This window comes from Lontra canadensis, unplaced genomic scaffold (assembly GCF_010015895.1).
Source record: "Lontra canadensis isolate GAN:19392208 unplaced genomic scaffold, GSC_riverotter_1.0 scaffold17, whole genome shotgun sequence".
Taxonomy (NCBI): Eukaryota; Metazoa; Chordata; class Mammalia; order Carnivora; family Mustelidae; genus Lontra; species Lontra canadensis.
Genome location: NW_022631011.1, coordinates 22,629,639 through 22,700,764, shown reverse-complemented (window position 1 = coordinate 22,700,764; position 71,126 = coordinate 22,629,639). Strand labels below are relative to the sequence as shown.

Genomic DNA, 71,126 nt, shown 5'->3' with positions numbered 1-71,126 from the left:
TGAGTTGTGGCTTACCTTGTATGGACTGCTGCCATACTTACTTTATCTAGAGTTATCTGGAACATTTGGGCCTCCTTGATTTATGTGAGTGAATGAAAGAAAACCATTAATGTATCTAAACAATAAAGATAGCAGGTGTGATAGCTGAAGCCAGCAGTGAGGAGACCAGGTTCCTGCAGCTCCCTGCCTGCTGTGGCCACACTGGATGTGCCCTGTGCCCGGGGGTGACAGACATTGCCCCTGGGTTACCAGGTCAGAGCACTCTTGGCATCCAGTCCAAAGTGTGGGAAACTGCTTCCACCAAAGAAGCACCGAGAAGGCATGTGGCTTTGTGTGATGCATTGGCTCGTTTCCTTAAGAGATAAGTGGTACCTGGCTTCCTTGAGGTCTAGAGATCTCAGACTTGGCTGGAATTTTGTCATTAAGCTTGGAATGGGAGGGTGGGTTTGGGGACAGAGGGATATATATATATATATATATATATATATATATATATATGTCACTTGGAGTGGAAAAATAGAGTGAAATCCTGAGGTTTCTCCTTCTGCATTTGAAGCCCTACCCATGAGGCATCCCAGAAAGGTAGTTAAATGGATTCCAGTAAATAGTTACCTTATAAAAGACCTACAACTTATATACACAATCGGCCCCCTGGTCAAGGCAATCAGGGGCAGGAGGCAAATGCCCCCATGCCCATCCACACCTCTCTGGCTTTCTGAGACAGTTTTCCCTCCTTTTAGGCTGTAGCTCACTGGCAGTGGAGTTTATCTATAGGCACATAGTCATGGGCAGCAGGGAGCTGGGTGCCCAGGATCCCACCAGAGACAGCAGCATCTCTAACACTGGATCCAGGGTCTGGAGTGAGTTCCAGACAGTGCGGATCTGAATACTCTCAAACCACGTGGACTGGCTTAACCCACTTTTATTTATTTTTTAATTTTTATTTTAAAAACAATTATTTTATTTTATTTATTTGACAGACAGAGAGTACAAGTAGGCAGAGAGGCAGGCAGAGAGAGAGAGAGAGAGGAGGAAGCAGGCTCCCTGCTGAGCAGAGATCCCGGCACCCTGGAATCATGACCCAAGCCGAAGGCAGAGGCTTTAACCCACTGAGCCACCCAGGCGCCCTTAACGCACTTTCTTTAAAAGCCTTATTGATAGACTGATTTCTATTTGGGAGGGGTAGACCAGGAGTTCTCAACTCTGGCTGCCTGTTAGAATCATCCAGGAGCTCAAAATCTCGGAGATTTTATGGTATTTTTGATGAGTTAAAAACAGAGAAAGAGATGATTCTAACAGACTGTTTCTTTTGGAAACCAACATCTAGCATCATGCTTGCTCTTAATTAATTTATTGGCATTGACCCAAATAGAGATGTATCTCATCTCATCCACCTGCCCTCTCTATCACTCACTAAGGGAGAAGAAGGGCTTAGGAAGCCAAACTCGGCAGGGTGCACGCATAGCTGATGTAGGATGCTCGGAGAAATCTGCGGTACTAGGCATTTCTAAACCATTTCTTCTCCCAGTCTTCACATGAGCTTCCAGAATCTTCAATGCAAGGGAAAGTCAACAGCAGGAAAACAGCCCTTTTCTCCTGTGGGAAGCATCTTAGTGACAGAAGTGTAATTGCCTGGATGTCACTTTGCACTTAGCAACAAAGAAAAAAAAAAAACCCAGATATCTGGAGGGTTCCAAAGAGGAGAGTCCAGTTCTCCCGGTGATGAAGATTACAGCATCCTGGCTAAGAAAGAAGCTCCAGGGATGGACGACTGGAGAATCAGAAGGAAGGAGGATCCAGGGACTTAACCTCCAGCGGCTTTGGCTTATGCTTCTATAGAGTAAGACAAGAAAAAAGGGGAGGAGAAATTAGGTTTGAAGAGAACTGGAGGCTCAAGCAATTACTTTTTATAGTTGGTGCTGCGGGTTGTTTCTTTCATAGTTAGTCCCTGAAAGAAAACAGGAATTTAGACCCATATGCCTCTGCTTTTCTGAGTAGCCTGGGAAGGCAGAGCCTGGACACAATATATGGGGAAACTCTCAGCTGGGTGCGGGATTCTAGTGTGTGTTTTTCACTCCAAAATGCATCTGTTGTTGTCCCTCTAAGTAACTACATGTAGTTTGACAGATGTCTTGGTGGTAACATTGTAAAGGAAAACCAGAGAGACCATCCTCTTAGCTTAATTGTTGCCAGCACTGACATCACTTAGAAAGTGTAGGACACTCAGGAGAATCTCAGTTCAAACCACACAGAGGACGTTTTCACTCCCTGTCCTCTAGGGCCTGGCTGAGCCAGATCATTGACGAGGTTTAATCTTGTCACTGTTATAGAAATATTGTAAAAGATAGAACAAATTAAAAATAAGTTAAAAAAACAAAAACAAAAAGCCAGAGTGGACATTAGTCAGGAATATAAAAGGGTTGCAAAGGCACCATGGTTATGTGACTTCCAGCTTCCGAAGTCCGTGCTGGTGCTTTGTGAGTATTTAGGTAGGAAGGAAGGGTTTGGTCAGGCTGGAGGGGAGACTAAAGGAAGGGGGTGGGGGAGCTCCTCATTACACTGGGAGCACAAGAGGGGAGCTTGGCCAGCACCTTCCAGGCTGGGGTTGGAGAGCGGGCATAATCCAGATACCCGTGCAGGTTGTGTAGCCCTGAACCAAGAGTACAGCAGTAGGGGAGGGTGTTCATGATGTTAACTGTGCCAGGTAGGCCCCAAGCCCCTTCGAGCTGCCCGGTATCCTGCATCCTTCTCAAACACTTTCCAAGTCATAAACAAATACTTTCAAAGAGCAGATCACATATGGGGAGGACACGATTGAAATTTGCTTTAACCTTTTAAACATGAGAGTTTTAAGAGATGTATTACTGTGATCGTAGATGCATGGAGATAGGTAAGCTTAAGGTCTCCATGCATTGTCCAAACAAAGTTTTCTCATGTTGTCTGTTTTATAGTTGAAAACTCGGTAGATTTACATGGAAATATTAAAAAGGAGATCTGTGAATGTCTTTTGAGTGTTTGGTGGGGTGTGGAAGTAAAACAGAACAAAAAAATATTACTATACTTCTTAGCAGGTAACTTCAGTTTCCAAAATGCTTCATGTCGTATTTAACAAAAGGAGAGGGGGTTACCTGGGTTGCTTAGTCAGTTGGGCGTCTGCCTTCAGCTCGGTCAGGATCTCAGGGCGTGGGATCAAGTCCCATATAGGGCTCTCTGCTCAGCAAGGAGTCTGCTTCTCCCTCTCCCTCTCCCTCTGTACTTTCTCTCTCTCAAATAAATAAATAAAATCTTTTAAAAAATAAAAATTAAAAAAAAAAGGATTTTCCAGGTCAAGGGTATATTCCCAGAGTTATGAAAACAAGGTAGAAAATAATTGTGTCCCCATAAGACAAATCCATTCAAAAGAAGACATAAAAATACCCTATAGGAATGGAAAAGTAAAGAAGCTATGCCTTGTGTCCAAGCACACATGGGGAAGGTTAAAGAATCAGTCCCAATGGAATAGTATGGCTCACCAGACATCCAAGGTTTTGATTCCCACTGGTTTCCTCCTCAATAACCGGATCTTCTAATCAACTCTCAGGAAAGAATACTGAAAATAGACTTGCTTCTATGTTCTTTAAATTCATGGTCCCAACGTTAGACTGAAAGCTCTGATAAAGATAACAGTTTGATCCAGGGTCCTGACAGGTGCTTTGAGTGGGACCAGGAGGGCTCTCACCCGCCAGACTGCCACTTGCTTTCAGTCCTTCTGGTGCCAAGAAACAAACGGTTACTCATAGGCTTGCTGACATGCTCAACTGTCATGTCATGTCATGTCATGTCATGTCATGTCATGAGAGTGATGAGCCAGTCTGTGCCTGTCCTTTGGTCAAGGGAAGGACATAATTCCTCTTAAACAAGTGTCAACCAGCCTTCAAGGCACTCTCTTCCATTCACAGTATTACCTCCTGGGGACTTTCCAATGGAATTTTAGGAATTCTCCATTTTGATTCAGTTTTCTAATAGTAAGAATAGAAACCCCATCCGTCTTCCTTTCAAATGATAAAATTGCATTTGTTTCCTGGATTTTTTTCCCCTTCTGCTTTATCATCATCATTAGTATTTAATGATTTCATCATTGGATTCTAATACTCTTTAAAAATAAATTTTATTGTTTTAAAATGAGAAAAAAAATTTAGGAAAATATTAAGAAGGAAAAATAACAATGAAAATGTCACATATTTTTCAACCAATGAAAAAACAAAAAAAATGGTACTTTGACATTATTTATTCTCTTTTTTCCAGGTAATGATTAAAAAAAAAAAAACTCAACATAGACATAATATAGAGAGTGAAAAGGCAATATGTAGACATTCTTGGGAAAAGATGTTGGCAATAAAGTGACAAAAACCTCATATCTAGATTATTTAAAAGTTCCTACAAAGTAATAAGAACAAGACAACCTAATAGAAAAATGGGCAAAAGACTTGAATGGGTACATTGCTAAAAAAAATATTGAAAGGGTCCCTGACTGGCTCAGTCAGTGGAACATGAAACTCTTGACTTTGGGGTCATGAGTTTGAGCCCCACATTGGGGGTAGAGATTACTTAAAAAAAAGAAAAAAGAAGAAAAGATATTTGAATGGCTCAGAAACATATGAATAAGTGTTCAAACTCACTAATCATAAGAGGGATGCAAATTAAAACCACAATAACATACAACTACATACCTCCCAGACAACAAAGATTAAAGTGACTGACAGTATCAAATGTTGGCAAGGTGGTAGAGCAACTGGAACTCCCATGCACTTCTCACGACAGTATAAACTGGCACAATGCTTTGGAAAACTTTTGGTCAGAATTTACTAAAAATGAGTGCACATATGCCTTGCAACCATCAATTCCTCTCCTAGGTGTGTACCCAGTAGTGTGTACATTTGTGCAATGGAAGTCATGCTCACTGCAGCACCATTTGTAATAGCCCCTAACTTGAAGGGGCAAAATGTCCATCAACAGTAGAATAGATAAAAATGCTGTATTTGTAAAAGGGAATAATACTACAGAGCAATCAGAATTATTGCTAATTATAGTAATATAGATAAATCTCACAAACATAAATTAAGCAAAAGAAAAGACACACAGAAGTACAAACAGAGGTTAGGAGCCCTGACCTTAAATGCAGTGGAAAATCCACATGTTAACTTCCGGCTCCCCAGAAACTTAACTACTAATAGCCTCCTGTTGACAGTCGATTAACACATCTTGTGTATGTTATATGTATGATACACTCTATTCTTACAATAAAGTAAGCTAGGCAAAAGAAAATGTTATTAACATAACCATAAGGAAAATAAAATATATTTACAGTACTGTATTGTGTTTATTGAAAAAAAATCTGCATGTAAGTGGACCCACACAGTTTAAACCCATGTTGTTCAAAGGTCAGCTCTACATATTTATGGTCCCACTGATATACTTCAAAGTTAGGCAAAACTTATTTACGATGATGCAAGTTTGGTTATTTTCTGTGTTGTGGTAACTGAGAAGGGGACTTGAGGGGGCTTCTGGGATGCAGCCAATGTTTGATTTCTTGTTCTGGGTGGTGTGTACATGTCTGTGCTCACTTAGGGAAAATTTATTGAGCAATAAATCCATGGTTTTATACTCTTCTGTGTGTTTAAATGTCAAGAAAGATCCACTTTATAAAATGTCATTCAGCAAAGAAAAGAACACTGTTTTCAAGATGTTGTGAAGAGTTAAATTTTTTTCCCCTCGAATGAGTTGGAACAAAGCAACACTTCAAAATTACCATATTATTTTATATAATTTATGATTGTAAACATGTGAAACAAAATTAAAATTAAACATTATAAGTAAAACAACATAGTTTTAAATCTTGTAAAAATATTATATCTAACTTTTTTAACAAAAAAAAGATATTTAGTGTTACTAGAGATTCATCATAAATATAATCTCTGATGTCTATTGTTATATCAAAATTTGTTAACTCTTTTCCTCCTGTAAGACTGGGTAATTTTAAATTTAGGAGTATTATTAAAAATGCTACAGTGGATATCTTGGTGAATAATTTCTTTTCCATAGTTCAAATTATTTGCAGATGTGGAATTACTGGGTTAGAGAGCATAGAGATTTTTAACTCTTAATGTATATTATATTGCTATATTAAAGGGCTGCTCCAAAGCAAAGGAAACAGATGAGAAAAGTAAAAGGCAACTTATGGAATAGGAGAAGATATTTGCAAATGTCTTATTAGATAAAGGGCTAGTATCCAAAACCTGTAAAGAATGTATTAAACTCAGCACCCCAAAAATACAAAGTCCAGTCAAGAAATGGGCAGAAGACATGAACAGACATTTCTCCAGAGAAGACATACAATTGCAATAGACACATGAAAAAATGCTCAACATCACTTGGCATCAGGGAAATACACATCAAAACCACAATGAGATACCACCTCACACCTATCAGAATGGCTAAAATTGAGAAGTCAGGAAACAACAGATGTTGGCGAGGATGTGGAGAAAGGAGAACCCTCCTACACTGTTGGTGGGAGTGGAAACTGGTGCAGCCACCCTGAAAAACAGTATTGAGGTTCCTCAAAAAGTTAAAAATACCCTATGACCCAGCAATTGTGCTACTAGGTATTTATCCAAAGGATACAAACAGAGCGATCTGAAGGGGCACCTGCTCCCCAAGGTTTATAGCAGCAATATTCACAATAGTCAATATATGGAAAAAGTCCAGCTGTCCATCAACAGATGAATGGATAAAGAAGATGTGAGATATATATATATATATATACAAAGATATATATATATATATCCAATGGATAATGAAGATGTGATATGTATCTGTTTCATAAATGTATCTGTACACATATATGTATATTTTGGTGGAATATTACTCAACCATCAAAAGAGGGAAATCTTGCCATTTGTAATGACGTGGATGAACTAGAGGTACTATGCTAAGCGAAATAAGTCATTCAGAGGAATACAAATGTATGATTTCACTCATATACGGAATTTAATAAATAAAACTGATGAACATAGGTGAAGGGAAGGAAAAATAAAATAAGATGGAAACAGAGAGGGAGACAAACATAAGATACTCTTAAACTACAGAGAACAAACAGAGGGTTGCTGGAGGGGAGTTATGTGGGGGATGGGGTAACTGGATGATGGGGACTAAGGAGGGTACTTGTTGGAATGAGCACTGGGTGTTACATGCAATGGATGAATTTCTAAATTCTACCTCTGAAACTAATAATACATGATATGTTAATTAGATTGAATTTAAATAAAAAATAAAATAAAATAAATAAAGGGCTGCTCCAATACACACTCCAGCAACGCGTGATTGTGCTTCTTTCATTAAAATTTCACTGATGCTGGGGCGCCGGGGTGGCTCAGTGGGTTAAAGCCTCTGCCTTCAGCTCAGGTCATGATCCCAGGGTGCTGGGATGGAGCCCCACATCAGGCTCTCTGCTCAGCAGGGAGCCTGCTTCCTCCTCTCTCTCTGCCTGCCTCTCTGCCTACTTGTGATCTCTCTCTGTCAAATAAATAAATAAAATCTTTGAAAAAAATTTCACTGATGCTATTTTTTTGAAATCTTTTTTCTTAAATCTTTGCTAATATTATTTGTAAAAATGCATCTCACTGCAAAGATCAAAACTTATTCTGGGGCCACCTGGGTGGCTCAAGTCAGTTAAGAGTCTGCCTTCTGCTAAGGTTGTGATCCCAGGGTCCTGGATGGAGTCCCAGATCAGGTTCCCTGATCAGTTGGTGGTCTGCTTCTTCCTCTGCCCCTCCTCCAACTCATGCCATCATGCACTCTCACAAAAATTTAAAAAAACAATTTATTCTGCAAACACTGCATTTGCTGAAAATTTCTTTTTTGCATTTTTCAGCAAAATAGATTTACCAGCCACATAAGACCGTCTTTAACCCAAATAATGTTGACCAGACATGTGAAGAATCATTTCAAACCTTTTTGTTGCCAGTTGTGTCTTAAAAATAAAACTTATTTGTAAATATTTTCAGCATGCATCCTACAAGATAAGAACTCTTTTTAAAAAACATAAGCATAATAACATAACCATATCTAAAAAATAATTCATTAATTAATTGCTCAGTCAACATTCACATTTTCCCCGTCATAAATGTGTGTGAGCGTTTTTTTCCCCTTAAATTCAGATCTAAATAAGTTCATACATTATGATTGATTGAGATGTCTCAGATATCTCTTTTAGATTATGATTTTCTGTTTAATTTCTTTCCCACCATAGGTTTACTGTTGTGGATGTTGTTGAAGAGAGTAGTTGTTAGTCCTACAGGGTTCCTACAGCCTGGTTTGTACTGATGACATTCCCATGGTATTTCTAAAACATGTTTGTGTATCCTCAATTTTTCCTACAAATTGATAGCCAACACCTGACACTTGATAAAATGCAGATTTCTTTTCTTTTTTTTTTTTAATCAAGATTACTTCATAGGTAGTATATGTATTTCCCTTACATATATACATAATGTCTGGTTGTCTCTTTTTATGCTGTTTGTAGCCATTGATGGTCATTGCCTGGATAATGAATTCATTAGGACTTGCAAAAATCATGATGAATTCTTTTTTTTTTTTAAGATTTTTAAAAATTTATTTATTTGACAGAGAGAGATCACAAGTAGGCAGAGAGGCAGACAGAGAGAGAGAGAGAGAGAGGGAAGCAGGCTCCCGGCTGAGCAGAGAGCCCAATGCAGGACTTGATTCCAGGACCCTGGGATCATGACCTGATCCGAAGGCAGAGGCTTAACCCACTGAGCCACCCAGGCGCCCAATCATGATGAATTCTATTATTTCTTCTTCATTTGTTAGTTTGAATACTTTAATAAAGAGAATCTTGTCCCTCAACTATTTCATTACCCTGGGATACAGTTTATATAGGAAAGGCAGATTAAATGCTCTGTTTACTAGTTTTCAAAATAATGACTTGGTTCCCTGCTATTTTCTACCGGTGAACAATGAGTTTTGTTTATTAATATCATGATTTCAAAGACTTAAATGAATTTGATGTGTTTCATTCCAGTGCAGTTACCCTTTGTGATGTATGAATGGACACATCTTTGGCCAGTAGGGGCCCCATCAAATGGGCATCTCTTGACATGACCCTAATATTCCTTGATAGTTTTCTTTCTTCCTTTCTGATATGACAGGATGTTGCAGACTCTTTAAAAAAGTGTTTTAGGGGCACCAGGCTGGCTCAGTCAGTTTAGCATGTGACTCTTTATCTCGGGGTTGTGAGTTCGAGCCCCGCTGGGTTAAGTTTTAAGTTACTTAGAAATAAAATCTTTAAAAAATGTTCTAAATCAAATTTATCCTTAAAGGATGAATATTTTCAGCCATTGAAAATACTCAGAAAGTGAACCTTTCAATCTGAATACAATTCTCACACTGGAATCCTCCCAAATATTCTGAGCAATGGCAGCTTCCTTCAGAAGATGGAAAAGGGGTCTACTTATATGATACAACTGTCATCAATTTCTAAGTTTTTTGTACTTTTAACAAAAGCCATTTACATTCTTTCCTAGTTAGTCATAGATGGTTTACATGTCTGACTCCCCTGCTGGTCTATATTCGGAGAACAAAATCTTGCCTATTCATCCTTGTAGGCCTAGCACCGACCAGCACTTGGTAAGTATTTAGGAAACTTTTTTTTTTCCATTTTTGACTTTAGAATTAAAACAAATAAGTTTAAAAGAGCTCTATCGTATGGGAAGTACATTAAGGGAAACAAACCCCTGCATTTCCAGAACCACACACACTCGCTATTAACATGTTGCATGTCCATCTGGGTGACTGGCTACACACCAGAAAATGGTGAGTTTACGCTTTGCATTAATATAGCTTTGCCTCAATACAGCAATTTCTACAATAATGTCTATATCCACAAAGATGTATACAGTTATGTTTAATCTTAAAATACTTGCATGTTTGTAACCCGCTTTTAACTCTCCTCCAGATGATTAGCAAAATATATGAACACGAGGATAAGTAAGGCCATTTTGTAAGTTGGGAGCTCAGGAAGAGAAAAGTCTCTTGACTGAACTGAGAACACACAGGAAATGTCAGAGACGAAGAGGGAGCAGTGATGATCTAGTTCCCTCAGCTCCGTCATTGGTACCTTCCAGAGCCTTTGGGGCAGAATGGCCGGGACTGGCCCAGCCCTTGCTAGGAGCACAAGGCAGGACTGGAGTTTCTGGGGACAACGTCGCTGGCCCCGCCCTCTTAGGACAGTATTACCATTTCAAGAAAAGGATTAGAACATACATCATTTCAAGGGGCCAGAAATGCCACCCTTTTAAGAAGCTAAATTTTGCCTACTTTTCAACACTGTTTTGGAATACAAGTTACTCATTCCACTTCTAATGAAATTACATATGCAGGGTTGTTTTTGGGAAATAGAGACCAGTTCCCAATTCTGGTTCTACCACGTATTAGCCTGTCTACATCTCAGTTTTCTCATGCGTGGAATGAGATACCATTCACCAGGAAAGATCTGTGTTAGGTTCACTACCTGCAAGAGGGAACTACATGAGGAAGGAAGGGCTTAGGGGTGCTTTGGGGCTTGGTTGCTGGGACAAGATCACCATTTGACATTTACGTGAAAGAGGAGTTTGAGTCCAGAAGATTTCTAAAATGTGAGCAAAGATACACTGTGAATCTCATTTTCTCAAGTGACAAATACTTCCAGTGCTACCAGGCTCTAAAGTGGGGGATCGGAGGTATCGGGGATGGTCAGGTCAAAGCTGTGGCTGCAGTGGGGTGAAGGTCTGGACTCCCTTAGATTAGCAGGTGCAGCCTGGTAGCAGAGGAGTCTGAACCCGAGAGTGATCCTTATGGTCGAGCCGTGGTGCCTGAGGAACCGGGAGAGGTGCTGATGTCCCTGGGGGCACGTTCCCAGGGGCGGGGTTTACTGCAGCTGTGAGGGTGTGGAGCCTGACTGTGCCTAGGGGTGGGGTGGGCGGGGCGCTGCCTCTCAGATGTTCGGTCCACTTACAATGTCCTTTTTCAAGCTTTCGTGGGCAGACTCAGGGCTCCCAGCGGGACCCCCTCCCCTGACAGAAGCTGGGATATTCTACTCCAGGAGTCCTGTCCCCACCTGGTCACACCTGCCCATCCCGCTCGCCCCGTCCAGGGCATACTCATCACAGGTAGAACCACCTTTAAACTTTCCAAAGCGCCTTTATTTATTTATTTTTGAAGATTTTATTTATTTATTTATTTGATACAGAAAGACACAGTGAGAGCAGGAACAGAACATGCAGGGGGAGTGGGAGAGGGAGAAGCAGGCTTCCCACCAAGCAGGGAGCTGGATGGGGGGTTCGATCCCACGGCCCTGGAATCATGACCCGAGCTGAAGGCAGACTGACTAAGCCATCCAGGCGCCCCTCAAAGGGTTTTTAGATCCTGGTGGGACTGCTGTGCTTTGAGAAGGACTGAAGTAAGCCGACTTAATATCCTACCTACTGTGAGTTCAGAAATTCAGCAACCTCTTTTCAATTCACCTTCTTCCTTAACCTTTTTTCCTGAACACTTTGGGGGCTACATAAACGGTGAAAGATCGGTGCAACAAACACCACCTTATGGTTCACCTCTTCTGCAGCATCTGAGCAGAGAGAAGCCCTGGGGCTGGGGGTGGGGGTGGGGGTTGGGCAGTGCAAGAGGCATTTAGGATGTCCAACTGGTTCTGGAAGATCCTGAAGCTGGCCACACTAAAGCTTTAAGCTAAAAGTTTTTTTTTTTTCTTTTTTTTTCTTGAATTACTAAGGTGATTGCCTAGGCTCATTTGGGAAAGAAAAATAAAGTGGGTCTAGGGCTGGGGGCTGTCAGGGATCCTGTGGGAAGAGCGCATTGGTGACTCAAGGGCGTTGAGGTTCCAGGGGGTGGCTTGGTTGCTGTATCTGCCCTGGTATCGGGAATGCACACGTTGGGAGGCCCCTGGCCTTCCTGAGCTCTCGAGGCCTCTGTCCTCTACTAATAATCCTGGAATCTGTCAAAAGGGAGCCTTGTAGTGTAATTACCCTAAATTGTTACAACTAAGTTTCAAATGACAGGGAATGAACCCTCTTACATGAAAAGAAGTGAAGGAAGACACTTGAAATGTCAGGAGGACTTTTGGAAGGATGCAGGACTCATTTCTCCTTCCATGGAGAACCACCATCTCCTACTTTCTCCGTATGGCTCTGAAGCGAGGGCAGGTACAGGGAAGCCATATCTGCAATGTCTCATCTCTGGGGAAGATTTAATTGCCTTTGTCATTGAGCAATTAAGAGGACTAAGTCCTTCCATGTGCTTTAACGTTTACTTTAACTTTTTTATTCAACACTTGAGAAAACAACTCATCAGGACAATGAACTATGACCCCTATCATCTTGCTGCGGTACCTGGATTGTATCCTGTTATCGTGGAAAGGCCTGGCCTTGCTTGCTTAATTTGCTTAAAGATACTACAGCCTTTTTCTTAGTGTCTTTCAGATAGGATGGTGGGGTGGTCTCACTATAATGGGGACTGTGGCAGAAAGTGGGGCAGGGGGTGCTGGAAGAACCCCTACTCTTTCTGTTGCTGGCAGAGGGAATGGGGTGTCATAAAGAAATTCAGCTGCATCAGACTCCTCAGATACTACTACCTCTTTTTCATCCCAGGACCCTGAGCCAAAGGCAGACACTTAACTGACTGAGCCACTCAGGTGCTCCAGAATCTCTGCTGTCTGAGAACACGAATGTTCTCTTTTATATGGTGTGGCTCCGGGATGCCAGAGGGAAGCGGGAAGAAGTGGAAGCCTTACTTACCTAAGACATGCTAACAGAGAAAAAACATAGCATGGTTCCCTTGTCTGTTATCCCCTGACTGTGGCACTGCCATATCCTGAGAAAATTGAAGCTGCCCTTTATATAAAAAACAAAAAAGGGACGTCTGGGTGGCTCAGTCTGTTAAACATCTGCTTTTGGCTCAGATCATGACCCCAGGGTCCTGGGATCAAGCCCATCATTGGGATCCCTGCTCAGCGGGGAGCCTGCTTCCTCTTCTCTCTCTCTGCCTGCTTCTCTGCCTGCTTGTGCTCTCTCTCTCTGTCAAATAAATAAATAAACTATTTTTTTAAAAAAGAAATAAAACAGTTGATACTTTTAAGGCCTAGTTCTTTTAAACTGATTTTGATTTTTTCTACCTTTATTGAGATGTGATTGACATATAACCTTCCATAAATTTAAGGGGTACAGCATGATGATCTGATACACATATATATTGCAAAATGATGACTACAATAAGGTTGGTGAACACTATCACCTCACATGACTACCATCTGTGTGTGTGCACGTGTGTGGTGACAACATTTAAGACACTCTCTTAGCAACTTCCAAGTATGTAGCACAGTATTATGAACTACAGTCCCCATGAGGTACATTCGACCCCCAGAACTTATTCGTCTTTTTTCCTATAGAGAGGGAGCAGGGACAGGGGCAGAGGGTGAGAGACAGACTCTCAAGCAGACTTGCTGCTCAGAGCAGAGCCCAACTTGGGGCTTGATCTTACCACCCTGGGATCATGACCTGAACTGAAATCAAAGGTCAGATGCCTAATCAATGAAGTGACCCAGGTGCCTCTAGAACTTACTCATCTTGTTTATTTATTTATTTGAAATTTATTTGAGAGAGAGAGAAAGAGAGAGCACGAGAGGGGAGAAGGTTAGAGGGAGAAGCAGACTCCCTGTGGAGCTGGGAGCCTGATGCGGGACTCGAGCCCGGGACTCAGAGATCATGACTTGAGCCAAAGGCAGTTGCTTAACCAACTGAGCCACCCAAGTGCCCCTAGAACTTACTCATCTTAAAGAGGGGCTGCTCTGTAGAAAATACAGACAAGATAACTCTCTCCAAATAACTTAAAATCTTACTAACACAAGGCACACAAGAGTTAGGAATGCCACAGCTGGGGCTGAAGGAAGTCAGAGGAGTCACACTAGTGATGGCAGGAGCAGCTTGAGGCGACAACAAATGGGCAGGCTTCAACTCAGCAAGTATTAAAATGGCAGTCTGGCAGATTACATGCTAGCATGCTGAGTCCCAGGAGGAAGATCGGGGTTGCATGTGGGGGCTGTCAAAGGGGACCACTGATTTTTACTGCACCCATGTCTCACATGGGTAGCCAGTGGTGTGCTGGCCTATGTTTAAGTAGTTCTGTCTCAGAAAAAAAAAAAAAAATTCCTGTGATAGTGTTCTCCATGGTGTAAATACTTCCACTATGGCTAATTTCAAGCAACCAATGTGAGACTGACCAGGTTACAAATTCTTGGACATTTAAGAACTCAAGCACTTGGGGCGCCTGGGTGGCTCAGTGGTTAAAGCCTCTGCCTTCGGCTCAGGTCATGATCCCAGGGTCCTGGGATCGAGCCCCGCATCGGGCTCTCTGCTCAGTGCAGAGCCTGCTTCTCTCTCTCTCTCTGCCTGCTTCTCTGCCTACTTGTGTTCTCTGTCTGTCAAATAAATAAATAAAGTCTTTAAAAAAAAAAAAAAGAACTCAAGCACTTATTAGGTGCCAGGCTCTGTGTCAAGTGCTGGGGGAGATGGAGGAAAAACTCTGATATAATCCTTGTCTTCCAGGCAACAGAAATATAGCGAGGGAGCTCAAAGATGAACTAGCAGAAGGACAGATCAGCCTTGGCAGAGTGTGTGGAAGCAGGAGAACCAGAGAAACGTCTCTGAATAAGCTTTGATAAGTGGGTTGATAGCTAAATAATTAAAGAATGGGAAAAGGCCCCAAAGCAGGGACATACATGTGCATTCAGGGACTTGCACAAGATTACTGGCACCAAGAATAGGATGAGGCCAGAAAAGAAAGTTGGGGCCATATTGCCGAAGGCAATGAATTTTGCTGTGTAATAATGAGAGCTAAGGACATTTTTGAGAAGCATCCAGCAATAATTCTTTTTAAAAATTTTTATTAATTTGTTCATTTGAGAGAGGGGGAGGTAGGGAGGGTCAGAAAGAAAGAGAGAGAGAATCCCAAGCAGACTCCCCGCTGAGCACAGAGCCCCTCAGGGGGCTTGATCTCAGCACTCTGAGATCAGGACCTGAGCCAAAATCAAGAGACCGAGGCTTAGTTGACTGAGCCACTGAGGCGTCCCGACACCAAACAAGAATTCTGATGGCAGCGTGGAGACTAACCCGTAAAAGAGATCACTGCAATGTTTCAAACAGAATATAACGAGAGCTTCAATTAAGTCAGTGAGGTAGAGATGGAAATGGGGCAGATCCAAACGGCATTTAGGAAGGGAGAACTGCCAAGATACTGGACAGGATGAAGTGAGTGGAAGAAACTGGTTGCTGGAAAAGAATACCCAGGACTTTGAAAATGACCTTTCTGCCCTCCCCCATCCCCGTCCCCGTGGAAATGAGTGACTTGAGAGTGCAGTTCCTCATCTCCTTTGTTTCTTGCTGACGTCTGTGAATTTGAAAGGGAGAAGGTCTGAGACGTGAGTGACAGGCCATAAAGATGGCTTTGTTTTACGTCTGGATTTGTACATCTTGATTCTGGATAGTTATGCTATAAACATTACACACTTCTGATTTGGGATGAAGGGCCTTTCACGAAATTGGGAAATAATAATTACCCCAGGAGTTTAGTGGATAAAATAAGAATTTATCCATGGAGCTTGAAAAGAGAATAAATAAGGGAAGGGAGGAAAGCACCCAGGTAAACCTGTGAATCCAGTTAGTCCACAGAGCAGTAGGCATGACACAGAAAGAGTAAAGGAGCAGGAGGTGTTTGGTGATTCACATGAGAAAACAGTTGGGAAGGGGGCCAGAAGTTATAGCTGGTGCCTTAGATGTCTGTGTACAAACACACAGGGCATAGGCAACAAGCAAAGTCAACTCGGGATTGCAACACCAGGTGTAAACATGATGCTCTCATTAAAACCTTGGGGATGGGACTCAAGACTTACACCTAGTAATGAGATCAAACTATGTCCTCCTTAAAAGAAGCATGCCCACCAAGTGGGGGAGGGGATTTATGTGCGTTGTAGAGGAACTGGGTAGAAGCCCAATGAAGAGCATACAGATAAATATTTAAAAGGAGAGGATCAGAACATTACTATACACCCTTTGGCCAGAAGGCACATTTGTATAAAACATCCAGAGAAAATTTTTTCAAATTTAAATGGGAGATTGGACCCTGATTTTACAAACATAACATTTTCATATCAGATTTTATGTTTGGAATAGCTATACATGCTTCCTCACAAAACTTTTTATCCTTTTTTTTTAAAGATTTATTTATTTATTTTAGTGAGAGGGGGAGAGAGAGAGAGCACAAGTTGAGGGCAGAGGGAGAAGGAGAATGTCAAGCAGACTCTGCGCTGAGCATGGAGCCTGACGTGGGACTCCATTTCATGCCCCTGAGATCACAACCTGAGCCGAAACCAAGAGTTGGACGTTTAATGAACTGTGCCACCCAGGCGCCCACCGACAAAAGCTTTTTAAAAATGACCTCTTGAAACTCTCAATAATTTCTTTCAAGGAAAAAAAAATGTTGTATAAGCAGGTAACAAAAAAACTGAAATTTTTAATGACTATTTAAACATGTACAAAAGTACTATTTACAACTACTTAAAAATGTACAACAGGATTATAGATAATCAAATAGTACTTCTCTTTTTTTTTGCCATTGACATATGTAGTGTTGAAATTCATCTGATAAGGCGAACAGATCCTTTCTGATGGGTGATACACTCGACTTGCCCATAGGATAGCCCTGGTCAGGTTAATAACCCCCTGTAGCCACTGTCTGTGGTGTTTTATTACAGTAGCCAGAGCAAACTTATTCAGTAAAAATAGAGTTCAGCACCCAGGAGAGGGGGGCACTGGTGAGAACCAGCCAGTATGTTAGGGTAACAACCAAGCAGGGGAGTGGAACTACAGCCCCAGACAAGGAATGAAAATAAAAAGGGGAATGAAGACTTGTCTAGTGAATTTTGGGCCAACTCTGTGAAGTTAAAGCTGTTCTCACGAGCTTTCCCAAACTCATCTCCCATACATAAAAGATCTTAAATCAAATATAAGGCGGTTAGAACCTAAGAAGCCTGGTTCCACCATGTGATCATGTGAGAAGTCCCTCGTACCCATGGCTGAGTAGGGTAGGCAAGTCAGTTGTGTGGAAGTAGATTTAAGGTTTATTATATAGAAGGGTAAGTTTAGGCTCAGAATTAAGAGAACTTTCACTTTTTCCTCTGTAAGAACATTTGAAATTTAAAATATAATAGGGAATTTGTAAAATAGAAAAAGAAAAAAAAATCTCCCCACAATTCCACTATCCTTTTTTTAAAGTAATCTCTATATTCAATGTTGGGCTCAAACTCACGACCCCAAGATTGACTGTCATGTGTTTTACTAACTGAGCCAGACAGACACTCCCAAAATTCTATTATCTTAACCAAATTCATCATGTATTTCCTTTGTTTTTCTTCACGTAAGTATATTATAGGTAGCTGAATAGAGTAAGTATATGTATGATTTGCATCCTGATTTTTAAAGGATTAAAATGAAAGTCTAAGCATGTTCCTATTTCGCTACATGGTTTCTTATAAAGATAACTTTGAATGGTTGTGTAAGTCCGGTCAGTGCATAATAATTTATGCCTTGTTGTCGGATGTTAAGTCTGTGGCTGGTTTCTTCCTTATCAATATTCTCTTTAAGGTTCCTTCCAGCACTGAAAGTCTATGATTCTGTGTTTGGCAAAGGGAAATGAAAACCACTTCTTATATTATCTTCTCCATCTCTCATTACTCTTAAGAAGGGGCCTTTAGAGATATCCTGACATGTTACATTAAGTGAGTCAGATTTCTGTTTATTCCTGAGTGTCACCTCATAAAAATAATTTTAAAAAGAAATTTCTATCTAGTTGACGATGTAGGAGAGTTTTTTTTCCTCCAGATTATCTCCAAAATTTAAAAAATGGAAAATGACTATCAAGAATTTCTAGACACCTTTCATCCAGATTCCCCCAAAGGTAATATTTTACCCAACCATAGTACAATGATCAAAACTGGAAAAGTACTTCTGATACAATACTCTGGTCAGATAGGCAGACCTGATTTGGATCTCACCCACTGTTGCACCGAGTCCTCTTTCTAGCTCCAGATCCAATGAGGAATCACAGGCTGTATGAGCTGTCATGTTGCCTTGGTCTCCATTAATCTAGAACACTTCCTCAGTCTTTCTCTGTCTTTCACACTTTGATACTTTTGAAATGTACTGGCCAATTATTTTATAGAATGATCCACAGCTGGGGTTGTCTTGTGTTTCCTCATGGATTTTCCATACCACCAAGCTGCTATGTGTCCTTCCCAGAGCATCTCTACAGGGAAGCACATTGTACAGATCTGTCCCACTGTAAGTAATGTTAACTTTTATCACCTGGTTAAGGTGGTGTCTGTTCAATTTCTTCACTGCAAAGTTACTATCTTCCCCTCCATGGGTATTGTGGGGACCTACCCTGAGATTATTAAATTCTCGGTTTTCATTATACTTTCACTGACCAATTTTAGCTTTTGTCGATGATACTTCTCTGAACCAATTATTACTGTGTTTTCCACGTGATTTTCTGCTTTCATTGTTCTTTCTATTGTTATGAGTTGTAATTTCCTTGACAAGGGTTATAGATATCCTTAACCCATACAGCCCTCCATCATCCTTGTGTTAAAGCAAAAGAAGAGAATATTTACCTAGGGCTCACCCTGTGTTGTTCCTGTCATCAGAACATAAGGGGGCTGCCAAAGGCATGGAGACGACAGAGCATCTTCATGTACCTGCATGGACCCCTGATTCTCTGAGTCTTCCTCAGCTAATTATAGCTCATTCCTCCGAGGCATCACACACACAGTTCCTCATATATTATTTACCTTCCGATAGCAATTGCCACTTCCATTCTACAGCTGAGAAAAATGAAACCCAAGGAGGTAGACCCACTATCGGGATCAGATAGCAGCACAACTGGAAGTTGTTTCCAGTTCCTGGAGGTTTTTAGTTCCTCTCTGGGGCTGGTCTAAAAAGTACATCCTTCTATTTGTGTAGGGATAACATGATATGTCTTCAGAAAAGATGTTGCTTTTGAACAAACTTATTATCAATAAGACTATCACTCTTTTGGCTATTGTACTGTTTACCATTATAATCCAGGCTATTATTTGCAAATAACAATAATAGTTACCTAAACATAACCTTCTTACAGACATAAATTTCATTGATTTATTTCATCTCAAGCTGAAATCTCTCTCTCTTTTTGTTTTAAAGACTTTACTTATTTGTCACAGAGAAATAGGGGGAGAGAGAGAGAGCACAAGAAGGGAGAGCAGCAGGCAGAGGGAGAAACAGGATCCCCGCTGAGGAAGGAGTCTGACCACTGGGCTCGATCCCAGGACCCTGGGGTCATGACCTGAGCTGAAGGCAGATGTTTGACCTACTGAGCCACCCAGGCGTCCCTCAAGCTGAATTCCTGATGATGACTTAAAATTCTAAATGTGGAATCTGCCATTTATCCAGAATGGTTAAGAGGTTCTGGTTAACTGATCATTACCTTATGTAGCAGATCACCACCTTTCAAAGAATCCAAGGACAAAGATGAAGGGCAAGTATTCTCTAAAATCAGACAGTAGCATATGTTAGTACAAAAAGCAACTCTCACTGCATGGTGCCATTAAAACAGGAGGTAGGAGATAACCTAATTTTTTAAAAAATTATCTTCTACATTAACTTATTTTCTTGTCAATTTCTTCTTTCCTAAAAGTAGCATGGACGAGAAAGAAATTTTAGATTAGATGGACCTTCTGGTGATTGGTATCTCGGATTTTAAAAATGTATTAATATTTTTGTTCAACTAGTTTCTTTTCTTTAGGGTAACAGTAATGAGAGTTTACAATGGGACAGACAGCAAGCATCTGCATTTGTTCCCACAATCAAGACTCACTGTGAACTCAGTGTCTCAGAGCAGGCAACCAACCCCTCCTGGCTGGTGTTGTTTTATTTTTAAGTCATTTGTGTCCCCAGTGTTTGTCCCTGCGCCTGGTACAAAGTAGGCACAGGATAAATATTTGCTGACTAATCTACTGACCCACTGACAACCAGACTTCATAGCCAGGGTGAGGGCCCAGCCTGGGCCTTCCTGAATTCCTGGGATTTTTTTTTTTTCCTAATTCCAAAAAACAATACATGCTCATTATAGAAACTTGTAAAATAGAGAAATTCACACACACTCAAAAGAGAAAATAGAGCTCTTCCTTATCTTACCCGCCATAAAGCTGATTACGCCATAAAGATGAGCATTTTCCCATTTATTAAATATTCTTCAAAAACATGTTTTTAATGGCAGTGAAATGATCCATTGTGTGGATGTACCATATTTAATCATTTCCTTGTTGTGGGTCATATAATTTCTTTACAGTTTGCCACCATTGGAGATAACGTGGTCGTGTTAGACAATAAACTCTCCGACTAGTAAAGCTGATTATTAAGTTGCTTTCCAGAAAGGTTATATCCGCTTAAACCCACTTGCTTGTGCCCCGTAGATTTTAAATGTTGACAGTTGAGAAACAAGGGTTTTGAAACGACTTCTTTCCTTTTAAATAGCTTCCAGGGTGATGAGAATAAGCTAGCTTTTCCCTGCAGATTTAATTTGGGGCCCCTGTGAAGGATAGGGTAAGTCACAGGGGAGTGGATAATTTGGAAAACATGCCTGGAAACCTCAACCTAAACTGAAGAGAGCATTAGCCCTTAAAAACAAAACAAAACAAAACAAAAACCTTTTAGGATAAAACAAAGGAGCAATAATACCCCAAACAGAGTAATTAATAACACAAAACAACTAATATCATTACGCACATTGTTGACACTTAATTTATGCCCCAAATTCGAAACTATTTTCTCTTTACAAAAGGTAAAATCGTGCCAGTGAAAAAGAGGAAATATCTGGGCTAGAAACTAGCCGAAAGGAGAGAGTACTTTAAAAAAAAAAATTAACATTCAATAAATAAAATTTAAAAAATTAAAAAAAAATGAACATTCACTTCTGAGGAATAGATATTTCATCCTGAAACAAAAACTTGATTTTCAAAAATAATATATAATAAAAGCCAAAAGATTACATAGGAAAATAATATATAATAAAAGTCAAAAATTATTTGCTATCATCATAAAAAAAAGTTCCATTCTGGTGCTTATATTTTTCTTTTTTTTTTTTTTAAGATTTTATTTATTTATTTGACAGAGATCACAAGTAGGCAGAGAGGCAGGCAGAGAGAGAGGGGGAAGCAGGCTCCCCACCGAGCAGAGAGCCCGATGCAGGGCTCAATCCCAGGACCCTGGGATCATGACCTGAGCCGAAGGCAGAGGCTTTAACCCACTGAGCCACCCAGGCGCCCCTGTGCTTTTATTTGCTACAACTGCTTAGTCCACCTCAGAGACTCAGAGATTGGCTGACCAGACTGGAAGCTTTGCTCAGTTCCTACTACAAGTCCTTTAGCTCCTAACTGTAACATGTATACATCTCTTTATTAAGTCAGCATTTAAAATGACTATGAGCCATTACAAACATGTAAAGTATTATTATTGCAATAAAAGAGCTTAACTATTTAAAATTTAACCCTTGGAAGGACAATTCTATTTCCAGGCTTCCAGTCAAGCAAAGGCTGCAGTACTTGGAACCCCATGGAAAGCTCTAAAGATAGAGCTCTGGGCTCTGAGCCAGTTACGCAGTGGGAAACCACCGTTTTAGAAAGTGGGATTTTTGGAGTACGGTGGGAGTGGGACTGAAATCAATCTTTATGTGGGACAATTTTGCTGAGAAGCCTGAATAACTGACCCTTTATTTTGTGTTTTCACTGATTGTCATGAATCCCAGTCCAGCTTGTTTTCCAATCACAAGCCTATTTATTACATTTTACAGCTTCATGGTTCATGAATAAACACTGTAACCGCCACTAGTCAAAAAGAGGATACTCTGTAGAGTTGGGGTAATGTGCTTTTATTACTGTGAGGTAGTTGGGAAAGCAGTATTGACCCCACTTTCTTTGTACATTTCTTAGATAGTCTCATGGTTGCCCTTGTCATCTTAGTGCATGATGGGCTAAAGACAGATATGAAAAGTGGACTAAAGCCACCACAGTTTTGTCTCAAAGCATCCCAGGAAGTCATTGGATACCAAAGCTATTTTGTCAAGAGACAAAGATAAGTCATATTTCTAGGGCGATTATGTTTCCCTTCAACAAGGAAGTGGAATGGAGAGGAAGATGAAAGACACATAACTACTACTAAGCGATGCAAGATCTTTTAAAAAATATATTTTATTTGAGAGAGGGAGTTAGAGAGCGAGAGAGCATAAGGATGGTGGATGGGCAGAGGGAGAGGGAGAAGCAGGCTCCCCGCTGAGCAGGGAACCTGACTCGGGGCTTGATCCCAGAACCCTGAGATCATGACCTGAGCCAAAGGCAGGTGCTTAACCGACTGAGCCACCCTGGTGCCCCAAGATATGCTTTTCTATTGACATTTTCCTTTCTCTTGGTGGTGGTAGATTTGAAAGTTCTAAACTGGAGTGAAGGTCTAAGTAGCTGGGATTTGGGACAGAAACTGGTGATCTTTGGTCTGGGGCTCCTAAAGGATGGAGATAAATTGTATTCTAGGATGAAATGAACAAAAGTGGAACATTCCCATTTCCATCCTCTGATCCCCACATCTATATGCCCGCCCCTGTTCATCTAGCTTTCTTAGCCGCCATGCCACATAATACCTCCCTTGGTGGCTGGGGCTGTGGTCAATGGAGAAGGATGGTTTAGAGGATATTATTGGTGTTCTGCCCATTTCTCCTCTTTACCCAGCTCAATGGACCATGTTTTCATTTTAGTTTACATCATCACCCATGTATTCTGAAGTGAGATAATCTCAACCTCAACTCTTAGTTGACTTAATCTGATCAGCCCATTTCACTTCCAAGGTAAGCGCACTGGTCTAGGTGTGGGTGTATGGCTTATAGGGTCACATCAAGGGAATCTCAGGACTAATGCTTAAAATGTTATGACTGGGTGCTCTCTTTCTTCTTCTTGTTCCAGGAAGTATGGAACCCTATTGCAGTCCTTTTGCCACCTGACAGAAATGACCTAAGAATGAAGTCAACAGATGGGAGAAACACACACAAGGGAGTGGCCGAGAAATGGAGTGGGAGCTCCTGGGTTAAAATTACACTGAAGCTTACCCCACTGTGAACTTCCAGTTACATAAACACATGAATGTCCTCATTGTTCAAATCAGTTAGAGAAGATTTTCTGTGTCTTGGATTCTAGCTCTTTACAGAGGGGTGCAGGTGTCTGGTATGTAGGCATCATAAGGGATATCTCTAGGGACATTGTCTCCCTTCCTTTTTTTTAAAGATTGTATTTTTAAGTAATCTCTGTGAGGCTTGAACTTACAACCCCAAGACCAAAAATTGCACACTCTACCGACTGAGCCAGACAGGTGTCCCAGCTGTGTCTTTCTTCTGACATGATTATAAATGGTAGTCAATCACTCACATTAACCTAGAATGTAGATTAAACAGTATACATTTGCAGTGAACAATGCTAGAAAGTAATATTGTTCAGGTATATATAATATTGTATAACAAGAGGGGGAAGGACAGTATTTTTTTTTAAGAATTTATTGATTTGACAGAGAGTGAGAGGAGAGAGAGAGCACAAGCAGGGCGTGCAGCAGAGGGAGAGGGGGAAGCAGGCCCCCTGCCCAGCAGGGAACCCGATTCAGGACTCGATCCCAGGACCCTGAGATCATTTCCTGAGCCGAAGGCAGAGGCTTAACCCACTGAGCCACCCAGGCGCCCCGGAAGGACAGTATTTAGGCTCTAATAATCACTTATCACATTATTTCTATGACAGAATTTGCTCCAAGTCCCAAATAAGTGATTACGAGTGAACTTTTAGGGATCCTCTGGAGATCAGGTTTCTCACCAGGATGTCACAGTAGATGAAGTTTAAGGTAACTTCTAGCTTTAACATTCTATGATTCTTTGTTACCAGTTCATTTTAAGTTAGTAAAAGAGAAACCCGGTAATAGGGCAGCATTCTTGACTAATATGGCATTTGAAGATTGTTAGCAAGCTGTATCTCGTTTTCACAGCAGTTTAAGATTTGCCATCATTATTTTAGCCATTTTTGAAATTCTAGCATACTGTTCACATCTTGCCCTTAAATATTTATACGCAGAATACTCATCTTTTGATTTGTCAGTTTTTGGAAACCTGAGAGATCCAAACAGGCTCACATTTCTAAGAGCAAATAGTAATTTCCTCCTTCTCTACTCATGGATTTGTCAAAGCAGGGACTTTTTCTAAGAGTGAGGTATTTGCCATCTTTAGATGGTTTCAATCCAAAATTGCAATGGTTCAAAATACTTTTCCTTCAACACTTAAGTAATAATATATTAAAAAATAAGTGACTAAGTAAGCCAGAGAGTACCCTGAAATAAACAGATCCAGGCCTGGAATTGTGATTAAGTGCAAACGACCTTACCTCTAGGTATGGCAGGTAATGGACTTCCTTGTGGAAAATAAATGTTACTAAGAAACTCCTCCCCCAAATCTTCACAAGACCTCCAAGAATTTGGAAACTCATACAAGCCCATACTAAAACAACAGTATGTGTGACCTTTGATGAGCTGGTTATTAGTCCACTGACTTCTGGTACCACACCAGCTTAGATCAGCCCCATGGCCACCTGCCTGGGGGTGGGCTGGTGGGAGAGGGACGAAGACACAAAGACTGACTGTGGGGTAGCCTGAAGACAGCCCCTATTGGTTACACAGCGCTAGTTATGAGAGACCAAAGATGATTTGACCCATTTCAAACTGTTGTCTTGGGCTTTCCCTATGTACCTTCATTTTCGGGAAGTCAATAGATCTCATTATCCTTGAGTCTCAGAGGGTGTGGATTGGAATAGCTCCTTTTCCCTACGTTATTCCCATTCTCCGCCCTTTGGTTCCCATTGTACGATCTCCTACAAACCCCTGTTCTGTTGCCGGCAGGTGCTCTGTAGGTAAGAGAATGGCTGCTTTATATGCTGCTTCTCTCCCCTGAATAGTGTACTTAGGTTATGTCCAGAAATAATGCCTCTTCGGTGAGCCCCCGAGTTGGCGCATGGAGGGAGGAAGGGAGAGGTCTTCTTTTGCTTCGCCCTTATCTCTGGCCTACAGTCCCTGTATCAGTGGAGAGATGAAGCAAGTAAGAGAAAATGTGATACTGATGTTTGTTTTTGATGTTGTGGAACAAAAGCAGCACAGTTGAACTAATGTGGGTCTGGGACTGTGCAGGGAAGTAGGATATTTTATGGTGCAGTTCCTTAAAAAATGATTCTGGAGGCAAGGACCTTTATCTATAGGATTTTGTGAGATGCTCCACCTTTTGTGGTGGCGTGTGAGAATGTATTGGACCTTAATTTCTTTAGCAGGTCTTGCCCTATTTCCCATGTACTTGGGGGCTTCTGCGAAGGGAGGACTCTCAGTGTCGATTATGGCTGGTTTTCTTCAAATAGGGCACCGGGGATCATGCTAGGCACATCCCCTCCAATGAAGAGAAATTCTGACTACTCCAAACAGCACAGTGGTAAACATAGATGACAGTATTCTTAAACTGAGTTCAGCAAAAATGAAAGGAACTTGACATTGTATGTGAATGAGCCCTTCAGAAGTGACTCTTGTTACTCTTTACCCCTTTTTGGTGTGAACTTACCCTATTTTATTTTTGGTGTGTGCCAGTCATAAGTCTGTTTCTTTATTTTATACTTAATGGCAAAAGGCATTGCTCTCAAGACTGAAATTTGTTCCTTTAATACTGGCGTGATGGAAACAAAAGATCTCTGCTTCATGTTCATGAAGACACTGGAGACGTTGCTGATATTTAATAAATTCTTCCTGATTGGAACAACTAGCCATGAATTCTTTTAAAGTGCTCATTCCAATTGGCTTAATAAATTAATGGCTAATACAGAATTCTTAGCACAGACAATATTCTCCCTTTTTAAAAATATTTTATTTATTTATTTGACAGAGAGAAAGAGACATCTAGAGAGGAGATCAGGTAGGGGGAGTGGGAGGGGGAGAAGCAGGCATCTGGCAGAGCAGGGAGCCCATTTGGGGCTCGATCCCAGGACACTGGGATCGTGACCTGAGCCAAAGGCAGATGCTTAATGACTGAGCCACCAGGCCCCCTACAGACAATATTCTTAAGTGGCTGAATTGGGTGGGGGAAATGTGGAAAGTATTCTGAAGTTGGTTGGTAGTAGAATACTGTGGAATATCCAGTCCACAAAAACTGACGCAAAGCCTCAGCTTCTTTAAAGAGTAGCAAATTTCCACAAGCTAGTCATGATTTGTGTGTATTAGGATTATTGGATCAGAAAATGACTCATATAGGTATCATTTGATAATCAGCTCTACTCAATATAAAATCGCCTGCAAAAGGTGATGTTCAAACATTCTGGTTGAGGATTCTATTTAGGAGGAGAAGAAAAAAATGGAATTTTAGGAAGTCATATAAAGAGATCACTGTTTTTAGTGTGGGATGATGTGGTGTTGGTATTGCTGGATTTTACGCTTTGAGTTTGGAGCCTTGCACCTGAAATTTTCAGTATGAGCATACTCGTTTATTCAGTGAGTATTTAGCGAGTGCTTTGTGCTAGACTGTGTGGGTTAATGGGGAGACAAAAATGAACGAGACGTGATTTGTGCCCTTCCACTCTCGCAGACTAGAGGAGCACAGGGATGTAGTAAAGATGAGCCACCTGTGATTTGCTACTGTGTCCCCATGATCACGATACTGCCTGGCCATAAAGGAGGCAGTGGTAATCATGGGAGTGCGACTGGGTGGGCAGTGGAGGAGAAAGAGGGCCGGTGTGTGGTACAGACACATTGTGATGGCCTTTGCTGGTTTGGGGATAAGCTTTACAATCATTAGAATCATGCCAGTCGCGACTGCGGACACAGCCTAGGAAGCTCATGAGGACAAAACAGGTGCAGAAACCCGGGGCCAAGTGCTTCCCCAAGTGAGAAAAGCTACTGACTTGCCAGAAAGAAGAATCTTATTACATGGTAAACATTAAAATATTTCCACCCTGAAAGAGTTTCATTGTCTCTGCAACCTTCAGTTTTGCCTCTGATGTAAACATGCTATGGTGGGCAAAAGCTTAGGGCTCCAGGGGTGCCTGGGTGGCTCAGCTGAAGTTCTGACGGTTGATTTTAGCTCAGGTCATGATCTCAGGGTTGTGGGATTGAGCCCCACGTGGGGCTCCACACTCAGTGCAGAGTTGGCTCGTCTCTCTCTCCCTCTGCCCCGATGTTCCTCCTGTGCCCCTGCATGCTCTCTCTCTCAAATATACATACATAAATCTTAAAAAAAAAAAAAAAAGAGAATCCTAGGACTCCATTCACAGAATTGTTGGCACATCTGTCACTGTGAAGACAGCATACCGGAAGGTACTATATACAGAAAGAGTGAGTTTATGATCTTAAACAATCCCCAGTAGGAAATGGCTTTCCCCCATATCTTTAGTTTTTTTATGCCTTTGATTACCTTCCTAACTTTTTGAGCCCTTAGTACCTCTACTCCTCCCCCTCTTCTCCCTTCCCTCTAAGAGGTGGCCTGAACTAGAATGTGCATTTTTACTTATTTATTAAACAACTCAAATCTGCGTGTTGAGCCAGGCACTCTTCTAAGCACTTCATAAAAATCAACTTACTGAGTCAACTCACATTTCTTTGGGGTGGCTACTGTTAGTACCACCCTTTAGAGAAAAATGAGCAGTAGAGATCTTAAAAACTCCCTTAAGAACACAATTTCAGAGAGCAAGCTGAAGAGCTGGGATTTGAACCCGGAGACCTATGCTCTCAATGTCCACCTGGGTGCTTAGTCCAGCTACAGCACTAAAGCGGGGATATGTCCTGCCTCGGGGGCCCACCTGCTTAACCACTCAGTAGGCTCTTTGCTACTTACGGAAGCCTTTTCACTTTGGCCCAGAGCATGGGGAGCTCTTTACAAAAGATGCCTTTGAAATGCAAAGGTTGACAGCTTCATTTGTGGATCCTCCCCGTGGCTTTTGGCTGGAGTCTACTGGGCACTGGCTATGTGGTAGGCAGTCTTTAAAAATAGTGTAATATTCACACTGTTTTTGTTGGATAATTGTATGCTTTTAATTTGTGGTATTATAAACAGACCAGTAATCTGGTTTAGGAGTAGCCAGAGAAAGTTATTTGATATCCATTAAGTCAAGCTGCTATTTTCATTCACCTCTGTAGAGGTGAGTATTATTATGGTCCAGAAAAAGCAACATTGTAATATAGTCTAATGGATGCCTCCTGACTGGATAGGTTGGGGAACAAACAAACAAACAAAAAAGAGCCTTCTGAAGAAGGTAGGGAACACTTCTGCTTGCTTTCCTAACAGGTAAGCCCAGTTTTCCCTTTAGATATTACAACAGTTTAGCTTTTTTTAAGAAAATGAATTTTTAAAAGGGGGGAAAAATCACACCTTCTTTAGTTCATGGATTTGGAACAGTGATTTTTCTTAAAGACCTCCTTCAACCACAACTGCCTAAAATGTTTACCTTACTCAGAAAATTCTCAGAGTTCAAGAAAAGTGAAAGTATTAAATCACGTAAAACCAATTTAGTAAATGCGAAGTCCATACAGGAACCATATTATAAGAAAGAATATTCATCAGTGGTTGCTTTTCATCAATGTCCTGTGATTTAAGTTTATTATGTATTTATGGACAAATAATAGGTTATTTAGATAGCATCTTCCATCTGAAGACATTTCAGTGGTTTGCAAACTTGAGCCTGAGTTAACTGTTCAGTCTTTGGAGATGAATCATTCCTTTTGTTTAGCCCGTTGGTATAGTATTTAGATTAACTTGTAGGTTTGTATTTAACCTGACAAAATCCAAAGAGCCAGATCAGACATGTGCTGGCAGTCTTTTTCCTGGGGCCCGGACAGAGCTACATGCAGGGAAGAGGGCCTGAGTCATTAGTTTGTGATTAATGTTTGTAGAAAGTAATATTTCTACCATTTTATGGATGGAGCAACTGAGGCACTATGAGGTTAAGTGGCTTCCCCTCAATCAGCTTTCAGGAAAATCAGGCACGAATGCAAGCCAACCATGATTTTGTACTCAACTCTCAGCAATTTTAAATCTTACAGTTTTGAAAGTTATAGTTCCTGTACCTGCCCATGGGCAAGTTGCAAACCGGAAGTTGAAACTAAAATGAGAGGATGTTGCCAATCATTTTCTAGGGGAAGGGAGGGACCAAGGAAGGTTTGCTTTGGCTAACAGAGCTGCCTTGGGGGCTCTTATCCCCATGGATCCAGTCTCGGACCGGCTGGCTCTCTGCTGATCCCCAAAGGCATCTGTCCATGAGGATTCAATCAGGCTCAGGGCTGCTGGCCGGGGTGGGGGGCAGGGGGACTGTAAATCTGGGAAAGCTGCAAGTATTCAGGGTCTTGAACTTTATCAGGTTTGAATGTGTGATTGTGAAAGTAAAGAGCAGAGAAATGACAGCACTCAGTAAATCAAACGTAGAGAAGATCAGGACTGTCAGAGACAAGAGAAAAACAGGCTCCGGGCACAAGCCCCACTGAAAACCTGCAGGCAGGCAGAAGACTTTTATGTTCCCTCCAGACTGTGCCTTCTGAAAAACAAATCTCTTCCCCTGTCATTTTATCTAGAGAACGGTATTCTTTGCTTCGTCCCACAGATTTATGTTTTCATTACTGAAGCTGAGATCCTGTTTTAGAAGATGGGGTGCTACACGGAAAAAACAAAAACCAAACAAATCAAACCCCCAAAACCAACAACCCAGAAAGAAAATCAGTTGAAAAAATGGCTGGGAATGACATAGATTTTCCTCTATCAATAATGTGTTCCATAACTTCTAACTTTATTTTTCTATTTCTTAACAAGATGGGACTAAAGTTAAAAGTTTCCTGCAAATACAGCAATACCAAACTGAAAGGTACAAAGCATGAAGAGTATAGAAGTATAATCAGATGACCAGGTCCATTTAATTAGCCCCCACCCTCCCTTTTATCTAATGCCAGCCCACAGGTTGCTCTCCTTCACGGTCCCATCTGTTAACTCACTGCTGTTGCCAGAAAGTTGTTCTCAGGGAGGGGTGCTGCTGAGGACTGGGATACTTTTCTCAGGGGATGAGCCTCAAGATTACTATCTTTGTCAGGATTACTATCTATATTGTAATAGACTCGCGTGTACTAGAGCAGATTTCAATTTCTTGTGTGACCCAACTGTTCCCCGGAGCTAATTAATTTCCAGGAAAGAGGATGTTAGAGTCTGCTGCTGGGATTTGCAAAGGGAACAAGGAATGTTTCTTCAAAGGAACCAAAAGCCAAGTAAAGGATCTATGTTTGTCTCACCCCACCCCTTTCTACTATAATGCAATAAATAAAATCCTCACTGCTGGTACAGAGAATGCCTGAGATCTTTAATGAATGGCAGGACTTAAAGTTGAAAGGGTGCTCAAAGTAGTTCTTCCCAGGAAATTAACCAGCTCCAGGGAACAGTTGGGACACACAACAAATTGAAATCTGGTGTAGTATAGGAGTCTAATACAGTATAGATACTTAGTAATCTTTTAATCCCCTAACAATCCTGTAAGGCAGGTACTTTTTTCATCCCCATGTTACAGATGGGAAAACTGAGGCACAGAGAAGTTGGGCGATTTGTCCTGGTCATACAGAATGTGGTGGGGTCAGGTTTGAAACCTATCTCAATTGCCTCAGTCTGTGTCAGAGTGACTCCCTTCTTTACAAACTCACTGTGAAGCCTACAGAACATGAGGTTGGGTCCTTTTTCAGAGAAAGGATCAAGCATCTTCCTCCATCTTTGAGGCTCTACAGAAGTGCCAAACTTCTAGACTGTAAACACTTCAAAACTAGTTGCTAATCCTTCTAGTTCTTCTTTGTGCAGTGTACGTGCAGTGCTGTGGGGCAAGTGCAGGAAACTGGAGGGCTGCATATGGGTACACAACTCTTGGTCCTATTCTCTGCATATTTGTAACATAACTGAGTTCAGAGGTCATAGTTCTGGGGGCAAATGCAGTTATTTTTTTATTGGGGGCACTCCCCCCTTTAATTGACTTGAGGAGCATTACCTACTTAGCAAACGTCCAAAAACTTAAACAGGTCTCTGAGCTGAGACAGCTCTGGGGCAGTGTCATCTGGACTCTGACCCTGGAATTGGCATTGTCTGCACATCTACCAGCAACTCCAAGGAAAGCCTGGGGCCTGTCTGTCTAGTGTGTTGGAAATTTCTGTATCTCGTTCCCCTTTTGGGGAGTAGAAATGGTCCTTTTCCTTCCGATGCTCTGAGTTTTCCTATCCCAGGAGGCTGGGGTGGTGGTGGTGCTGCTGCTGCTGATGGTGGATGGATTAGGTAAGACGGATGGTTTTGGAGTTCACCTTATTTGGAGCGGGGCAACGAGGAGAGAGAGGCAGATTTCACTTCCGGGGCCCAGAACGGGGTGACAAACTGAAGAAGTTGGTTTGCCTTTAGAATTCACACTCCTGTCTCCAGCTTCACCACAGAGCACAAGGGGATGGCAGAAGATACGGGAAGAATCTCCTGGGCAGGGAAGTCAGTGCAGTCTCTGATCTACCACCCTGAGGTTCTTACCCACACATACTGCAAGGTGGTAGGAGAGGCTTCCATGTGTCTTTAGAGTATAGGGGAATGCTACCAAAGAGGAAAAGAAATGACTCAGTGCAGAAACTCCCAAAACATAGCCCCTGGCTCCCCAAGATCAGGAAAGTGGATATTCCCTGCTTCACCTTTAGTGAAAGGGAAGGGATCCCCGCAGGAGCAGGGCCTCAGCCAAGCTGGCAGCCCTTGGCTTTGTGTGGTGATGCCAGTAGTAATTAATAATGATAATAAATACCACACTTCATAACCAAACCCAACCTGGGGATGACTGAAAGGCCGGACCTCTGCCTCCCACCTGCGCGCTCTTGCTCTGGGAATCCACACCCTCCCCATTAGCCTCAGTCTAATTTAGCTGCCCAGTTCCACCCACCAGGTTCTGACCGGGGTTCAAAGGGAGTTCTGCTCCCAACGCCCAGTCATGTGGAGTAACTTGGACCCTCGGCAAACCCGCAGGGAGTGAGGGTGGGAAGGCAGGGGTGGATTGCCTACAGTAGTATTCAGCAGCAGAAAATAATCAAAAGGGATAGTAATTCAGGTCCTAATGAGCTCGGTTTAGTTTTTCTGCCAAGTGCAGGGGGTCTGTTTTCAGAGCCCAGCCGGGTGAGGCCTGAATTTCCACGGCTCCTGGGACCATGGGGCCTGGCACCCCCAAGCCCGGCCGCCTGGGGACCTCCGCGACGGACGCAGGTCTCGCCGGGCCCGTGGAGATCTGGCCAGCGAAGCGGAGATCTCAAGGCGTCAGGACGCAACCAGGCCGCGGGGAGGGAGGCCGGCGCCGTGTGGAATGTCTTTATCGGGATCAGAGAGCCACAAGTTTCTCCTTCGCTGCTTTAAGCGATCACGGATAGACACCTTTCGATCTTTTGTCAGACATCTTGGCCCTTAATAGCTAAATTTATTTGGTTTAAAGCGGCCGTGGGAGAAGCCGGGGGTGGGGGGGAAGATCTTTCGTCGGTCATGGGTGGCCTAGATAACAGGCTTTAAAAGAGGGAGGGAAGAAGAAAGTAAAAAGGTTAATGGATGAGGGGAGGGCTAGGAGGCGCCCAGCGTGGGGCTTTTACAGCGACCCTCCTCCCGCCGCCCCCTTATCTCGGCCCTAACTTACCCGCGGCGTATGAAATACATTAAATCACGTAAACAGCGCGCGGGGAGGAATGCCACCGCGATGACCTCTCGCGCGCCGCCGCGGCGAGCCCACCTCCGCGCCGTGCTGGCGGCCGCTGGCGCGGGGCGGCCCGGGACTGCGGGGCCGGGGGCGGCCGGGCCGGGCCTGCAGCCGCCGCGCGCCGGGACGCGATGCAGACCGCGCGGGCTTGCCGCTGGCCGGGCGAGTTCCTTACCCGAAGTGGCCGGCGGCGGGAAAAGGGGGCGGGGAGCGGGGGGGGGGGCGACCCAATTTTCTAGGCTGCGCAGTTTTCGTGCCCTCCCACCCCCGGCACCATCTGATATTTCTAACGTGTATTTTTGGGCTTTGAGGAATTAAAACAAAACAAAACAAAACAAAACAAAACAAAACCACCCGTCCTCCCCCACCCCAAACACCGTCAGGACTCTCCGCAAGCGCCTGCACTGGACTGACAGCCGCTGAGTCCGAGAACAGGCCGCCCGACCCGACTATTGGGCCCCGAAGGATGGCTGGGGTGGGGGGACGCTGGGGTGGGGGGACACCAGGGTGACCCCTGTCCTTCAGCAGAAGCGTCGCAGGGACGGTAAGAAATCCGGTATAGGCAAGAAGGCCCTAGAGATGTGGCTTTGTAAAAACTCAAGTTTAAAACTAAGTCACAAATTCTCAAGTGTCGCTAGAGCAGCGGGGAGCTTTGGGGGAACTGACAGCGTAATGAGCTTAAGTTTGCAGGGGTCAAGGCGTGTCGTTATGCGGGCCCCCGCTCGGGTGTCATAGCTCCTCTGGAAGCAGAGCGTGACTGGGTCCCCAAACATCCCCTCGCATTTAGCAACAAAGCCTCCGCCCCCTGCCCAATTGGCTGCTCTATTCTGGCTGGATTCGAATCGCGAAGAGTAGTGTGGTGGCGCGCCCCAAATAAATCAGCCCTGGGGACAGGTCGCGCCCCAGAGCCAACAACTCTCCTGAGGACGAGGAGGGAGGCTCGAGGACGGAAGGCACACTCCGGAGGGACCACTCCTTGAGTCTAAATAGTCAGGAGAGAAAAAATTTCGTTTAAGATTAGCAATCCCTCCACCCCCAAAGGAGACAGGCAAAAGAAAAAGGAGAAAGAAAAGGAAAGGAAAGGAAAGGAAAGAAAAGAAAAAAAAAAAAAAAAAAAAAAAACCAGGAAGAAAATAGAACTGTTAAGAGCCTATTTACTGGTGAACTATGGGGGGACTTCTCCAGTTCTTGGGATTCCTCCCTAGTTTAGGGTACACTTCTTTCCTCCGCGTTCCCTATGATGCCCGCCTTCCCGGACCAACTGGGGTACTCACAGGAAACTCAGAGCGTGGAACCTGGGAACCCCTAGGGGGTGGCTTTGAAAATGTGCTGTTCCTCCCCACCCCAGGAGTGGAAGTTTTCCCCGGGGCCAAATCCAATTCTTCGGGAAAATGGTAAACTGGATGGGTCAGGCTTTACTTGCCTTTCTGCCTGAAGAAACTCTGCGGGTTTAAACAGTTTTGATTTTAAGTTAACTAAAAAGAAAAATATTTTACTATCCATTCCCTCCTTTAGTTGGAAAACCAATCTAAAAAACTGCTACCGTGCAAAGGAGCAAATTACAACCTCCCACCCTTGCTTTAGGCAGTGTTAGACTGGGAATCAGGAAAGTAAAAAAAAAAAACAAAACAAAACAAAAAAAAACCAAAACCGGGTCCCTTCTCGAGCCCTTAGAAACGACAGGCTATAGTCAGCGTTTGCCCCTCTCTGTCTTGCTCACCTCTGTCCCAGCGGTCCCAAGGCCAGCGCACCCTCTCACAACCACTGCGAAGCTGTGGGAAAAGCAGGTCCCTAGGGCTTTAGCTGTTGTCCAAGGAAATTCACACAGACACCTTCATACTTGCTAATATAAAGAAATACAACAGGAACCAATTTCAGGGCTAGGTTTCCTCAGGGCTCAGGCTTGGAGGCCGTTCACAGCTTAAAATCTAAAGAGAATTTTTGAAAAACTCATTTCTATTGGAAATCACCTCACTGAGATAATTAAGAAAAAAACCAACTGCTTTCAAGAGTAAAACCGAAAAACATTTGAAAACAGTTGGACTCAAAGGAAAGTCAAACGTACACAACGTTTCTGTATCTGCTGACAAATGAGCTTCTGAAAAACTCAAAATTTGGTCGGAACTCAGGCAAAAGCCAAAAGAGAAGGCTTTGGAAGCCTTGGTTAAGTGGGAGGTGGACACCGGGTCATCTCTTCTGCTAGTTCCATTCGATCGAACTCAGGTTAAATTTTAAAGTCCTGAATCCTGCTCCGGTGCCAATCTCTGTTCCAGAGTTTTCCACCTTCACTCTTCCAGAATTGTGGCCACATTGAAACTGGGAGCCACCACAGGGATTGGGGAAAGCAAAGAGGAACGTAGTAAAAGTGACGAAACTGGATGAGAACGGTTTAGGGACCGCCGTAAGAGCAGTTTAAAATTCTAAGTGTTCAGCAGCAATTTACAACGAAGAATGGAAAAAAAGAATTCAACTTCCTCGATTTCGCTCTCTTCCCCTCACTGCCAGGCCCTGTCCCCTTCTCCCCCTAGAATAGACAGGCTCACAGTTCACATTTATGTTGAGAGAAAACATACGTTTAACGACCAGGTCTCACAATCTCTCAGAATCATTATTTTACAACGCCCCTACCTACCTACGCCGGTTCAACTCTGCGTAGGCTCCTCTCCCCTCCCCCAACTGGAAAGACGCAAAATCAAAAACAACACAGAAACAACAACAACAACAACAAACCCCCCAAAGAACCCAAAATCCTTCTAGGGAGACTGACCTTTAGAAAATCATTTAACATCGATTTACCTGGGAGAAAAATGTGAAATGCAACCTCACAAAGCAACTCCTGCTGCCCTAGTTAAAATTCTCTCTCCGCGGCCTTCTGGGGTCGCGTCTGTCGGAAGAAATCTTTTTGTGAGCCAAAGGGAGCGGAGACATATATCACTGCTCCTGCGGCGGACGAACCCGCAGCCGCGCGCCTCGCTGCTGACAGATCCGCGCTGATAACCCCGCGACGTTCATTTCCAGTCCCTTTGCCGGCTCAGCACCGTATCAGTTTGTACACAGTTGTGATAACCATTTGGAGGGAGCGAAGAAGGGGTGTGTATGTGAGGGTGAGGGTGGGGGCGGGGAAGCGGTATTTCCCGCTGGGTCCAGGGAAGGTGAACCCCCTCCCCCCTTTCCAACGACTTATCCGGAGACTTACCTGAAGTTTTCTCCAGGATAAGCTCAGAGCAAACGGGACACGAAAACGTGGAAAGCACCTCGGGACGCGACTGGGGTGGAAGCCCTTTTCATTACGCGCACCTCTGGGGACTAGACTTTATGTATACCACTACCCCGAATTAAAAGTTCCCGAAGGTTAGCTGATGTGTCGATGTAAACGTCCCGAAACCTCCTAGGGATTTTGTCTGTTTCTAAAAAGCAGGGCAGAGACAGGGAGCTGAGCACTGGAGTTCCTTCTTTCCCGTATCTTTGGAACCTCGATCCCCGACGGTCACCACGACCCAGGGGCTCGATTAGAGGTCGGTGAAAGTTTAAGGTAGTTCACATACAAAGGCAGAGAGCATAAAGCTCTTTTAACGTGGACTGAGGAGCGGGGAAGACCCGAGGAGCAAAGCACTTTCCCCCTCATTCTGGGGGCACACTGACCCGAAAGCTGGAGCTTCCCTCCCGCCTCGATGGCTGCGCTGGGCTGTGCACAGCCAACTCCTCTCGTGCTACCCCCCCCCCCCGCCCCCGTGAGTGCGTGTGTAACTGGGGGCGGAGGAAAGTGCTGCGCCGGGTGGGTGTGGGTCGCCAGCCAGGTCAAGCCTTCCGCCACCTCTGCCCTTCCCCGGGTGTCCCAGGACTCGGCACCCCCTCGATGGACTGGCCCCCTCCCAGGAAGGTACTCGCAGCTCGGCCCACACCCGCAGGCTGCGCGGCGCTCATTGTCTGTTGGGGTGGCGCGCTCCCCTCCCCCCGCCGCCCGCGATCCCCTCCCCACCCTCTTTTCTCTCCTCCCCTCGCTCCCTCCTCCTCCTACTCCTCCTCTTCACCTCCAGCGCCCAGCTGCTCGCACAGCGCAGTTCCGACCCACAGCCTGGCACCCTTCGGCGAGCGCTGTTTGTTTAGGGCTCGGTGAATCCAATCAGGAGCGCAGGCTGCAATTTTCCGGCAGAGCAGTAAGAGGCGCCTCCTCTCTCCTTTTTATTCACCAGCAGCGCCGCGCAGACCCCGGACTCGCGCTCGCCTGCCGGCGCCCACAACCTCTCTCCACGCCCGAGAGCAGTCTCCGTCGCGGCCGTTCTCCATGCGCAGCGCGCACTCGAGGTTCGGCTGCTTTCTCGCTTGCTCGGGCTCCCCTCTTTCCTTCCCTCTCCCCCCGCACCCGTCGCGGGCCCCTCTGCCCCAGGCTATCCGACTCTCTGCGGGCCGCGGTTGGCTATGAGGTGTCTCCCTTCTGTCGTGGCTGGCTGTAGCGACTCCCAGGTTCCCGGGACACCGTGGACCAACTTCTGCTGTCTCTTCCTCTCCCCGAAGCGCTTATCTGCGCGCAGCCTTATCTCCGAGTTATCTGGCGCAAAGGGGCGGGAGCCGGCAGTCAGGCGGGCAGAGAGATTTCTTCCTTGCTATCTAGCCCCGGTCTGTGTGTGGGCATTAATTTTAGTACGGTTATCTCGGAGGAGTCGAAGCGATTTGGAAAACCAGTTCGGAGGAGGCCCGTCCGGCTGCATTTCGTCTCCCTACCCCACTCCCTCCGAGTCTCCCCCTCTTTTCTCCCTGCTCTCCTCTTTGGGGGTTAGTTTCGGCCGAGGGGCGGTCTCACGTCCCCCCCCCCTTTGCATTTCCCCCTCCTCCTTTTCTCTGCGCTGCGCTCCACCCCGCTACGTCCGATTCCGGAACGGTCTGGCCTTTTCGGCGGCTGGGGATGACCACGGGGTGGGCGGGGGTGGTCCAGCCGGCGTGAGCGCACGCGCTGGTGACTGCAGACGCCAGCCTGGTGTAAGGTGTGCGGCGCCACGGGGAGGAGGGTTGGGCGTGAGACTGCGGCCCCGCGGGCACGCAGCAGTGCCTGGGCCCGGAAGGTCAGAGACTCGTCTCCGCCCCGGCGCCCCACCTTCCCTGGGCTGGATCGTACTTCTCTCCGGAGCTCGCGTTCTGTCCCGTCAAGCTCAGTCAGGGAAGCTCTGGGAAAGCCAGTGTGAGAGAAGGCGGCGGTTTCGTTTTCGGGGACAGGTTGCCTTTTTTAGGCTAATGATTTTTGCGCGGCTAGACTTCACACTGAGGCATTTCATGCCGGGGGCATCCATAGGGAGGCGGGAGAAGGCAGCGCCGACAGACACAACTACTTAAAAAATTCTTTGTGTGTCAGCGGCCGAGAGGGAGCCACTTCGGGGGCGGAAGGAAAACGGCGGCTAGTCTCACCGTCACTCCTGGGATCTGGCGCGCACAGATGGAGGATGCTGCGGAGGGGGGTGGGCGGGAAGGCGAGGGGACCCAGGCGGTGCAGACGAGGGAGAGCGGATATCCCGGTCCTGGGAGGACCCTGAGGCGGCTGTCCAGGCTCCGATCCCCTTCTCTCCCCATTTCCCGCGCCCGGGACATCAACGGGATGTTTGAGGATTCCCATTAGCTAGAAAAGGCAGTGGGAATGAGGTTTTATGCGGCCTACGGTTCTCGTAACTTTTCTCCCCCTGTTCTTGCCTCTCCTCACTCCGCTTCAGGAGCTAGAAGTTAGCTTGGAGAGGCGCCGGACCGTGGATGGCCTTGACTGACGGCGGCTGGTGCCTGCCGAAGCGCTTCGGGGCCGCGGCCGCAGACGCCAGCGACTCCGGAACCTTCCCAGTGCGGGAGCCTTCCACGCCGCCTTCCCCCATCTCCTCCTCTTCCTCCTGCTGCTCCCGGGCTGGGGAGCGTGGCCCCAGCGGCGCCAGCAACTGCAGGACGCCGCAGCTCGACACGGAGGCGGCGGCGGGACCCCCGGCCCGCTCGCTTCTGCTCAGCCCGTACGCCTCTCATCCCTTCGGGGCTCCCCACGGACCTTCGGCGCCCGGGGTCGCTGGCCCCGGGAGCGCCTTGTCGAGCTGGGAGGACTTACTGCTCTTCACTGACCTCGACCAGGCCGCGACCGCCAGCAAGCTGCTGTGGTCCAGCCGCGGCGCCAAGCTGAGTCCCTTCGCACCCGAGCAGCCCGAAGAGATGTACCAGACCCTCGCCGCCCTCTCCAGCCAGGGGCCGGGCGCTTACGACGGCGCGCCCGGCGGCTTCGTACACTCAGCAGCCGCCGCCGCCGCCGCTGCAGCCGCGGCCAGCTCCCCGGTCTACGTGCCCACCACCCGCGTGGGCTCAATGCTGCCCGGCCTGCCGTACCTGCAGGGGGCGGGCAGCGGGCCCGCCAACCACGCGGGCGGCGCAGGCGCGCACCCCGGCTGGCCTCAAGCCTCGGCCGACAGCCCTCCGTACGGCAGTGGAGGCGGTCCGGCGGGCGGCGGGGCGGCGGGGCCCGGGAGCGCTGGCTCCGCCGCGGCGCACGTCTCTGCGCGCTTCCCGTACTCGCCCAGCCCGCCTATGGCCAACGGCGCGGCTAGGGACCCCGGGGGCTACGCTGCAGCTGGTGGCGGGGGAGCCGGCGGCGTGAGCGGCGGCGGCGGCGGCAGCTTGGCGGCCATGGGCGGCCGCGAGCACCAGTACAGCTCGCTGTCGGCCGCGCGGCCGCTGAACGGGACGTACCACCACCACCACCACCACCACCACCCGAACCCCTACTCGCCCTACGTGGGTGCACCACTGACCCCCGCATGGCCCGCAGGACCCTTCGAGACCCCAGTGCTGCACAGCCTGCAGAGCCGCGCGGGAGCCCCGCTCCCGGTGCCGCGGGGCCCCAGCGCAGGTAAGGGGGTATCTGCTGCGTGGGAGTGGGGGCCTGAGGCTCTGGAGCGGACCGGGGTGTGGAACACCTATTTGACGTGGGTTTTTGTTCAAAGGGCTTTTCTGTTTTTGGTGCCTAGAGGTCGGTCGAGCCCCAGGGAGGATTTGCAGAACTTTGGCAGGCCCACCCCAGAGTCTAGCAGTGTCGATGAGGTGCTTCTGTTTTGTGGATTGTTTCGGTTCCTTTCCACGAAGGAGGTTTAGGGCGCGTGTACGTCTCACTACCTTGGAGAAGCTCGAGGGGCTTGAAAAGTGAATGGGGTGGGCAAATCGGAGGAAAAAGGCCTGAGAAGGAACTTGTCACCGTCTCTAGTTCGCCTTAGTGGAAGAATGAGACTCTTGGCGGGGCTGGGGGGTGGGGGGGTGTAAGTTTGGGAGGGTGTTGGGCAGTTGCTTCACACTCCCTTCAAATAACAGTTTTTGCTAGTTTAATTCTGTAGAGGTGAGGAATTGTGTTTCTCTCAGGGAGGATATTTAAGAACTCCAATGTGGAAAACATGCTAAGGAGCCAGTTGGCTTGGTCCTCAGTGAGAGAGGGAGGGAAGAGGGTACCTGGACTGGTCAGCCTTGTGACTATCCCAAGGGAAAGCTGGTGGAGGGACCCTTTTGCTTGACATGTCTGGAGTTGGTTCTGCTGCTGGACCCTGCCAGCCCTGGGAATCTGGGATCATGGAGGTCCCACATCACTCCCAAGTCCAGAGTTCAGCCCGCTACTTTCTAAGGTTTTCCATGCCACCCGTAGCCTTTCTTTCAGTGTTTGGGGGCAATGCGGAGTGAACTGGGAAAACACAATTGTCAAAATACCTGGAAACACCCCACTGTGAAAAGTGTTTTTTTGCTCAAGCAGAGATTATGAACTGTGATGTCTGGCCTGACAAGGCAGTATTTTGGGTTCTTCTAGGTGCTTTCGTGGGTGTCTGTTTTTGTATTTAACCTGTTTGATAACATGATAGACTTCCAAGACAAAATCTTGTTGGGGGCGACGGGGGCTAGTTGTTTGTTTGAGGGGAGGTGTGAGAGAGAGGTGGCAAAGAGGCAGGAGACATGTCAGCCTAAATTATCCTACCTGGTGTTTTCACACTCCAGGTCTGGGCTTTTCCTGGGAGCCTCAGTGTTCCTTTTTGGGAAGACAAATCTTTCAGGGGCCCTAACTAGTGGAGTGAAGTGATGAATTGCCAGCCTTGTGTTCAGAAGGCCTACTGGAAAATGCCAGGGGCCTGAAAGCGAGGATGTGACTTGAATCCTCCTCCTAGTAACACTGCGAGGGGGGCAACAGGCTTTTTGGTAGCAGGTTCTTCTCCTTTTCTGTTTCCCAAGATTCTGGTCTCAGAATTCCCTCCTCTTTTCCTGTGCAAAAGTGGCCCTGGAGACCGTCTTTACCATCGTGGAGAGTGGGTGTGGAGGGCCCTGTTGGAGTAGAGACTGGAGAGCAGAGCATTGTTACCCGTTGGGCAGCATAGGGACCCACGGCTGGTTCCCCGGCTGGAGCTGAAAGACTGGGAGATGAAGATCTTCAAAGAATGGGGGGGGGGTTAGGGTGAGGCTTTTGTCAGGAATCCAGCTGGGAATCCAAAAAGGGTGTGTGAATTGGGTAGGGGGCACCTCCATTTGGAGCCAGATTCTGCAGCAGCACCTGTTTCGGGAGGGGACACACCTTAGTGTGGTTTCCCTATCCCTCTCCCCGTAGCTTCTGGCATTTCACAGGCCTGAGAAAGAGAAGTAGTTCCAGAAGACCTAATCAGAGTCTTCTGATGTTTTAAGACAACTTGTTTTGTATAGAAAATTATTTCATCATTTCAGAAGCAGTATGCTGCAATTGCAGGCGAGTTAACAGATTTCATTTAAAACCAGCTTCTTATACCACCAGTTTTTCACTGAACTTCCAGACATCGCAAAATTAGAAAAGTGCTCTGTAGATCCAGAGCATGTTAAAACAGCAAGAACCAAAAATTCTGGGGAGGGGCTTGGGAATACCCAGCTTTTGCATAGAGTGTTGAAAGGTGGCAGGACGCTACTGAGAATCAGCCGGTCTGGGGGTGGGGGAGGCGAAAGACCTAATTTTTGTTGCCCTCACTGGAGTTCTATGAGCTAGAGAAACCTTGACCTCCAGCCGTTCTTCTCCCGCTTCCTAGCTAGATTCCTCCTTTTTCCGCTTTGAGAACACCATTTTTGAAGGTATTCTTTAATTGAGCAGGGCAAACAGCAGGGCTAAAACCTATACAGTGCAGAGGCTTTTGGGAACCTGCTGGATTTTGGTGGTGGGTGGGTGGGTAGGGGGTTCCTGGGGTGAGTCTTCACAGTGATTCAGTCCCTGAGCTCAGCGGCCTCCTAAACCCCCGCTGAAGTGTATTCCATTCTTTGGGTCCCGGGATGGCATTCGCTGGTGTGCTCTGCTCCCCAGAGCCTTTTATTTTCGGGGGGGGGGAGCACATCAGTCCTGTTGGGAGATGATGCGTAGGGGGAAACTGGTGAACAAAAACGTCAGCACTTTCAAGATTTTCTAATTGTTAGAGTTTCTCTTACGTTAGTCCGTTGTAGATGGTAACCCCTGGGTAAGGGGTAAGCGGTAGGGAGAAAATGGGAGTTCTGGATGAGATTTAATTAGACATAAGCAAACTTCCTAAATTTTACTTACCAAAGTGGAGTTTAAAGTTTTGTCTTTGGGTTTTCAGATGACTAAAGAGATTTGCCTGGATTGTTCAGTCTTCTCCTGGGAGTCTTCATTGTTTCCAGCCTGGGGGAAAGGAGGCCAGGCGTAGGGCTGGGTTCTCCAGGGAATGCCCCCACTCCTCTATCGAGAGGGTCTCTGATAGGTAACATTTTAAAGTCAACAACTAAGACAAATACCTTGTTTAACTTCAGTGTCCTTGAAGTCCTGAGCATTTTACTGATTACCGTAGTCAATAGTGGCTTTTAGGGGGGAGAAGAATAAATCTTTGTGATGTGTTGTAAGTTGCAGTATCCTGCGACAACTTTGAACTCCAGTTATGTAGGATGCTAGTTTCTTTTAAACTTAATTCTTCAGGAGGCGGGAGACTTGTTTTCTGGGGTAAATAGATTAATGGAGTTAAAAGAGTATTCATGCAAAGACATTTAAGTATCTTTGCAACTAGTAGTTGATGGTAGAAACCAGCTGTAAACTGCTCAGGGATGAGAAGAAAAGGTTTGCTAGCACACATTTTCAAATAAAGCTTTAAATTATGTTTATTTACTTTAAAAATTAATTCTGAAACGCTTCATGAAGAAAAGCCAAATTTAGATACTTAAATCCTCTATAAATAACCCTAAACAGAAGGGCATTTTTACTTTTACGAAGTGTCTTTTTAAAGTACTTAATACAAAAAAATAAAGTACTTAATAAGTACCTATCTCACTTTAGATAGTATTTATTCATTCATAGTCAACAAATTCAAGTGGAAGTAATAAATGTTACAACAATTTACTCCTGATTTTTTTCTCTTACTAACAGGTTTAAGTTAGTTGTAAACACCAAAAATGAACCAAATAGTAACAAAGTGACAAAATTTAGGTATCTTGCAAGTTTAGTGTATGAAAATGTGAAAGTTTCATTGAGCGTTTTATGTATGAAAATTTTATTTAGTGATGTTCTGAGTCAATAAAATACCAGCTGTTTGTAGAATGAGCAGTTAGACCTATGTGGAACTCAAAATATATTAGTAAAGTTTTAGTTAAGTTTTACTTAAGTCTTGTGACATGAAAAGAAAACTTAACATTTATCCCTGTGCTTGTTAATGTTGGTGCTTTTTTCCCCTGGGGAGACCTGAGTCACTTATAGTCAACTGAGAAAGTGCCCAAGAACAGTATTTCTGATTTTACGAGTCCCTTTTTTTTTTTTTTTTTAAATTAGAGAAAAGGAAGGGTGACAGACAGTAAATACTTTAAAAATTACTTGGGATAAAAGTAATAAGGTTGCCCGACTCTGTCCCAGGATATTTGTGGGCTCGGTGCAGGGGTCAGTGATCTGTGTTGATACTGTATGGTCGGCTCGGTTTGGCAAGTGGCACACTAATTATGATGGATTTCAGTTTTGAGACGTTTGGGAACAGCCGGAAAGGAGGGGTCAGGGGACCCAAACCGACTTGGCCGCAGCTTCTCTCACCTCCGAGGTCCTTGGAGACTGAAAGATGACTCGGGCTCGGCCTGCAGCACCATCTCCTGCTCTTTCCTGGGGTTTCACTGGGTGCGCCCAGGGCTGCAGAAGTATTGGACAAACGCTCGATAGCGACCACGGCCGGTTTCTGACTTGGCTGCTGGGCAGAGAGAGCCGTGGGGAAGGGCGCGGGCGGAGAGGCGGGCAGCATGTTGCCAGCCCTGGGGCCAGGGGTGCCGGGGGTCTTCCGGGGACGGGGGGGGGGGTGAGCGGCGCGGCCTTACCGGGCCGCTTGTCCCCGCTCTCGCCGTAGACCTGCTGGAGGACCTGCCCGAGAGCCGTGAATGCGTGAACTGCGGCTCCATCCAGACGCCGCTGTGGCGGCGGGACGGCACCGGCCACTATTTGTGCAACGCCTGCGGCCTCTACAGCAAGATGAACGGCCTCAGCCGGCCCCTCATCAAGCCGCAGAAGCGCGTGGTGAGTGCGAGCGCCGTCTTCGCCTTCGGCCGGGTCCTGAGCGGCGCTCCTGCTGTGGCCCGGCTTGTCCCGGGGACGTCCCTGCGGGAACAGGTGCGGCGCGGCCCGGGGGCTCCGCGTCTGCCAGAGCGCGGGGACACAGATGTCCCCTTCACACCCCCGAGCTCCCGAGTGCAGGTTGCCCCGAAACCAGCGTCTGGTGGACGAGAAAGATAGCCTTTCCCTCACATTTACACCCAGGGCATGAGGTCTATAAACGTGGGAGGAGAAAGGTGTAGGGAGCTCCCATTTTAAAAAATAACACACAAGTCTGTATTGATCTAATCTCTAGATGTACTTATAAATGCACTAGAAAGATTCTGAAGGACACAGTAATGACAGTAACCTCCGGGGAGGAAAACTGAGTATACCAATCCCGGTCAGATGAAGCGGGGAGATCTTTTTCCACTGTGTACTGTTAGCTCTGGTTTGGATTTTATTTTTGAAAAACCGTGCTTGTTTATTCCCCCCCCCCCCCCCCCCCCCCGAATATGACAGTCACAAACCCACACTAGCTTTCTCCCCACAGCCTCATTTCAGGGTTCCTTTGATGCTGTTCTTACACCTTTGGGTCCCATCTACCTCTTCTCCTGTGAAGTGAGACAGATTTTAGGCCCCAAATTCCCTCCCCTCTTTTGGATTGCCTTTGAGTTTGATGAAAATTTCCGCTAACGTTTGTTACTTTTGAAATCTAGCTGTTCAGAACACTACATAGAACTTAAAGGGGGAAAAATGCAGTCGTAGGTGCTTCTCAAGTTGGGATTTTCACAGTCCAAACGCATTTTTTTACTGTTTCCTTCAGGGATAAATCTTAGAGTTAGGTGTGGTTTTAGGAGAGGGCATTTACCGCTGTAGTGATTAGAGAAAATAAATGAAAGTGCTCACAGGCCCCACTGTAGGGCTAACATTTGCTTAACCAAGCATTCATACTCTTAATACCTTTTAAAGTAAAATATTTTACAGTGAGATGCCAGACATCTTAAGTATCCAAGTAATTTATTTAATTGTTATACTCTAATTAGCAGGAACAAACGCTACACATGTTGTTTGTGTTAAATAGATTAGGGTGATATTGCATCACAATGGAAGTCTGACACCTTAAAGAGAAGCAATTAGTTTTATGGTTGTTTTGTTTTTAATGCATTTAAAATAAAGTGGCTGAGGCTAATTTAATGTATGTGCCTTAAACTTGTTAAAACCTCCCACAGCTTAAAATAGTCTTCAGAGGGCAATCTGCATTTCATTTCAGCATCTGCCTTTCTATGGTTTTCATTTCTTAACACATCATATTAAGAAAAAGTAGTGGCCAGAAAATATCCCGAGAAGTTTGTTGTTTTCGTGTCTGAACAGTGAAACTGATTTTTTTTTTTCCTGGAAAGGTACACTTAACTGACTTCTAGCTGAGTTCAGCAAGGTCACCTTTTCTTGAGATTGAGGGAAAAACTGGTAGAACTCCCAAGTAGCTGATTAAGTTCTAGTTGGATTCTAAATTTGATCTAGTAACATCCATGTTTAGAAGTGCCATTCGTTTTGTGCACTTAACCAGGAAAGAGTTTTGAACATCTCCTAAAATCTGTTGGTCTTCCTTCTGTGTAGCAGGTGTCTTGGCCGTGACCAAGGTCAGCCATTGTGCTTTGTAAATGGATTATAAATGATACCAATTGAAGGGCGTGTTCATCAATTAGTTCTTGTGGGCTTCTTACTTATGGTTTTGATGGATCTAGCTTAGTTCTCAGAAGGTTGAACCCAAGTTTGTTTAGCCAGCAGTCCAGAACCAATCACTGTGAATTTGAACTTATAATACATTGCAAAATAAGAGATTTATGGTGTAACTTGAATTCCTTGTCAGTGATGAATATAACTGAGATCACTTGTTACAAGGAACTTTTATAACCCATTCACCTTCATTTCTCATGTTTATGGAGACTGGCTTCACTTATGATTTGCAGTTGACAGTCATAAAGTTCTTTGTTACAATGGCAAATTCTGATAACAAGGTTACTTCACGTTGGCTTCAAATTCCACTGGAAACTGTCATAAATGACCTGTTTTTAAAATGAACCTCCTTTTCCCTAGTTCGCTGATTCACATTCATGAAGAGAAAGGCGTGCTCTCCTAGGAAATTACTTTATTTTAACCATAAAAGGAAAAAGAAAGCAACAAGTCCCGATGTGTAAGGTTTTACATGTTTTTATCATTTTAGCAAAAACAGTCCCACAAATGGTTTGCCTCAGGCAAGCATGTTCATTTCAACCAAAAGTCAGTCTATTTTTTCATAGCATTGAGTTCTAAGCTAAGAAGTTTACCAGTGTCTATGATTTGTGTGTAAAGGATAGTGCTACAGTAATACAATAGGATGTGAATTGCAAAATAGGATGTAAATGCAAAATTCAATTATTTTTTAAATATGTAAGCAGAGGATTTGATAAATCTGTCCATAAACCTGTGGCTACTCAGTACACCCTCAATTCCAGTTTTTATTGTACATCTTGAAAACTACTCTTTTCTGAAATTCTGAAAGTATAGCTAACTTCCAAATTCTGTCAAAAAAAACTTTGACTTATGTTTATCCTTGGATTTTTCCTCAGCTTTTTTACTGAAGTCCTGGCGCTGTTTTTTAGTTGCCTATCTAGGTAATTTTAAAAACAAATTTAGATTTTGGCATTTGGGGTAGGAACCTACATTACTAGCTTAAACTCTCCTTCTTTATAACTCACACATAATTCAGATGAGATAAATTCCCTCTAAGGATGTTAACGGGCATAAAGGGAACATGAAAATCAGAATGACAGTGCCTTTTCTGATAATACCATGGAATTCTTCCCTATGAGCAAAAGTTGGGACTCTACTAACAGGGAAAGAAAATACATCCTATCACTGTAAGACAATGCCAGCATTAAAACAGTGCTGTAACATTTGCTTTCCTTTGTAAAACAAATACGAGAATGCAGGTGGCAGGCAACTGTGATAATTAAGAGATGTATTAGAATAACATTTCTTTCTAAAAATTCTGTACATTTTACAAGATCTATTTCTATCTATCTTCTGTCTGCCTGTCTTTCGTAGTTTTTTGGTTACCCTGTGCATATATATACCTGAGAAATAGACCCTGATCTCTAGCTTCCCTGTGGAGTAGAGACTGCCCAGAGACACTTGGGACACTGGAGTTGAGGGGAGATTGTGATTGAGTTTCATGACACTCACATCCCAGACCTCTGACAGCAGTGAGCACAGTTAGGTGGCCGATGTTGTGATTCAGTCCCTGCATGAATATTCCTGGAGCAACGCAAACACACTCGTGGGATAGAGCACTTGACGTGATTCAGGAAGGTCATCTAATTTATTTCTCTCAGGGGGACCTTCTATTTTTTTTTAAAATATAATAAAAGGTCCATGCTTATGACCACAGGGGAAGGATACATTAATGTATGTAGCAGATGCATAGTCACTTACATCTGTACACTTACTTTTTGTGCTACTTTTTAGCCTTCTTCCCGGCGGCTTGGACTGTCCTGTGCCAACTGTCACACCACAACCACCACTTTGTGGCGCAGAAATGCCGAGGGCGAACCTGTGTGCAATGCTTGTGGACTCTACATGAAACTCCATGGGGTGCGCCACCTGTTTGCTCCTGTGTATACGTGTTTAGTCTCTCATTTGTACGTGGTGTCCATTAAAAAAAAGTCGAGAGGGAATGAAAGTGAGGAATCTGATGTTCTCTATGCACGTTATTGAATTGAGGATGTTAATTATAATACAATTATCTTATATACCAGTAAGAAACCAGAAAATGCTGCCAATTAAACGGTCACGCACAGCCATGGTAAGACACCCCAGTTTTAGAAATAATAAAAAGTACTTGCAAATGAAATGAAAAATTTGCATTTTAGAATCAAACGTTGTAGTGACCTTTTTTTTTAAACTCTATACTCAAAAAAGAAAAAGCATAGAAACAACTAGAAATGCACAGTTAACTAGTTTATATCTTGACTTTTAATATGATCAGGTCCGTTTATGCAAAGGAGCAATGATATATTCGGTAGTCATAGTTAGCAACATCTTTTGAAGGATAGCATGAAATACTATAAACACATCAATCTTAAAAAGGAAATTAACCTTGTATGTGTAGGAGGAAGAGAATACACAATCTCCTTGAAATAAAAATGCGTACCCAGCGGTTCTACTCTGCAATTGAAGTTGTTAAAAACGATAAGCAGTTAAGTTGAAGGAAAAATTTTCCCTGGCAAATCATCTCATTTTTCTCCAAAGGAATCTGCATTTGATAGGGAAAGTATAGTCTGTACATTTTGGGATCTGTTGAGCATGTATAAAAATGGGACTGAAATCAATGCCAACTTCTTTTAAATGAGGGCTTTCAGTACTGATGTTGAGTTCTTCGGTTAAAGTTGGATTTTTCTTCAATATAATATTTATTAAACTTAAAGTATGAAAATTTTTTTAGGTGCCTCGACCGCTTGCTATGAAAAAAGAGGGAATTCAAACCAGGAAAAGAAAACCTAAGAACATAAATAAGTCAAAGGCTTGCTCTGGTAAATAAAACGCTATTTTATTGAAAGGTATTGGCCAACTGTAAGACTGGAATATGTGTATATTTATGAGGTTAATTTTGACTGTTGCAGGTAGTAGCAATAATTCTGTTCCTATGACTCCAACTTCCACTTCTTCAAACTCAGATGACTGCAGCAAAAATACTTCCCCTACAACACAACCGACAGCCTCAGGGGTAAGTGTGAAAGCAGCACAGAGTCTTTCAAAGCTAGTGGGTTGCTCCGCTGTATATTATCTCAAATTTTATCTTATCTGGTAGTACAATAATCTAAACCAACAGTTCAGTTTAGTTAGCTGATACCTAAGAATAGTTTTCAGAGGAGATTACATTTGAATGTCAACAAAATGACAAACTTAAGTACTTTACAAACCTCTTAATTAAGATCTATATCATTTTTTTGTGGTTAAATTAACCCAAGTAAAAGCAAGAAGTTTTGGTTTGAAGTGCTTGAAGTTGTTTTATTTCCAGCTTACTGTCTGAGCTGCTGTATATATGTATTTCTGATGGAGATCAGAACAACTATGAACTCTGAGGTTTTATGTAGGTCTGTGCCCGTGGCCTTTCTATTGCTTTTGCTTATCATAGCGACTCCATCTTTTTTTCCCTTTGTTCTCTTCCTTCCCTTACTATTTATTTATTTATTTATTCAAAACCTTAGCATTATGTATTCTCTTGTGACGTATTTACTGATCATCCTTTACCAGCTAGCCTCTTGGCTGTGGGGGCTATGGCCTTGTAATGCGCTTTCATGATTACCTGGCTGGCTTCAGCCTTTGCCCAAGCTTGGTTTGTGAGGTTTGTAAGTAATTCATGCTCCTAAGGGTAAGGATGCTGGGGGCTTTGTGAGGATCCCAGTTTCTGTAAAGGTGTGATTCCCACCCTAAATTTGTTTCCAAATTTACCTGGAATGCTCTTGAAGAACAACCAGGCCTTACCCTAGGCCTCCGTGGGATCCCGGCCCGATCTGGGCCACAGGACTTTACAGCAGGCCCTGGTGATTTTTTTTTTTTAGGATTATGCTAGTTTAAGGCAAAACACCAGCATTAAAACCCGTATTTACTTAGTAATTGTTTTTTTGTTTGTTTGTTTTTTTTTTGTTGTTGTTGTTGTTGTTTGTTTTTTATGTGTAGCTTTGCCCTGTTTGGGGTACTTTGAAATGCTACAGATTCCTGGGCCCCACCCTGGATTTTCTGAGTCAAAGTCCCTGGGGTGGGGCTTGGAGAATTGTGTTTTTGAACCAGCGCCCCAGGTGAAATTGAAGCTTGTTGCCCTCGAGGTGTCTTCCGACCTGGGTTTTGGAACCACAGAGCTGGTTTCTTTTTGTCGTATTTTGAACGGCTTAGACAAGCAAAAATGAAACATTAAAAAAAATTAAATTTTATATTTCTGTTGGTCCTCCATCCCAAATTCTTTTCGGTTTTTTCTTTTGCTTTAATGACCCAAGAAGTCCGTTCAGAATTTTCACAAGGCAAGAAAAGCCTTTCGGTTGTTTGTTGCAGATAGACGTTAAAGAACCTTTGTAGCCTTTGTAAAGGTGAACTCTTCGTGCAAGATGATGTTGGTTTGTTTTTGTTTTTGTTTTGTACAGAGGGTTAGGTGTAATTTTAAGAGTCTCAAGTGGTAAATAGAATAGTTACTTACGTGGAAATGGAAAAATAAAGATTATTTATTCCTTATGTTCTAAGTCCTCAGCAGCACTTCTGTAGTAGCTAAATGAGGCAGAACGAGGTCTTGGTTTTTGAAAGCGCTGGGGAAGCAGCCATCCAGGTTTTTGGCTTGGGTGTCGTCTGTTCAGCCGAACTGCGGATGGCTGCGGGCTTCTGGTCACTCGAGTTTGTCAAGGTCAGCTGAAGCCTGGAAAAAGCCAGATTTGAATGATAAATGGCACAGGAATACAGGTATTTGCCCAACAATGGGCTTGGGGATGTGTCGTTCCTTTTGCTTTCCTGGTTTTGTGATGTGAAATTTCAAGAAGAGCCCTTTGTGAGGCTGATCTGTCCTCCTCCAAGGGAGGAACAGTGGGAAGTCAGTGATGGGGTCTGGCTCTGGCTTTGCTTGCAGGGCCTTGGGAGCTGTGCCGGCTGTATGCCCAGCGGCTTGGCATCTCCTCTTCCTTGAGAGCCTGCATGCTGGAGACAGCTTGCTGGCCCTCGCCCTTCGGAGGAATGCTCCATTCTTTGCTAGAGGCCAGGTGGCAGAGCAATAAGGATTTTGGAGGTTGGTGGAGTTGGAGAGCAGTTCCATGCACCGTCTTGTGCTGTAAGCCCCCCCAGCACTTCTTAGCCCTGGCAGCCTCTACCAGAGCCAGCCCTGTGAGCTGCTGACTGCGGGGCAGGGTGTGTGTGTGAGAGAGAGAGAGAGAGAGAGAGAGCGCGCATGCTTGTGTGAGCCCAAGCCACCTCAAAGGTTTCCTGACACCTTTTCCCAGGGCAGGGGTGCAGATTGCCTGCCCTCCTCTCCCTACAGGGACCCCACTCCCCCAGGGTTCTCTCACCCGTTAGTCCATCACGGATGGCTCCAGCAACCCTTCTTTGACAGGGCTGTCCTGGAGAATAGGCCCACATGACAGAAAGAAACCAGTGTGCTGCCTGCCTTTGGGAACTGTCCCCCTCCATGAATTATTGGTCGTAGACCCAGGCAGTCTCCCCAGGTGACTACCGAGGAGTGCCAGTGTGTGTGCCCTATGGTCCCTGAGGACCTTCAGTGCCTTCTCTGGGTGGGTTGGGTCTTGGCGTGTGTCTGCTGAGGACCTGTGAAGGGGACCTTGCTGGGGGAGTTGTCTGTGAGCTGCTGGTGGAAGCATTTTGGAAAAGGTGGCTGTGCTGACAAGATGGGTCATTTTCCTCCCATTTTGGTCACAGTTTCTATAACATTGGAGGTGGCTGGTGTGGTGACTGGATGATTATAGGATTTGGGGAAGTGCTATAGGTGAGAAAAACAGTTCCATGCACATAGCAAGGATGTGCCTGGTACTCAGCACACAGCGCCCTGGTTGGCTCAGCCTTTTTAAGCCTCCTTTGATGATGGGCCCATCCCATTGATCTCCGGTGGCCCCTGTGGCTGACGTGGTGGAAATTTGTAGTTCAGGGTTATTTCACTTGCATAGGGTCATCAGAGCTACAAAACAAAGGCTAATCTGAGGCATACTCCCAGTGGAAATCAGGAAGGGGAGGGCACATGATGTAAGTGACAACTTAATGATCAGAACAGCAAGGAAGTCAAAGATGGTTGCAGTGGTCCATGGCAGACCTGCTGTTCTTTTAACTCCCCCCGCCCCTCCAGAAAGCAACATAGGAGATGGTCAGTAGTAGCCTTCCCAGCAGGCTCCTTTAAATCCTGATATTCCTGCCCTGCCCTGCATGTGGGGGCACCAGGTTCCCATGGCCGGTTCCTGAGCTACCCTGGGAGGAGCTGAGTATTCTGGAGGGAGGGTAGTTGTCTGCTGCGGTGAGCAAAGGCTTGACAAGTGTCTCAGGGTCACATAAACATTTTTGCGGTGCTCTGAGGCCTCATGTCTTCTCTTAACTTACATACGATAAAGCTACAATGCTTTAGCTTTCTTTCTGTATATGTAATGCTAATTTGTGTTTCAATTTAGACCTCTTGGAAAAAGAAGACAGATCCTCCTGATGGTCATCAGGTTGCTGACTTGGCTAACTTATGACACAGTTTTGTGCACTCTTTTTTTTTAATGACTCAGTTTCTCTCTCTCGGTTTTCTGTGTGGTGTGTGTGTTGGAGATGGAGGGAAGGCAGTGTGTTTTTTTTCTCTTGAGATTGGGAAGGCTGACTGCCATGCAGCCTCGTATTAAAACAGCCTCTGTCTTGTTCTTTTAAATTCTTGTGTTTGTTAAGAAACGTGTTAAACTTAAATTTTGGTAGACAGTTGATGAGTTTAGTGCCTTTTGAACTTTATAGATATATTTTCCAAGAAAGGTCTTATGCGGTAAAATTTTCTTACACATAGAGGTTTACTGAAAAATAGGTATTCGGTTGACCTAAACAGATAACATTTTCTTCGGCATTTATATTCTCTGGTGGATTGATTGTAAGAATATTTAAATTGTTCCTTGAATTCCATTTATTGACTAAATTACATTTTATAGGTTTTTTTTTTTTTTGGTTGTTACTTTGGAGGCAAATAGGGAACATGTGTTTTCGCAATTCCCAAATTACATTTATTTGTTTTCCAAATAAGATTCAATAATCTATAAATATTCTTACCCCTCCTGTGATTTGTAACTAAAAATTAATAAAACTGGAGAATTACGCTACATATATGTAAAATACATATATTGTGTATGTGTAATAGATATGTATACTATGTAGATATCATATATATATGTTTATATATATGTTTTGTAGCTCAGTCCCCAAATTTTATAGATAAAAGGTATTTCACAATTTCCTTTGTGACAGGAAGAATGAATTTGGGGACGAAATTAGCAGTAAGACATAATGTCTGCGAATAAGAAATCAGTGAACATATTTGCCTGCCTAAAAGTAGTTCCATAAATAATTACTCTAAAAAAATTAAAATCTCCTTAAGTTTATTATTAAAACTGCAACTATAATATTGAAGTCACCATGAAACATCCAACATCCAACATTGGAATAAATGGAGATGAACTCTGTCAGACTAATCCTTGCTTTATGGTCCTTGCTGGATTTAAAAAGTAACTGAGCCCTGGAAGGCGGTGCTTACAACGGAGTAAAACAAGGTACCTGATCTCAGATTGTTGCTAATGTGGTGGGTAGGGGTCAGGGAGCATGTTGTAGAGACTGACTGCCAGTCAGATGTGGAAGGTGCCTTAAATGAGGGTCACCTTCGGGTAGGAATCGAAAGGAGGGAGCGGTTAATGCCGACACATAGTGGGAAATGGCTGCTCAGAGTGCATTTGAATGAGTGGAATAGGACTTTCAGGGCAAAGGAAACGCTGGGCTGGAGTGCTCCAAAAAGGAGCTTGGGCATCTGCGCTACTTTGAGGACATAGTTGTTAGTGTCCGGTGTTGCTGGAGCATCGGGTGTGGAGCCAAAGGCAGGAGGTGAGATGATGGGGTGAAGAAGTGGAAGGTGCACCTTTGAAACAGGCAGAAGTCAATAAAGGCAGCCTTAAGTGGGACTCAGAGTGCCTTCATTTCTAAATGTGGACTTTGTCTAATCCCTGATGTCTGTCTGTCTCTGTGCTAGAGTCCCACAGTTAAAGCATTCTTCAGAGGATTTGGCAATTGATGTAAACAAATGCTAGCATGTTCCTGCTTGGACCTTTTACAAGCAGGGTTTCCCCTCATAATTAGTAAGGAAAGGACTCCCTCTAGGAGCTGGTGGCACGCACTGGCCTGAGGGCAGACGCTGTAGGCACCAGGCGCTTAGTTCTCTGTGCCCATGGCTTCTGAGGGCGAGATGGTGTGGGCTGGCTGCCTGCTGAATGTTCTCCAGAGTGGACGCATCACCAGGCATGGTGTGTTGGCGATAGGAAATGTTTCCGTACCTTTGTGGTGCATTGCTGGTAATAGACAGCTTCCACGAACAGAGGCAGATGTCCTCAGCCTGAGACAAAGACCCCATCTCAGATTGGATGCTGGCTGATCTGCCCCTTTGGGGTGGGGGGAGCCTTAACTGCTGATGGGTCATTTTCTCGATACTAAATAGATAGCTTCCTTCCTGCCTCATTTATTGTCTGGGATGCTGTGTGCCTAGATAGACCTGTGTCCCGACTGTTGTCCCTCCTTGGTGATAACGGTATTCAACGACTGGTTAGAAGAAACACTGCTTCTGGGTTGTGTAGTGCTAATTAAAGCTCGGGCTATAAGGGGTTTGAAAGAGTTAATGTGCACCCCAAGTGCTTCCAGGGTATCTGGGTGTCCTCAGAAGGCCTTGTGAAGAAAGGCTAGGTACTTTGTAGGTTAATATTTAAAGTTTTTAAAGTTTTTTTTATAGATCTAATGTGTTAATATTTGCATCCTATGCTGAAAATTGGAAAATGGCGCTTCCCAGTCACGTAGCTTGCTTCCGTGTTAGCAGATTTAGACAACACTGTCATCTTCTTCAGGTGATTGGATCACGCTGGGATTTAACTGTGGCATTCTGGTTGGTCACAAAATAATAATTCTGGTTATTTTTGATTATTCCTACAATAGTTAAGTATCTGAAAGGTACATTCATGAAGGACTCACATGGACAGTATGAGCTGTTTTCACTCAGAGAAACTTGACTCTGCAGAGCAGTTCTGAATGAGGCTTTTGGAGGGGTTAGAAAAAATGACTGCCCATCTCTTCAGTTCAGCATTTTTTTACAGGAGCCTTTAGGTTGCAGGAGAGCAGGGCATTTTATTAGTGTTAGCCCTGCATTTTGTCATTGTACTCTTGCTCTTGAGAAGCTTCTCCCTTGTCCATACTTCATCATTTACAAGATATCATTTACAAGATACTGGACATAGGAAAGCAGGTTTTAGGAAAGCAGAAACCTGCTTCTCCAAGTACTTTGTGTGTCAGGTGTTCGCTGTACATTCTCTGTCTCATTCAATTCATAATTATCACTTGACTTGTGGTAGTCCATTTCCGTTTTGATTTGTGTAGGGGGGAGTTGGACTCTGGGGAAAAAGTAGCAGGCTCAAGGTTATGTACGTACTAAGAAGCAGGATTTGGACCCAGGTCTGGCAGTTGGTGTTAATCACTGGCATACTAGATTTTTTTAACTACTTAATTTAATTAATTTAAATTCAGTTTATTAACATGTAGTATATTACTAGTTTTAGTGTGGAATACTCAAGTAAGACGTGATAGGTGATAGTGAAATCTTCAGAGAGAAGACATACTTTCTTAAATCTGACTAATTTTCATTAGTAATTTGAGCATCAAAAAATCGTCCTGCAGGTGGGAAACAGGTGGGAAAATTTCACCAGAGAAGTGATTTGCTTGTAACCAAACATAAGGCACATTGTACAGATTTTCATGTATTTCTGAATAAATTGTCTTATAGTACTAAGACCGTGTTAATGGATAACAGGTAGTGAAACTTATTGTGGTTGATAAGCCTAATGTGATTATTGGAAAGGCTCTCTTAACAATATCAAATACAAGGTCGTAGTACTAAGATCCTTCTAATGGTGTGATTTCTGTCTAATAATCGTGAGTGTCACGTTAGTTGGAATTGTTCGCAATCTTCAATTTGCCTTCAGTTTGTTTTTATGAAATCATTGAAAAAGCATTTAGTAGGCAAGTGTCCATTTCCCCGCAGAATTTATGGTCCACGATACTCTATTCTAAATGAATAAAAAGAGTTAAAAAGTCATTAATCTCCCACCAGAGTCTGAGAGAGTGCTGCAGTTAGGTTTTATTATTGCCTCATTTATAAGCCAGGATCCAGAGTGACTCCATAAGGTCACAGAACCAGCTGGTGTTGAAGCCGGGGCTGGAACCGATGTCTCCTGCCTCCCCGTCCTGGGGCCGTTACCACTCCCAGGGAGTTGACCAATCATCACAGTTATTAATATCCCACTTGCCACTCGCTACAAGCCATGAACGTAAATATTTTGTTGGCATTTTATCTTCACCCTCCCTACGTGCCAGGCTCCCTTTCTTCTTTCAGTTCCTTCTAATAACTCACGTTCCTGTCTGACCACATTGGCCTTTGCTGAGAAAGTCACACGCCAACCTGGCAGGGAACATGGAAGCATGTGGAGTTCGCATACTTTCATTTTGATCTCAAGGCCTTTTCTGGACTTCCCCCTTTTGTCTTGTCTGCTTGGCGCCTGTGTGTATGTGCATGCCTGTGTGTTATGGGGAGGAGAGTGAGGAGGAAGAGTTCGAGATGCATTTAATACCCAGTCCTTTTATATATGTATTAGGAGTCTGCCCAACTGTATCGTCCTTTAAATAGTTTCTAATACATTTATCCACTCAATTTATCACAGGACTGTGGTTTATTTAATAAGTGACTCATTATCGCAGTCTGAAAGTCCGAATGCTAGGTGAGGAAGAAGTGTGGGCAGGCTGTCCTGCGCCTTCTCATGGCCTCAGGTTAGTTAGAAGGCGTCATCTTAGAACACATATTTCTCTGCAGATTACAGATTTCCTTGTAGTTTTTTTTTCCCCCGCCCTGCCTCTATAAGGATATACAAATTGTCACAAAACATGAAATAATGTTACGGGAAAACATGGCCAAATTGAAGAAATCCTGGCTTAGAATGCTCTGAAATGTTATTGCTAAATGAATCTCCGAAGAAAATGAATTCCTTTACTGGAATGAAAGTAATTTATTATGCCTTTCATGGGTGTCTGCCAAAAGAGTTACTAGCAATATGAAGATCTAATGGATATGAATTAAATACAATCTGCTAGCTTTGTTCCTGTTGAGATCTACCTGTTAATTTTTTCTGAAATTTTAATAATTTTAAAAAAGCATCTCCAAAGACAGGTGTTGGTATATGCGATAATTATAATTCAGCTCGGGTTGCACCAGAGCCAGCGCTTGGAAATTGTGGGAGTGAGCACAAACAGATGATTCTGTTGACCTCAGATTTTAAGAAACACTTGAAAAATAAATGACAGGTATTGATCTCAGTGTCCTGTTGGAGTCTTGTGAGTCAATAGTCCCAAGTCAGTATCTGAGGATGTTTAAATTTGCTTGCTGTGCTGCTGTTTTTATTGTGAACATGGCCTGGTTTCACTGGAGCTGGGGCACACACCTGGGAATCCTATTTTATCTTCCCAAGGACAAACACTTTTAATTTAAAGCCCTGATTAAGCTTTTTTGCTGGATTCTTGGTGAAGCCTCCGTAGGGTCTGAAGTTTATTCTGGGGGTTCACAGATTAGCAGCTGGAAGGAAACAAATTCCGGCATCCAGGCGCTAGCTCCAGCTGTACGGGTGACTGTAGTAAGCTGCCAAGGTTTTGTAAAGCCTCTGTTTTCCTCCTCCTCAAGGGAAAAGTAATTCCTACCATCTGGTCCTCAAGAGCATTGTGTAGCGTAAGTAGGAGATGCCCACAGACCTCTTTGAAGCCCAGGAAGACCAGCACTTACTTACTTATTTATTTATTTATTTATTTATTTATTTATAAAAGATTTTATTTATTTATTTCACAGACCGAAATCACAAGCAGGCAGAGGCAGGCAGAGGCAGGCAGAGAGAGGAGGAAGCAGGCTCCCTGCTGAGCAGAGAGCCAGCTGATGCTCAGGGCTCGATCCCAAGACCCTGGGATCATGACCTGAGCCGAAGGCAGAGGCCTTAACCCACTGAGCCACCCAGGTGCCCCGAGCAGCACTATTTAAACATAATCTTGGAGTCCATGGCATTGTTTGTTTTTTTTTCCCACCCCAAGACATGAGAAATAACTCCTTAACGTTTCTAACGGGGGAAATTGAGATGTAGACTCACGGTATTAACAAAGTAAGCATGGTTTTTTTTTTTGTTTTGTTTTGTTTGTTTTTTTTTTTTAAAGATTTTATTTGAGGGGCGCCTGGGTGGCTCAGTGGGTTAAAAAGCCTCTGCCTTTGGCTCAGGTCATGATACCAGGGTCCTGGGATCGAGCCCTGCATGGGGCTCTCTGCTCAGCGGGAAGCCTGCTTCTCCCTCCCTCTCTCTCTGCCTGCTTCTCTGCCTACTTGAGATCTCTGTTAAATAAATAAAAATCTCAAAAAAAGATTTCATTTATTTGAGAGAGCCTGCAGAGCCTGCAGGAGTGTGTGTTGAGGGGATGGGGAGGGGCAGAGGGAGAAGCAGACTCCCCATTGAGCTGGGAAACTGACATGGGGCTCAATCCCAGGACCCCGACATCATGAGATCAAAACCTTAGCTGAAAAGGCTTAACTACCTGAGCCACCCAGGCGTCCCTAAAGTAACCATGTGTTAAATACTTTTGTTTTTCTGATAGCCACAATTTTTCATTCCTTGTGACACTTAATACTTTCCCTTCGTAATGCTGTATTGCAAATGCTGCCTGCTTCTCTGACCATGGTGTGCTTCCTCCGATTAAAGTGGTGAGATTAAGATACTCCTCCAATTTGAGAAGCCAGTTCTGTTAAAAAAGATCATAATTCACCAGGTTTAAATCTTTCCTCAGGATCCTTTACGACTTTGACTAGAATAGAGTCATCCGTTTTGATTCATTTTAAAAGATAAACTTTCCCTTTAGAATGCCAGTGACTTCCAAATCATGGGACAACCCCCCCCACCATTTACGTTTGTAATCAGCTTTTTAAAAAAAAGATTTTATTATTTATTAGAGAGCAGAGAGAGAGAGCAGGAGCAAGGCGGAAGGAGCAGAGGGAAAGGGAGAAGCAAGCTCCTTCGTCACTGAGTCAGGAGCCCAGCGCAGGGGCTCCATTCCCAGGACCCTGAGAACCATGACCTGAACCAAAGACAGACATTGAACGGACTGAGCTACCCAGGCGCCCCTGTAATCAGCATTTTACTATTACTCCAAGGTCATTTCAACTTTGGGCTATGCCTGCCTTCACCGTTACAAACTTGCTATTTGAATGTGTACGGGTGTATAAAAGAGTCTCCTTTTCCCAGGGTAGGTAGTGTGCATAGAATTGCTCTTCCCTCCTTAAAAAGGGCATCATCCTGGGGGTATGGATGGAAACTGGCCTACTGAGGCCCAGAAGGGGCAAAAGGACCCAAGAGGACAGCCAGTGAGCTCTCCATTGAAGAATTTGCTTGTTAAATCACATAAAAAAATAACTAAAATATTCTGCTAAAAACTGAATTAGGTCAGTGGCTGCAGGCACAAGAACTCTTCTTTGGGAGGGAAGGTGCTTAATGTTCTTTCGAGTTATTTGAGTTGTTAATGGGAGACATAAAGGATTTTGTTGTGACTGACAATTTTTAGGATTTTTAAGGGTCCTGATGGAGATGGAACCCTAGTATGTGTATCTTTTGCCACTTCATCTAAATTCTAATTGATGAGCCACTTCTGTGTCTCCCTCCAAACTGAAACAAGTACAGTTTTTAGAGTTAAAGTTCACTTACCTGAAAGTGTTTCTCCTTCATTGGAATTTGCACATGGTTATTTTTTAATTTTTTTATTTTTTATTTTATTTATTTATTTATTTTTTTGAGGCAGGCCGCTGTAAAGCACTGTGAGAGCCTAACCTAGAGGTTAACAAAAGCAGAGAAGAGAGCGTTGGCAGTGAGGGATGGCTGGTTTTCCCTCACACAAGAAAAAGCTGTAACCACAAGCTTACTTAGATGTGTAGGAAGGACAGATCAGAGGCCATGGAAGCCGACAGTCTGAGTTCTAGCTAAGGAGGCAGTGTGATGATCATCAAAAGTCTCCGCTTTGGGAATGATCAGACACTCACCTCAGCCTGCCTGGGGCTATGTGTTTTTGTTTCTTCTGCTCAGGACTCCGTTAAGAGAGATCGTTAACACAGAGGACCGAACACATTCCAGTAGACTCTTTTTGGTTTCCTTCCTTTCAGAGATGAAATTGATGTTTGTAATTCACAAGCTAGAGAAGCCGTGTTCTGGAATGGCTGTGTCCTCTAAGGTTTCCGTTGTTCTGATGAGTCGCCTCTCCAGAGTTGCTTTAGGAGCTGTCTCTGGGCCTGCCTGTAAGGGAAATGTGCAGTAATGGAAAAGATAAGAGAATGGACAGGGTTGGTGAGAGCCCCCTGTGAGCTAGGCACTGCTGGGCACTTAGTTCAGGAGTTCATATTCGAAATCCGTGACTACTCTTCAGGGGATGCCCAGGGGGCTCAGTCGGTTAAGCATCTGCCTTCGGCTGTCATGATCCCAGGGTCCTGGGATTGAGCCGCATGCTGGGCTTCCTGCTCAATGGAGAGGCTGCTTCACCCTCTGCCTCTGCCTGTCTCTCTGCCTCCTTGTGCACTCATTCTCAAGTAAATAAACTATAAAAATAAATAAATAAATAAAATCTTGACTTTCCCAGATCATACCCAAAAGTTCGCACAGGGAAAAAAAAAAAAAACCCGTGTGATCTAAAGATGAACCGTGCCTACTTCACAGGCTAGTGGACATTTTCCCTGTGGATGCCTGGCAGAAGCCTGGGTTGTTAGTCCCTGAAATCATTTATTCCTTGAAGAGGGAGATTGCCAGCCCAGCCACTCAGCCGGTCTCCTACCTAACCTGGCCGGAGTTCAGTGCTAAGCTCTGGCGGAGTCTGGAGCTGATAACGCATTCTTTCAACAGGAAGTGCCTCCATTTTCAGTTGTCTGTGGCAGGGTGGAGGGCAGATAAGCCGTGAATGGAAACACAGAACAGATTTCTGCCCCACCCTCATAATGCACTTTGATCAGAGAAAGCGAGGACCTCCGCCTGCGTGAGCTGCCCACCCAGAAGAGGAAGGATGGCTTAGCTGTGGGCATTGTGGAAATGCTCGTCCTCAGAGCTCCTGCAGGAACGCTGCGGGTTAAGTGGGTTTCAGTTAGTGAAGTGTCGGCTTTTTTCTATGTTCAGATAACTGCCATCTGAACTGGGGTTCTTTCAAGGGTCTAACTAGATGTGGGAAAACATACCAATCAGAATTTACGCTTAAAATTTTCTGGTGTGTTCCGGGTCCAGGGTTCTAAGTTTTCTGTTCATTTTTCCTCCAAGTTGTATTGATTCTGGATCAGTTAGCTCTGGAACCTCATCAAAGAGGGAAAGACACTTCAGACAAACAATTAGGACAAGCCAGGTTTCATAAGGAGAGTTGTGCTGATTCTGGATTTTTCACATAGAATACTGGTCTCAAGAGCTCAGATTCCCCCATTGTAGTGTGTTCAGCGTTTCAGCGTACCCGCAACCATGTTGCACCCATCAGCCAGGGTCCAGCCGGTGGCAAGTGGCATGGATGGAGATGCCTTCAGGGGGTGCATGGGGGCCCCTTCTGGTCCCACTTAGTGCCTCCACTCAGATCGCTCCCTATTTTTTCATGCTACTTTATGACTTCCCAGTCTGGCTCATCCCTCAAGTGCTTGTATTTCTGGGGCTAATGTTTTCAAAATCCTTCCCCAAAGTTAGACTGCCTTGTGCCATTCAGTTAAAAATATTCAAAGGAAGGTACTGATGGCTAATAGATGGTCTACTGGGTTCCCTTGAAATACTTTTCGTATGTGCATAAATCGTAATGATGACAGAATTTATATCTGCTGTTTTTCAGTTAACACTGCATTACAGGATTTTTTTCCGCTTTGCTATGTGATCTTAACTATTTTTGATAATTGCATAGTAATTCATTGAGCGGATATACCTTGCTTTTCCAAACCATCCCTTATTATTAGGCATTAGATTATTTCCATGGTTTCCACTATTATAAGTTAACCTGCAATGGATGTCTTCCCTTGTGGAGCCTTTCCCTTCCTTTGAATTCTTTCCTTACACGTTTCCAGAAGTGAAATTACAGAGCTAAGTGGGGTATAAGGTTCTTGGTAGCTTTGCTAACTGCCTTCCAAGGCATATACCAGAATATAGCCCTACTGGTCATGGATGAGGGGACTGGGGTTATCACAGTCTCATTTCATCACTATGATCTCATTATGTATCATTATATAAACATTTTAAATTAAGGTATGATTGGTACACAAAAGCTGTATGTTGCAGTATTTCATGTTTAGATAGTTACAAATAAGGTTCTCCAGTGTTGGCACAAGCACTTGTTCATTTTGTCCTGAGAAAGTCAGGTGTTGCTTTTGATTTCAGATGAGCTGATAGGGGTCACTCATGTAATTTGGGGTTTTCCTGCCCTTTGATGCAGGAGTCCTGGTCTGCCACATAGCTTAACATTTTTTGACTGAACAACGAAGACAATAGGTACTTGAGTTGGTAGCTTTTGGAATTAATGCTCAAGTGTTAAGAATAATGTTCAAGATACTAGGATTCTTCAGTGTAGTTTATTTGAAGAAGGCCCATGAGCCTTTTGAAAGGCTACACCTTTTTTTTTCTTTTTTTCTTTTCCCCTGAAGAGTTGTCAGTAATAATTAGAAGAAAGTCATTGCTGAAGTGGATGGTTTTCACTTAGCTCTGAATGAATTCCCCTTCTGCTCCTGCTAAGTGATGGTGGTAACTCACCCGGTGAAGGGCAGACTTGGAGAGATTAAATTAGGTCTATGCTCCTTAGCAAGAATAATAAAATACTAACAGTATTGTATACTTGTGTCATCCTTCTGTTGTCAGATAAACTGTTGGCAATGCTTTATGTATGTTAATGAATTTAATTCTTGCAATAACCTTAGGACATAGGTGCCTCTTCTTCATTTTCTAGGGGTGCCTGGATGGCTCAGTTGATTTAAGTGTCCGTCTGGCTCTTGATTTCGGCTCAGGTCATGATGTCCGGGTACTTGGGATCAAGCGCCACATTGGTCTCTGTGCTCAGCGCAGAGTCAGCTTGTCCTTCTCCCTCTGCTGCTCCCCCTGCTTATTCTCTTTTTCCGTAAAATAAAATATTTTTAAAAATTTCCGTTTTCTAGGTAAGAAGCTGAGGCATAGAGAGTTCTAAGTCTGGCCTTCTGGTTTACCTCCCATATTGTCTCCTTGCCTCCTTTGCCTATCCTCCTGTTTCAGAAGGCCTCTGGTGTGTCCTACGTGCACTATAAGGCATCACCACGCTGATCTTTTAGAAGCACTGACTCCTCACAGCCTACCTGATGGGTGATGTGAAGGCAAGTTCACCCAGGGAGGAGGCTTGGAGAAGCGGTGACCTTACTCAGTAGATGGCTGAACCAAGGCTGCATGCGGTCCGTCCCCAGGAATCCTGCCCCTCTGATTCCTTTTTCGACCTATTGCCCCACCTCCATATCTCAGCCACTCATTTGTCATTCATGATAGGTAGTTGATGATTGTTACTTTCCAGTGTGTATGTGGCTGGGGAGCTTGTCCAGGGATTGACTATCTCTTTGGGGCTCATGGTGTCCCAGTGCCTGGCTCTCAGAAGCACCTTGCTAATGTTTCCTGTTGCTGCCTGAACACTCTGCTATCTCCGCGTGTCTGGCTAGGCGAGGTAGCCTGCTTCCTGGGCCAGTCCAGGTACCCTTTTTGTTTCAGAAAATAAACTTGGCTGTCAGATTTAGTGCTTTTTCTGGGATTAGGTAGATCAGTATGAGATGAATGTGATGAATCATTTATAATTGCAGTCTTTTTATTGTTGTCTAGTAGCTCCCTTCTCAAATAAGTCCTTTCATAATAGAATGTCACCCTTTTGTTTATTATTTCTTCAGCGGGTGAATCTGGGTCCACGTTGGGTTTGCTCACAGTGGAGTTTCTGGACTTAATGGCTAACGTAAATTACCATACTCATGGGTAACCAAACCCATTGCTTTGGTGTGTTGGAAAGGATTATTTCAGTCATTTCAAAACCTATTTTAAGTTTCAGTCATCTTAATGACTTCACAAAATTTGCTTTCTTAGGCACCCAAAGCCCTCAGTTTAAGTCTCATGTTAAAAAGAAGTTGGAGTGTGGTGGCACTGTTGTGGCTGGATTTTACAAACCCTTATTTTCGCCAGGAAAGGGAAGGATTGGTTGGTTACCTGTGAGGGGTGGAATGGGGAAGTTGGGATGGGCAGTTAGGAATTCCCATGGCCAGACCTCCTGGAGCCCTCCTTCCCAGCCTCATGCAGTTATCGTGAGGATGAGAGAAAACGAGGTGTTTAGTTCTTTGAAGAGCAGAACCACATTGACTTCCAGGCCCTGAGTGGAGCCAAAGGGGCTCAGAGTACCTTCTGTTCAGTGCAGCCCGTGTCTGGTGCCTCACATTTGTCTGAAGTAGATGTCACATCAGCTCAGCCAGACAAAGGGATGTTTTTGATTCTGCCTATGTCAAAAAGCAAATACTCAGTAATTTACGGGATAAAGCCCTGGAAGCTAGGAAGAAATAACAGACTTCTGAGTTTTTTAGGAGGAAAAGCTCTCATTTAAGTATGGAATCATGGCTAGATTTTTTAAAAATCTTCAGCTTTTACTTGCAGGGGGAGAGGCAGGCAGAGGGAGAAGCAGGCTCCCACTGAGCAGGGTACCCGATGCAGGACACTGCCCAGAACCCTGGGATCACTACCTAAGGCAAAGGCCGAAGCTTTAACTGACTGAGCCACCCAGGCAGGCATCTCTGTGTGTTTTTTTTTTTTTTTTTTAAAGATTTTATTTATTTGACAGAGATCACAAGTGGGCAGAGAGACCAGCAGAGAAGAGGGGTTGGGAAGCAGGCACCCTGCTGAGCAGAAAGCCTGATGCGGGGCTCGATCCCAGGACCCTGATATCATGACCTGAGCAGAAGGTAGAGGCTTAACCCACTGAGCCACCCAGGTGCTCCTACTTTTAAATTTTTTAATAAACTTTATTTTGGAGTGATCTTAGGATTATAGAGAAGTTGCAGAGGTGATGCAGAGGGCTCCTGTACCCCTCACTCAGTTTGCCCAGGTGCTAGCTTATCAGGTTTCAGGATGCTTTTGTCCAAATCATGGAAGGGACATTGGTCTGTTGACCGACTGAAGATGCTGTACCCCCAACCCCCTGCCCCCGCCCCCAAGGGGCGTCCGTCTCAGACTTGGCCTAGCAAGTCTCCTCCTCTTCATGCCTTGCAGGTCTTCTGAGCCTGCTCTGGACTGCAATTCTCCGTGAGCTCATTGAGTCTGTCTGACTTATGGCGAGGTTCTGGGCTTTCAGGCCGAAAGGAGAGGGCCAAGCAGACACCTTGCTGAGCAGGGAGCCTGATGCGGGACTGGATCCCAGGACCCCACCCGGTGCCCCTAGATCCTTAACTTCTTAACCAGGCACAGCATGCATATAAATGCTGAGGGAAACAACATGTGTTTCCTGCACCTGGCTGTCAGCACTGCGTGTCGCTGGAGGGAACCGTGGAATGTTCTGCAGGTGGGTGTTGTGGCTGATGGCATGTGTACGGGCCAAGTTCTTAACAGTGGAGGTGGTGTGTGTGCCTGAGCTCAGATTGGTAAGGATGCTCCAGGAAGACGTGTTGTTGTTGTTGACATACTGGAGCGTTTTCAACCTCCAGGGGCGCTGTGTGTGGACGGGACACAGTCTGGGTGTTGTTCACGACACTGACCCTGTCCTCGGAGCCACATGGAGCTGCCTGGGTGTCATGCTAGTCATGGCTAGACATTTTTTTTTTTTTTCTTTTTAAGTCAAAGGCAACTTTTCTCAACTTGTAGTCTAAACATGATTTTAGTTCTTTTGGTTTGATTCTACTAAGTTACATCATGTTTTCTATTTGACTTTTCTCATTTGGATGGAGGGAAGGAATGAAACAAGAGAACAGTGACCTTTCGCTTCAACAAATCGTGGCCACAATCACGACAGGTACTGGGTGTTAGTATTTTCTTTATATTGTGCTCTGCTTTCAAAACGGCCCGTTCTCCTTGCAAGAATTAAAGATAAATGCGGTAGATACTAAAACCTGTGTATGCACGAGTTAATTTTCCATGAAGTCGGTGCTCAAAAATTTCATTTATTAGGCCTTGCTGAGGTGCATAGCTTTTCCATCTTAGACTCTCCAGCATAAGCGCTAAGCGGTGGCTCTGCTGCGTGTGTGTGTGGTGGTGGGGGGTGCGGTGTACTCTGTTTTCTCTGTAAATGAGTAGATTGTGTGGGCATCATGGAGACCTGTTCACCCAGGTGATGTGGTTTGTCTCACTCTCAGAGAGTTCAGAGTTCGGTGCTTTCTTACAAATAGGCCTCCCGCCTGTGTCCAGCCATGCATTTTGCTGGGTGATTGCTGCCATGAGCTCCCAAATTCATAGGAAAGTGTTTTAGGAGTTTACACGGCCAGGCTAAGGCCAACGGCACCACGTTCCGGCTGGCCCCACTGCCCATCTCCTTTGTCCCCAGGTTTTTCCTTGCAGGAGAGTGCCGCCTGACAGACTTAACGGATAACTGACTCTCCCCTTCTCTTCTCACTCTCTGTCCCTCTCTTCCGCCAGGCGGGCGCCTCGGTGATGTCTGGCACAGGAGAGAGCACTAATCCCGAGAACAGCGAGCTCAAGTACTCAGGTCAAGATGGGTTGTACATAGGCGTCAGCCTGGCCTCGCCGGCCGAAGTCACATCTTCGGTGAGACAGGATTCCTGGTGCGCCCTCGCCCTGGCCTGAGCCCACTGCCCGGGAGCAGGAGGCCACATGGCCTGTGGGCATTGGGTCAAGCCGGCTACACCAGGGGGAGCATGCTGATGGAACATTCCTCTGATGCGTGATTTCCGTGCCTTTACTTTGAAAGAGATGTATTTTCTTTTCCCTCGAGGCCTGCTCTGCCTTACCACCCTACCCCCGTCTCTGAAGAGCCTGAGAAAAGACGGAGAGCTTCCAGGGAAGGGCTGGTGCAGCCCAGCCTGTTGCCTCCTCCCTGCCCACGGCCCCTTCCAGCCAGCCTGCCTCTGGGCCTTCCAGGGGCACCTCATGTCTGCCGCGCCACTTCTGAAACTGGGACTAGGACTGGGGCCTTGCCTGCGAAGGAATATTGAGAGAAATTTTTTTTTTTTTAAAAAGGTTTTATGTGTATTGCCCCAAATCATGTGCTTCTTCTGATTGGTTTTGGTTGTTCCAGAATTTCTTCGTACCTTTTCCACACCTGAATTTCACCTCCTTTCATGGAGAAGACCATTTGAGGCCATTGGTACACACACCTCTGGAGGCTGAGTCAGAATCGTGACTCAGTTCGCAAGACTGCGTTATGACTAACGTACACTGTGACTGACGTTCTCTCAAAGTGCATATTGTGTGACTGATCTGCAGTCAGTCGGGATTTGTAAACAGGGTAGCAAACGAGATATTTTTCTTCCATGTAAACAATAATTTTTTTAAAAAGTGCAATTTGCGTTGCAGCAATCAGTGTTAAATCATTTGCATAAGATTTAACAACATTTTTTTATAATGAATGTAAACATTTTAACTTAATGGTACTTAAATAATTTAAAAGAAAAAAATGTTAACGTAGACATTCTTAGCCTTCTTCTACAACTGCATCCCATTTCTATATTTCCAGTTGTGAAAGAAAAAATATTTCAAGAACAAATCTTCTCTCAGGAAAATTGCCTTTAACCATCTGTTAAGAATTTTTATACAAGAACACCAGGATCCCCTCTTCATATTTACTGTGGAATATGTGCTGGAAAAATTGCAACAAAACTTGACTACCTAACAGATAACATTTGTAAATATTCTAGGCATCTGTACACACTACGATGAAGTCTATAGCGTGACTGACCCACAGGCAGGTTGGTTTACATTAATTTTTTAAAAAAAATGGGATGGCGTATGGAAACATTTCTCCAAAGTTTCAAAAATAAAAAGGGTATTGTTTTGTCTTCTGTACAGTGAGTTCCTTCCCTTTTAGTTTCATTTGGATATTGTATGTGGCTAGAGATACATAAAACAAGTGCACGTGGTCTTTGCAAATTGCCTTTCGACTTTCAATGAATTGTCCTTTTGGAGCTGCTTTTTTCCTTGGTTTATTTGAAGTTGGCACATGGAGTTAGTTAGCGCCTTCAGTTAGCATTGGGGATGACTTTCACAAGTGAAAAGGACTCATGTCTATGACAGTATCTGAGATTATAAGCGTTGTTTGTAGGGACTCATCCTTGAAAACATTTACAGAGTCCAGACTCTTTCCCTCTGAAGGAAAGACACTCTTAGACCCAGAAACAATTATTTTCCCTTCTAGTTCTCCTCTTGCCACCAAAGTGTCCCAGCTCATCTGAGGTTGAAGTCCTTAACACTCTCCAGAAGGTAGGAGGTAATCTGGACAGTCTCTGGATTTCAGAAAACCAGAAGACTATTTCACAGCAGAAAACCAGGATTCTGGCATTTCATTTGGCTCCTGAAATGTGGGACATATTTTACTTCTTTCTTGTGCACTGATAGTCATTCTGTGTTGAGTCGTCCAAGAGGGTGGAATCTTGCTTTGTGGTGGGTAGTAATGCAAGTGAGACTCCGAACTAAGGGGTATATGTGTCCAGGGAAGCCACAGAGTCCCACGTGCACCCTGATACCTCTACAGTGGGCTAGAAGAATGATCTGGTAGAGTCAGACTGCCAGGCTTCAGGTAGGTCCCTCCTCTGCCTGCACTGGCTCTCTGACCTTGGGTGAGTTACTCCATTCTCATTTTCCTCCTTGTTAAAATCAGTCCAGTTAGCATATTAACTCTCAGGATTAAATGAGATAACCCGTGTGAATTGCCCAGAGCAGTGTGGGCACAGAGTAAGCATTAAGTGCTGACTTGGAGGGAGGGTGACAAGTGCTTTAACCACATGGGGGTTTGGAATACCTTACTCCCCGTGGGGTATTCAGAAGTTTATAGTCTGTGAGGGTATGGTGTCCCTTGACTCAGCTTGCACTTTCTGAACAAGTGTGGGGTGAGTGAAATGAGGGATTTCCTCAGCCCAGGGGGGTGGCAGAGTTGGAGGGATGGAGTGAGGAGGCATAGGAGAGACCGTCTGCTGAGTTTGGCTGACTATTTAAAAGAATAGGGTTAGTCTGAGCAGAAGAAAATTGTTACCAGACTATTTTTTTCCTCTTCTTTCTCTTCTGATTCTCATTACTTTGAGTGCTTCTGGTGGGTTGGGAGTTCGTTAAAGAGTTAATAAGTAGAGAGTAAGAGTTGAGTTAAATAAAAGTTGAGTTAATAAGAGTTGGTTGGAAAATGAATTACTCGTTTTGGGGCTTTCAAATAATCTTTTTTCCTGTGGATGGTCTTAGAGGTTGCTGCTTCCAAACCCAGCACACCATTGGGTTGCTAAAGCTCGCTTTTTTTTTTTTTTTTTTTTTAAAGAACACAAAAAGGAAGGAATTCAAGCTTTCGTAAAGTACAAGCAGCAAGAACAAGGGGAGTGGGGCTACTGTATGTGTATGTATGTAGCCTGTCCTAACACCATGAACTCTCCTAAAGTAGGCCTTTAAACAATAACTTTCTCACCTATGATTGTATAAAGAACTTAAATTTGTTTCAAATACGTGATGTCAGCACTACTCCGGTAGAGTGTGACCTACAAAAAACAAATCCTGTCTCTAAAGGGAGTGCATTTAAATAGATGGTGCATCTCAGCCTCAGGACCCGTTACCATGGGTTGCAGAATTACTGTTGCCTGTCAGTTTCAGGCCACCTTACATAACTGAAGGATCTGTCTGGGGTCTCTCTCCGGGGTCACTGTGGTGTTTCCAGGTGCCGGTGGGAGGATCAGGAAAGCAAAGGGAGCCATTCATTTCCCCCTGCAAATAAATTAACTTCTTGCTCATGGGAAATGTTTTCCCCAGTCCTTGGAAACTTGATGTAATTTCAACCCATAGCAAGATTAGCTGCTGGGAGGGCAATTCAGTACGTCTCTGGTGGTTGGGCCAGGTTCCAGGCTGCTTGGAGTTCAGGGCAGTGTGGCAGCTGTGGTGTGTTCAGTTAGACGTCCTGGCATTTTCCATGGGGTCTTCGAATCTCTGTCTCTGAGGAGGAAATAACTGTGTAGGCAAGGCCAGGTCGGCAGCAGGATCAAACATTCATTCAGGGTAAGGCAGCTGTTGCTGATGAAAATGCATTTTGTTTCTGGGTTGAAATAACCAAGTCAGCTTGGCAACAATCGTTACCTATCCCCTGTTCAGAAGCTCTGATGGGTAGTCAGATACGAATTTAATTATTTTAAATCAGAAATATCAATACATTTGTTAGACCAGATTTTTCAAAAACAGGGTTTGTTGTAAAAATTCGGTACCTACAGCTCTGGCTACTGGAGGCTTCGAGATGAATTTTGTGTGGCCGAACCTTCTGCTGCAATGGGGGTGCTGGGGTGTCCGGGACCAGGCGGGATCCATCTGTAGGACCTGCAGAGGAATCCTGTGGTGTCTGCGACTGGTTCAGGTGTCAACTACTAGGAGGGCTGAAAGTTTGTAGGGGCTCTGGATAAAATGTATGGTTGATAACTTAACGCAGAGGTTCTCAAGGAAAGTTAGGAAGGGGCAAGTGCACGTTGAACCTCCGAGGTAGACATTAGAGCAAGTGACCACGCTCCCATCAGGTACTCGCATCTCCCAACACTGCGCCCGAGAACCAGTAGGTCGGCTGGTCTGCGCTGCTTTCCTGCTTGGGAGCTAGCCCAGAGAGGCTGCTGTTAATTAACACTGTCCTAGTTAAAAG

At 44.5% G+C, this 71,126-nt stretch overlaps 1 protein-coding gene and 1 long non-coding RNA gene across 6 annotated transcripts; one reads left to right on the top strand and one right to left on the bottom strand.

Annotated features, from left to right (window-relative positions):
* Positions 1-32,736: 32,736 nt before the first annotated feature.
* LOC116868941 lies at positions 32,737-36,311 on the bottom strand. Of its 2 annotated transcripts, none has more exons than XR_004382920.1 (3): positions 35,750-36,311; positions 34,674-34,725; positions 32,737-32,766 (listed from the first exon to the last, which is right to left on the bottom strand). It is a non-coding gene; the product is annotated as an uncharacterized LOC116868941 (long non-coding RNA). The 2 variants fall into 2 exon arrangements; XR_004382921.1 differs by lacking the exon at positions 32,737-32,766 and adding an exon at positions 33,577-33,935.
* A 677-nt stretch (positions 36,312-36,988) lies between these two features.
* GATA6 (GATA binding protein 6) lies at positions 36,989-68,389 on the top strand. 4 transcript variants are annotated; one of them, XM_032859775.1, is made up of 7 exons: positions 36,989-37,258; positions 38,653-39,818; positions 44,281-44,447; positions 47,973-48,098; positions 48,949-49,036; positions 49,127-49,230; positions 66,935-68,389. In XM_032859775.1, exons 2-7 carry the CDS (start codon positions 38,690-38,692, stop codon positions 67,100-67,102), a joined length of 1,782 nt encoding a protein of 593 aa, XP_032715666.1. In that variant the 5' UTR covers positions 36,989-37,258; positions 38,653-38,689; the 3' UTR covers positions 67,103-68,389. The 4 variants fall into 4 exon arrangements, with proteins under 4 accessions (XP_032715666.1, XP_032715667.1, XP_032715670.1 ...); XM_032859776.1 differs by lacking the exon at positions 36,989-37,258 and adding an exon at positions 37,783-37,935; XM_032859779.1 differs by lacking the exon at positions 36,989-37,258 and adding an exon at positions 37,945-38,013.
* Positions 68,390-71,126: the final 2,737 nt, after the last annotated feature.

Coding starts and splice junctions, on each gene's coding strand:
- GATA6 (XM_032859775.1), top strand. CDS start 38,690: ATGGCCTTGACTGACGGCGGCTGGTGCCTGCCGAAGCGCTTCGGGGCC. Junction 39,819..44,280: donor GCCGCGGGGCCCCAGCGCAG/GTAAGGGGGTAT, acceptor CTCTCGCCGTAG/ACCTGCTGGAGGACCTGCCC. Junction 48,099..48,948: donor TCTACATGAAACTCCATGGG/GTGCGCCACCTG, acceptor AAATTTTTTTAG/GTGCCTCGACCGCTTGCTAT.